The following is a 71,287-nucleotide window of genomic DNA, read 5'->3' as shown; positions in this document are numbered from 1 at the left end:
TTTTTTCTTTAGCTGGAAATTTGAAAGCAAATTAATGGATTAATATTATGAAAAAAATTATTATTCTATTATAATTATGTTCGCAATAATGCCCTTGTAATAACGTTCTATTATAATATTATTAGGATGTTATTTTTATATAAATTTTGCTATTGATTTACGTTTTTTTTCTGCTTTTAGTGGACAAATTTTTAAGTTGCGTGAAAATATATTATAGAAAGATAGATAAGATTCCGTCTGCCGGAAAAACGGGAGTTCGTACGCCATATCAGGAACGCTTTCCTGGCGCGGTCACTTACGTTTCGCGTCGTAAAAATTTAAATCTCGATTTTACGACGATGCGTCTCCCGATCTTCGGGGAACGCAATGAAAGGCGCAATGGTCGATCCATCTATGGGTCGTTCGTCGGAAAATAACCAATCTCGCACGGAGTATCGCGATGGCCGTTGCCTTGCGAAAATTGCGAAGATTATGTACATATATCAGCTACAAAAATACGAGAAAAAAGTATTATTATAAAAAAGTACGACAATTTCTAAATAATAATGTTTAAATTAGATGATGTAAATTAAATTATGCATAACGATAAACATATAGTTAATCTTGTTGTGTGTGTATCTTGTTTTTAAAAAAAGTACTTTTATTTTAATTATACGTATACGAGATAAAATTCGCCTTTCAGTTAAAGATTCTCAATCAAAAATGAAAATAACGTGTGCCTATAAAAAGCAATTTTTTTCAAGTTTTTCCACCAACTTCAACTTCACTGACCTCATCGGATGCCTCCTAAAAATCTCTACCGGAATAGCATCTCATTGTTGAAGCGAGTCGACTATCGGTCGAAAACTTCAGAATTCGAAGAGAGAAGTGAAATCCGGATTATCGTCAGAACAAATATCCACATTAAACGGGATTAATTAAAAGTTCTTGCCACCCGCGCCTGCACTCTCGCCCTTAGTAGCAGAATAAATTTTTCATACGCGAGAAGGGATGGAGTGGGAGGAAAAGGAGGAGAAGGGGAAAAGGGAAGGGGAGGGAGGGAGATTCGGAAGAAACGCATTCGGAGAAGATCCCGCGGTGGGCCGCGCTCGCGAATTTCCTCGTGAATTTCATTGTGAAACGATCGTTCGAACCAACCGTGTTTTCCCCGAAGGCGACGACGGTGGCAACGGCGGCGTCGACGGCCATCGACGGATGCGAGGAAAATTGGATGTACGAATCGGGAGGAGGGGGGGGGGGCTGCGAAGCCGCCGGATAAATTGAGATTGACGGAAATGTCGAATATTTTCGATCTCGAAAGCGCGAGCGCGACCGCCGGCAAAAGTGCTCTTATTTAATTTACAACCGGTGTCGGCACCGACTATTCTCGCGCCCGAGATAGAGGGAGATGGAGACACAGCGCGAGAAATATCGTATCGCCTATGATGAGCGATACGTGAAAAAAAAAGGTTTCGCACTTTTCGGCGAAACGACGACTGGTCAATTTTTAATCGTCCCTTCATTCAATTCGTCGCGAAAAAAAAAAAAAAAAAAACCATGAAGCGTTGGAACTGATAAATTGAAATTAATATGGCTGCAATTAATAGAACCAGATGAAAATCATTTGTAATTTTTTTTTTTTTTATAAATAATCGAAAATACGTACGGCAAAATAAATGGGGCGGTAATGCGAGGCCGTCGTTATCGAATTGTACTGCAGTTAATCGTAGCATAAATAGAGCAGTTCCAATAATCGAGTATCCGACTAAGTGCTCAAGTATGGTCAAGGGTGTTTTGAAGTGGGATCATGAATGGAGGAGACAGATCAGTTTCAATACGAGTGTTCAAAGCTCACAGGTGTCTATAACAGGTGTTTGTATTTATTGCAGTATACTTGATTCGCGATTGCTGAACGTGTGAAATTCTTTTCAAGTGAAAAATGATACGATTTAAGTATTTGTAATATTAAAAAATAAATATTAATAGAAATCTCTAGCAAATTTTTTTTTCGTTTAAATTCTTTCCTTTTAAGATTTCAAACTTCTTCTCTTGTAATGTTTCAAAAAATGTTATTTTAAAAATTTTGTTTTCTCCAAATCTCCAGAGAGAGAAAGAGGAAAGACAAAAAAAAACTATACGTTTCGTCATCTTTCCTGTTCAATTATTAATTAGTTTCGCTACTTGGAAGGATCTTCAATTTTCTCATTCTCTTGCAATAGCATAATAATGGTCCTGTCCATATAATACTCGAACCGAGTCCTGTATCTTCATGCAGAAACAAAGGGAATCTTTTATTTATCTTTCGGTACCGTAATTTCCTTCTATACAATAACTCTCTTTGTAAACTTAGTATCGATTTAGCTATTTATGGCACGAGTAAGAGAAGTTCTAACCGCAGATATCGCACATGAGAGAGAACGTGCATAAACTTCTTACCTCGCGAGAAAAGATAATTAAACATTCAACCGCGTTTAATCGAGGCGCTCCTCCATAGCAAGGAAATATTTATAAAGTTCACTCTCATGCTTTAGATATTCATCTTCCGAACCTCCACGGGATTCGAAACGGGGGGGATTCGAACGGCAACCAGGCGATTTATCCGAATATCGATAACGAACCGTTATTTTAGCTTCGCAACTGGATACATTCAATTCCGGATCCGGAATTAGTCAGGTGAATTAGTCAGGTGATTAGTCGGAGCATCGCGTGCGTTAATGACCACGTTATATTTCGGGGGGGGGAGCGCCCGTACCTGCCGCGTATCGCTTCCCTTGAAAGCTTTATTAAAGTCACTCCTCTCCGGGGGGTATTCGGACGACCGGCCAGTCGAGAGCTTTGAGAAGGCCTTAACGTAATGATCGATTGTGCACGACTCGCTTGAGAGGGAAGAAGCCGAATGTCCTCCTTGCCTCCGCTCCCACGCATCTTCGTCTCCGTTTCCCCTTTGTAAGCACCTTCCTCTCCGTCAACCGCCACCTCCCCCCCCCCCCCCCGCCCGGCCCGTACCGGAAGCGCCTTCCATCCCCCGGCACACCCGCCTATATTGCCTCTTGCCTCGTCGCATCCTCATTACGTTCGCCGCCGCTATCGTCTCCATCTCGTCGAATCGCCCTCATCCCATTTCCCAAAATGTTATTACGTCGCTCACGCACGAGCGCTGCGCTCCGCAGTTTACGTTCGATGCCGTGCGCGTTTCCTCTTTACTTTTCCCTTTTTTTATCTCGGATCCCCCCTCCACCCCCTCCCCTCCCCACCCGCACCGTTTAATCTCTCCCGCTTCTTTTCCGTACGTTTTTTTTATTTTCTTGCAGAATAAAATTTGCTCGCAGTCGCAAGCTTATTATAAAGTATCAATGATACTATATGCATATGATATATCATCGTCTCCAGTGATATATTCTTTTTTTGTAAACTACGTTTTATTATTAAGTCCTTATTTTTGAGTTTAATTTTACTATTTTTTTTTTTGCAGTCTGGAAAGTTAGAAAAAATGATTCTGAATTTTTTTCGCCCCCATAATTGATGATACTCTCTGATAGGTGAGTAATCAGAAATTTGTCGAGATACGAGGAAATTATGTGTTCATAAGCCTCGGCAGCAATTTACGCGGAAATTTATCATTCTCCCGAGTGCTCCCGATAAATATGAGGTTGCCAACGCGAATAATGATGTTGACGGTAACATCGTTTAATCTGATTGTAACGCCAAGTGGTAAATCCTGCGATATTACGTAATGCGCCGTGCAACGCATCGTACCTGCTCAAGACATTGCCTCAATTTGTCTCCGTGCGCTCAAATCGTTTGTTTAACGAAACATTAATCGCAATTAATTTATAATATAATATTAATTTATTTAGAATAGGAGAGATCCGCATTGTGAGAGACGGAGAGAAAGTACGACGGCGGATGCCGGAGGCCAGCAGACGGGCAGTACGTAAAACCGGCAGAAATAATTAATAACCCTGTAGATGACGGATTATACGCCGCGACGTTCATCCCGGTTTGATTAATCGCCATCGGTTTTTTCATGATGCGCGACGTTTAAGATCAAAGAAAAATCTTGGAGAATACCGATCTCTTGAGTCTCATCGTTTTGTTTTTGCACGTCGCGCTGAGAAAAACTCTACACGTGCATTACACAATCGTCTGCTCTTTTCACGCAATTTTGGTTCATTTATATTAAAGCGCACGTGAATCAACAAAATTAACCAAATTAAATAATAATTGAATTCTTAAAATGAACAACGTAATTACATGAAAACTTTAAAAATCACAAATTGTGATGTCGGAAGAATTAATTAATTAAATATACATCACGTAATAAATATATAAGAAATTATCTTTTTAATAAAATATTGTTTACATTCACGAAAATTAAAAAAAAAAAAACTAATTTTTTAACGTAGATCTTTAGGTTTTGACTCTGATGACACCTCTTATAAAACATTACAGAGATAAGCTAAATCAAATTAAGTGAATTGGCAAATATTAGGGTAATCTATTTGTAGCCATTAAGAGGAGCGACTCGAGTGTACTAAATATCAATCATACTTTACCGCTCTGATAATCCCAATAACTTCGAAAAATTCGAAGGCACTGTACGCACCCTTCGCGCGCGAGATGTCTTTATCATGATGAAATATGCGTATAATACCGCTTTGTTCGCCCGCGTTCGCGATCCACAGGCGTAGGGGGGGGTTCCTGCCCTGCTTTCACGACCCTCTATTTAATCCGGCCGAATCTCCCTTTTTCGCGAAGCAAGCCGCGTACCTAAATAGCGGGGCCTGCGAAAACACGGTTTAATGCTGTACACAGCGCCAACACGTTTCGCGTAAGACCCTCCCCCCCCCCCCATAAGGATTTATATCTGGATTACCAAACAGCCGGTCACAGGTAGCCGGATAAATATTTAATTGCATGAATTATTTATCATCGTGGGGGAAGGGGGGGGAGTGGAAGTGCGACCTACCTGCATTGTCTCCCTGTCTAAACTCCGCAATTTGTGAAACGTATACTTAGCTCGAGAGATATATTTATACCTCGACGTAGTAAAGTTTCGAAAGTTTACGTAAGACTGCGGAAGTTTCTCAGACGGATTCGATACATCAGGATCCATCATTTGAAAATGTCTCTCTGATATGGCTCTTCCTGAGATCTGATTGTTATCAACGTAATGGAAAATGTAATTGAGGCGGAAAACACTTTTGTACACCTTTGATAAACGTTACAAATTTCCATTAAATATCACATTAATCAATAGAGATCGACAACATCCATACGTCACCTTATGATAAATTGCGGCCATTTATCATAATGAAATTGGGCAATAAATATTGGGGATGAATTCTTGGCAAGGTCGTTTAAGTCAACAGGCGACGTGATTAATTAACATAAATCAGAAATGGCCGATAATTATAGGTTCGATGGGAGAGATACGACGTGGCAACAAACGCCAATCGAAGAAAGTCGGAACGCAAAAGTTGGGTACAAAGTTTCGTGCCTCGAGTCTGAGAATCGTCGAGACGGAAAGAAAGAGAAAAAGAGGGGAGGGGGAGGGCAGGGGAAGGGACAAAGAGAGGGGACGCAGCTTTATCGTATACATCACGATAAGCTCTCCGAGCTTGCGTGCGCCCTATATATGGGTCACCATGGAAACGGAAAGGAAGGCCACTCAGGATCCAGGAATTCCTCGCGAGGAATAGCACGAGTGCGCGCGAGAAGGATTCGCCGTGTGAGCGGCTGGTAATATCGCGACAAGAGATTGTGTCGCGGGGGAGGAAAAAAAAAATTGAGATGAGCGTGTGCATGAAGCTGCCGGGAATGGCGAGAGCTATTGTGCCGGGAATGCCTTAAATATTTTACACAAAGCCGCATTCCCAAATCCAGTGAGCTGAGGCACCGCCGTCGTGCGATCAACGTCGTAGATAAAAATGATGCGGAAATGTAGGCGCTTCTTTTATTTAGCCTATCAATAATCGCGGGAATCGTAAACAGGCCGGCGGGGGGGGGGGGAGGGGGGGAAGGGAGTCGCGACGGCTTTCGCGAGTTACAAATCAACCGGGAGATATTTCCGAGAAATATAGAGACGGATCAAGTGTGCGGTTTCATTCTCGAGATATACGGGAGTTTGTGTACGATATCCGATGTGTCTCGTATCGGGTTATGGAGTCGCTTTTTAGCGACTTGATTCTCACGATTGATTTCTTACATTTCTTCAAATTCTCGGGGAAACGTCTGGCATTTTCTCTCAAACTTATCTCACTTCGCGCGAGATCCCCGTCTATAAATATTCCGTGCAATCCAGAGAATTCCCCCGGCCAGTCTTCTCTCGGGGACCGGCGAAAACTCTCGCTACGACCCTCATGGCTGTCGTAGCTGGATGCTTCCTTTTATCACAGTCGGACAGCCGGGAAGTTCAGAGGTGGACGGCGGAGGAGTTCAGCGTGTCGTTTTCATGCGCGACAATTTCGCTAATGGGTAAAATATTATTTATATAAATCGGGGGATATAATCGGGGGTTCCTGATTAGCGTGACAATTCCGACTTTACCGACAGAACTTGTTTTACCCAGAGCACGTTTGGCATTTGATGAATATTTAGTATACATTTATTCGTACACAACGAGAAATGGCGGAGAAAAGATGATGAGGGTAGGAAATATCTGTTTGCGTTTTGCAACGCCGGCACGTTTAGCGACGACGGCAAATTTCAATCTTCTGCAAAATTCTATTTTGTTTCGAGGGCTCAAACGAGTAGGCCTCGTCCATTATTCGCACACTAGACGGATATTTCGTACGGAATGAAACGACAATGTCTCACTCTTCACTCTCGGTGGACCATTGTTTCAGGGACATTACGACGTTCAAATACGGTAGAAGTGGATACACACAGTCGGATTGTTTCCTTTCTCTGGAGACGGCGCGGCGATGACGGTAATGGCAATATTTTTGCACGGGAAGAAACGATTTTGCTGAAGCATCTGACAATTTTTGGCAAGATTTGAAAATAATTTTGTTGAGTCGTCAAATTGACACTTAAGCGCAATTAATAATACTGCAAAAATTTTTTGTATTCTAGTAGTCGAGTTTGAACGTCTTACATTTTGATGATTCAACAAAATGTTTCTCAATATTCGTGAAAAATAAGTGCGAAAAAATATTGAAAAAAGAATAATGATTGTACGAGGTATAATGTAACAAGATTAGCGAGTCTTCTCCTATAAATTATTCCGTGAATAAATTTGGAAAAAGATCCAGAAATAAATCGCCAGGCGATTAAAACGGAGGCTTTTATGGTTTCCCTTATAACTCCATTTTCATATCGAGTGAAAAGCCCGAGCAGGTTCGCCCTCCAAGGGAGGAGAAGCCGAGCACGTAAGAGGATCGTGCCTGCTTATGGCAAAAAGATTTATCGCCGGTACTGTAAACGCAGGGGTCGGATTGTAATTTCCACTGCGCGTCATAAATAACCAATCAGACTCGTAATCGCACGCACGACGCTGCACGACGTCAAAAGCAAGGTTGCGGCCCCTCTCCTGCTGAAACGGAAAGGAGGGTGCTTTCGGCACCCCCGGCGGTGGCGCGCTTTCCGCGAGACGCGTTTCCCCCGAAGGGGGTCGTGAAGGAGATCCAGCATCCCGGCGTCCTTCTTTGTTCCTACGCGTGTCTCCCCCTCGACTACTCTGTCCCGTCTCATTGTGCAGCTAAATGAGGATTGAGAGAGCGGAGTGAGATCCGCGATACCGGGCACCCCCGTTGATGCCACGGTGTTGAAGGATCCAGTTCGCAAGTTTCTCCCGGGTTTGCTTCGAGGGGGAACTTCTTAATGAGCCTTTGCCACTTTCAATCCCGTTGCCTGCCGAGCGTAGAATGACTGAGCGAGATTTCTCATCGAGTCGTCTTACAAAATATCCTGATCATTATGAAGCTACTAGTGAATTATTACGCTCGGGTGTCAGTCGATACACGGCAAACGACGATATGGCAATAAGTTTTCTGGCGTCGTACCAAATTTAAAGCGACCCGCGGGGTAATGAAAATTTTCCTTACGAGCGCCCTGCCTGTTATGTCCATAAAGTTTTTATTCGTTCTCGCGCTTTCAGTTATGCCCGTTCCACGCATGCTCAAACACGCTTTCATTCCGCAAAAATACTCCCGTTTTCCGTAAGAAAAACCGACGTTGTAATGTAGGCTAATAGCCCAGAGATATCTCGCGTGACAGTGGAAATGAAAATTCGTTCTCGCGCGTTGAAATAAAAGCTTCTCTTTTGAATAACTATGCTCTCTTTCTCTTAGTTTTCATAGCGCACCATCAGTATTAAATTTCTTTTTCATTATCATCATTTTCTATTAATTTTCACGACACTCTAATGATATTTATCTACATTAAATATATACTTTATTAATATTTTCAGATCTGACTTTGTTCTGTTTGATTTTAACACAAAGTATGATATCATGTAAAATTGGAAGTAAAATTAGAAAAGCAAATATAAAATTTACTAAATAATATTTAGAATAAAAATATATATCTTTTTCAAAAATAAATATGTTGAAAAAAGAAACACGTTTAAAAAACTAGGTTAAAATCAAATTTCAATAATTCTTCAAAAATATTTATAGAAAAATATATTATTTAAAAATATTTATAAAAAATATAATATGTTTTGCTCTTGGAGCAAAAATTTAAAATTATATACATTCGATAAATTAAACAATAAAAAAAATATATAAAATTAATTATTAAATTTAAAATAATTACGTAATAACAATGTAAAATTAATTGAGATACAGACTCTTTGAATCATCATTAGCACTTTATATAAGTAAAATGATCTAGCAGTTTATCTCAGAAAAAGTGGAAAAAATGGATGTAAGACGGAGAACCAGGTATCTCGAGCAGGGTAATTTTCATCCGTCAGACAGGAACGTTAGGGTGATATTTAAAACAGGAAGCAGGTGATTTGGTCCCACCCGACCACGCGACGTAGTTTCAAAAGTGCGCACGAGTGATGAGTGTAGAGAGGGACAGAGAGAGAAAGAGACTCTTGTATTACAATACACGGCTCCACGTCAGTCGCCGTCATCCACCACGGCCACATTGCTACCCTCCACTGTTTCGCGACTCTTGAAGCTCTTGCACGGCCTCTTGTTATACAGTTACCCCCGTTCGTCCCTCTTTAAGGCTTCGTTTAGGATGGGGTTACCACTCGTTAGGGCTGCTTCTCCAGCAGGCATTTTTTTTTTCTATACGCACGTAACGCGGAATGCACACCAAACGGAAAAGTAAAAGCTCCCCTCGAGCTCGAAGAAGAAATTATTCAAGTCTCTTTTGCACATGCGTCCTACATCCGTCCGCTTTTCAGCGTACCTTCAACGGAATACAATGACGTGAACGTCAGATTTACTTCGGTGTTGCATTACGATCGTCTCCTTACGTTACGACCATCGTCACTTTTAATGGCGGTTCGCCATTCGTGATCGATGTAAAAATGTTCGATTCGTCATCGGTCATCGTTTTTTTTTTTTTCGTTTTCAAATTTCCCCGTTTCCAAACCGCGCCTGCATGATGGACACGACTTTGGCTTCGCGTAACAGCTTAATCTCCGCCTAGACGGGTCCCGTGGCGGCCATCAAGAAATGCCCGGAGGAAATCTCTCGCCGTGATCGACATCCAACAGGCACTCGGGCCGTACGTGCATCCCCGGTAACGCGAATCCGATGCTTTTAAACGACGTTCACCGTGCCGATCTGACTGACGCGAGCGATGTTAGTGTCTTTTGCGCTCGCGAGCGTCCGCGCCGAGGGGGTTTTGGCGTCGCTCCAAACACGCGGGGTAGCCCCCCCCTCTCGCGCCCCGCCTCGCACCCCGGTTTCTTTCCTACGCTCTCGGTCAGATCGTTTTCTCTGGAAATAAGAAGATGTCCGTCTCCGCTCGTCATTGTCACGACGGCGAAACGACTGGCTTTAGGATGCCAGCGGCGACTGGTTACTGGACGTAGGTTACCGGTTTGCGAGTCCTTTTATGAGAATGTCTGAATGCGGACGCAAACGACCGACCGGATGTCTTCCGGTGGTGTCGATGGTCGTCCCTTTTGCTGTCTCGTCGAACGACAGCTCGCGATGAGCTCGCGATTGACGGTCGTGTACACAAACTCGGAGAATTTCCATCGTGATTTACTGTCGCACCAATAAACGAGAGCCTTTGATCGTAAACTCAGACTCTTCGTTCTTGACTACAATATCTCTCTCTCTTTCGAATAATTAATTTTATCATCTTATATTGAACAATGGTAGGTGACTTGATTTTACGCAAGGAATTTAATGGAATAATAATCACTGACAAACTAATTCGATCATCTCCAAATCAGATTTAACACCGAACCTAATTAGGTCGTCTATTTAAATTTAGGCATAATTTAAAAAAAAAAAAAAAACGAAAATATTTTTTTATTTTAAAGTATTAAGTTAATTATATACAATTACAAATTATTTACAATTACTAATTATATACAATTACAAATATTATTATTTGTAGTTTTATCTACTTTTATTTTCTAATAACACCGACCGACGCGGCAAGATCAATATTTATTCTCGAGTTTTTTTAAACAGTGATTATAGACAATCAAGTCATGCGTGCGGTTGCACGTATAATTAATATGGGAAAATGCGAGGGAGAGCTGAATCTACGTTAGATGATTACATCAACTGTGACGTTCCTTGTGTGTACACTGTTATTTGACAGTATCCCAACAACCGGCTTCCTTCCTTATTGGCTTCCCGCTTGGAGCGCAAGGGCTCGGCGAATCAGTAATTAATGCACTTGCCAACGGGTAATTAGCAGCGACACCATCGTCGAGTACTTTCTGAAATATGTATCGTACACTGTATGCTATTAAGGCTTTGATCGACGCAGCAGGTGAACGAACCTGGGAGAGTCCTACCTGCGCGAGATCCCCGACCTGTCCCAACGCGAGCGTATCCCCGAAACGCGGAAGACGTCGCCTGTAATCGAATTAGATAAATATCTGAACGTGCATCCTGCCGGCGGAAGCTTATTATGACGGAAGTTCGGATGGCAACCGCCCCGTGACTCGACGAACGGTGGTTGATCCTTTGGGATACGGCGCCCGTGACACGGTATTATCGATGGTGAAGGTGTTGTTATTGTTGGAAACTGATGGCAAATCGATATCCACCGCCGAGCTAAACTTCGTCCTTTGCACAGAATTTCTATGTTCGTATTGCTCCGAATAAGGAAGAGGAAGAGGAATCACCTGTGATCATCTGTGATTTTTATCCCTAAAGAAATCATTAATTTTTGCACGCGCGCCCGCGCGCGCGCGCGCGCGCGTGTGTGTGTGTGTGTGTGTGTGTGTGTGTGTGTGTGTGTGTGTAATTAGCTGAATACATAATATTTCAGAAAATTAGATGAGAAAACGAGAATGCGAGAGAGATCTACTCATTTTCTTTCTTTAAAAAAATTTTTAGTTGCATTTTTTTTCCAAATAGGACATGTGTCCCGCTTGATTCGTAATTCTCTCTCGACATTCTCCGCGTTAATGGGCGAATAAATTTACGATCTCGCAGCTCCATTCGATCCAAGAGTGCATGCAAGTTTGCTTAAACGTAATATCATAGAACCGAATTGTTCCCGTATTGAGTTGAACGGCGCTTGCGGCGTGTGCGGTATCGAGCCGTCTCGTGTGTACACGCAGACACGAAGAAAGTTTGCCCGGAACTCAATTCTGGTTCGAATCACTTCGTTATTGGTTTTTATAAAGCTGCGCACGGTGTATTTTTCAAAAAGAGCAAAACGCGAGCGCGGTAATACAGAGCTCCAAGCCGAAACAGGTCCATAAATTCCTTTTCATCGGTTTATTAATCCTGTACTATTACACATTTGGATAGGACCTCGAGATAAACTTTCTTCTGTCGAGGCATAACTACCGGTCTCCAATTTATCACGATATTAAATAAACGGCATGAAATATCAAGTGTCATTGATTCCTTTATCACATAGACCTTCGTCTCTTTCTATATTAAAAAATCTATAAATAAAATATTGTAGGCTATCGAATTCAGCAGCAGAGCGAAAAGCCACGTGGATAACAAGCTGTAAAATTCATCGCGTCGTCAAAAGGCGAAAAATCGAAAAATCCAATGGTAGAGAAAATAACAAGATCGTCGGCGAGACGTGTTGATGGATAATTAATGGTATCTACTTAGTCACGTAAAATAGTTTAGCGTTCCACCGTGTTTGCCGCTGTCATTATTTGACAGACGTCTCGCCGCAAGCGCACCGCGAATTGACTCATGCGTGGCGATAATTTACATTTAAAACGGATCAATTTACTAGTATAAAACGGATCTGCCCGATTCAAACAAGGTACATTCATCTTTTTGGCAAAGTGTCAAAACGTCAAATAATTATCAAAACGTTTAAATATTTTTTTCTCATTTGCGTGTTAATTTCATCATCATAAATTATTTTTCAAAATCCAATAATGATAATTATAAACAAAAACGTTTCTTCTAGTCAATTTCCATCCGTAATCGCATTTGTAAATAAATTTCTAACCTTGTGATACATTTAGTTAATTAAATTTCAATTTTCTTCAAGTTCCTTGCGATATTAAATACATATTTTAGTATATATCTTGATGTTTCCTAAAATTCAAAATCATCTAATAATCACTACTTTCGCAAGCATCCGAGACAAATTGAATCAGTTTCCGCTTTCGGCGAACGTTGTTTCTTCCTAAATTGACCTACTTAGTCGGAATAATCTCACAGAGAGTACTGATTGATGCCTCTGACCCTTTCGAGAAACTTTCGATGCATTTTTAGATACAACAAATACTGAGTCCGCGTGCATCGATACGATACAGTTTCTAAGTAGATAATTTATTCCTTCATTTATTACTTATTAGCTTCCTCGAGAGCGAACGCTTAGGACTTCGTGTCCGAACTCGACTTTCTCTTATAATCGCCTGAAATTTACATGCCCGTCCTTCGCGCATGTAAATCGGCTTTCGCGTGCGATTAGCCAAAGTCAGAACTTTGAAAATCCCGATTCGCCGGCGACGAGAGGGAAAATAAGGTCCTCGTGCAAAATTCAGACGAGGCGCGGGCGCGTGGTTTTTGAATTTTTCAAACTCGGGTCGTGGCGTGTCAAGTGTATCGTCGTCAACGACGTGGGGAGGGTGACGCGGGGGGGGGGCGGGGAGGGGGTGCGCGACGTTAGTATATCGGGACGAGATTACCCCGAGGTAAGAACACTTTTCTCCTCCCCCGTCCATGTCAAACCCCGCGAGAACGTGGCCATTAGCCACGGCGCTCCGCTTTATACATATCGAGTACCTGTCGCTGGCACTGGAGAATTCGATTTTCATGTTTCGGGTGAGAGCAATCGGGAGAGCGGGGTTGGAAAGTGGCCCGAAAGTGGTGACTTTTTTTTTCCTTTCCTCCTAAATTTTTTTTTTTCCGCCCAGAATAATTCGACAACGTTCCAGCTGCAACGCGATATGATTTACCCTCCTCTTTACCCCCTGCCCCTCTGCTCCGAACGCTTGAACGCCACTGATGGAACGTGCGATTTGCAACAATACGGCTTTAATCCGACAAAACCGCTATCGCCCATCTGCGTGTCGTCGATCTGGGGATGAGATACAATCTCGATTGGAAACAGAACATTATTATAGGGATTCATTTATGGAACAATGTACAATTTGTGTCCGTCTAATAGAGAGAAATAGTAATTATCTAGTTTAGATCTCAAATATCACGACCCCGGTAAAAAAAAACATGCAAGCATTCACGATCCTCGCTTTAAATTATCGAGTGAAAAAAGATTACTTAAATTACTTAAATGCGTTTATTTGTGTTTTTTTCATTCTAATATATGTCAAAATTATAAATATTTATAAATCTTATCAATATATTGCGTTACTATCTGATTGTAAGTCAAATATAAAAATGGCAATTTTAGGGATTTTCCGCGATTCCCACTTTGAGATACAATGGTCTAGTCGATTTGAACATATAAGATAGACACAATCTCGACTCCTAAACGACATACAATTTCCGAAAAAAGTGTTCGCTCGAAATATGCGCCCGGGACCATACGTGCATTGTTGTGTGTGCATCCATAAACCAAAAACACACCTTTGTGTATCCTACACAATTCTCACCGTTTGAAAAGTGTGGAAACGTTCTTGTGCACATGACAGAACGCGCTGCACAAAATTCTGTGCTGTTCACGCGAACGGCATATATATATATATATATATATATATATATATATATATATATATATATATATATATATCATTTAAAATATCTTGATGTTATTCAGAAGTATGAAATTCGCCACGCGTAACTCGGCAGAAATTTCGCCGAGACGCTTTACAACTATCATAAAACTGGTAGAGCTACGATAGAAACAGAGAAAAAAGAGAGAGAAAAGAGAGAGAGAGAGAGAGAGAGAGAGAGAGAGAGAGAGAGATATCGAAAGAGTTAGAAAAATAAAAAAGGGAAAAAATAAGTCGCTTTGTCCCGCCATCGAATGTACAAACTGCAAAATACAACAACGCGCAACTTTCGTTTCCCAATAAATATTTAATGCCGCCATAAAGTTCACGAATGGCATTGTCAACCGCACGATAAATAATACACACTCGCGATGCTCCAGGAGTTATAAATCGCCCGTGGATCTTTATGAAAACGTAGTAATTCCCACGTGCGGTCGTTGACCCAGGAAATCCCCGAATTAGATCTGCGATTAAATTAACAGCGATCGACTGGACTGAGAATAACGTTTTCACTCCGTCGAAACGTTTTGCACTCCGACAGACCGGAAAGTATCGTTAATTCGTTTTTGTCGAGCATCAATCATTCGATCAAGAAATAGCGAAATTTTTTTTCGCTATGAAATTCGATCGGCAAATTGAACAGAAGGAAACACGTGTAACGCGCTAATCGCGTGCGACGGGTGCGATCGGTCCGGAAAATTAATGCGCGAACGGATAATAATTCCGAGGTGGCTTAACCGGGTTTCTTCTTTTTTTTTTACGGGCGCGTGCGTCGGAGGAGAGGGAGATGGAGGATTGAGAAACATCGCAGGTGCAAAGAGGCGCGGAGGCGGATTCGCGCGGTGGTCGCGCGATGGCCGCGGGATGTGCCGGTGCATCGAGAGGGATCAATGAACAAGTTCAATAACCTTAAATCCACTTGACGAAGCGGACTACCCCGTCGGGTACGAGTCGCTGCGTCGCTTCGACAACCAAAATAGATATTCATTTTCCAAGAACGCTATTTTTCCCCAGTCCCAGACACAAATCCAATACCCGCTGATTTAAGTGCCCCCTCCCGCCCTCCCTCGCGCTTAAGGTCAAAGACCCCCTCCCCCCCGGCGTATCGCCGGCCTGTAATCCCGCCCGTCCTCCGATACGTGCTAATTACCCGGTCTCGTTTATTATTTCTTCCGTTCCACTCGTTCGATTCGTTAACGCCGCCGCTGTCGCCGCGACGACCGTCGAGAGTCGCGATACCATCGCGCCGCGATTACGTCCGGATTTAATCGTGGCGTCAACGACACGGCGAAGTTATAACTATGGGTCCGTGGTTGTACCTCGCGTATCTTCCGGAACTGGCTCGGATATCCTCCTCGACGTCGGTTATAAAAACGTTTAACAGGCGACACGAGGGTCGACGTCGAGTGCGCTTGCGATAACGTGCACCGCGTTTTTATTAACAACCCCCGTCGAACAAACCGACGTCCCTATCGGACGAACGGCGGTCTGATCTTCAACGTGCGGCGAATGTCTTCGAGACACGGCAAAACTTTATGCGACAGCTGATACCGCTCTCCCGAGCTCGTGCATACTTTACTATTCTTCTAACAATGTTTGGGCATTGTGAGGCTCACGTGAACCAGTACGGAAGTGACGCTCGTACGAAACTGTGTGTTTAACGAGATGTGTCCTAAAACAGGGGAGCAACACAGAGAAAAACGCATAATAACGCGCGTTTTTTGCGACGGATTAACATTGTATTTACTCGTTCCTCCGACAATCGCAATAATTGTATTTATGCTATGGCGGCTTCGCCGTCGTCTCTTTGTTTATTGAACCAATCGCTCGTACGATTATATCGCTAACGAGCGCGATTGGATATGCCGCTGAAGGCAATTGCGGATTTTACAGCATTTCTTTTTCGTGTAAAATTTGTAAAATATATTCTAAAATACGCATACGTTGAAGCTTCTTGTTTTTTTATCTTCTTTCGTCAATTATAAATTATTATCTTTAGTTTATTTTAAATTAATGTTATTAAAAATTATATGATTTTACTCTCTTGCAATATAATTTTTAATATTGCATCAAAGATTAAAAAAACATACGAAACGAATAATTTTGGCATGGAAATCATAATAAATATAACAATCATAATATATATATATAATGAATATTTAACTTATAATTATGTAAATTTATGAAATATTTTTTAAGTATATAAAAGACCGGAGACTTACCTTGTGCGAATTGAAAATATCAAATGCTCCGATTTATAGCACCAAATCGATCACAGATTGCACACGAAAATTCGTAAGAATCGACTTACATTCGTATAAATGTATATCTGATTTGCTGGATTTCCACACGCGCGCGAGGCTGCGTACGTGATTCCGCAAACGCAAAGGAAACGCGCAAAAACAGTCGGCAAAAGTTTGTGATTCTGATCCCTTTTTCTTTGTCACGGTACTGCTCTCGTAGGAGCGAAACCAAGCGAGCCAATCAAAATTTCGGCACGATCACGGCGAGCATCGCTCGCGAACTGAATATTCTCACGGGGGTGGAAGCGTCAAGTGGAAGTGAACCACGGTGCTGGAGAGGGTAAATGGGGCAAGAGGGGTTGGGAGAATGCGCGCGTAGAAGAGAAACGACGGGGAGTGAGTAGGGGGGGGGGGGGGTTAGCGATGTTGCAAAGGGGGATGGACGATGCTATTGGCGCACGCACAGACGCCGGGTTAGAATAGTTAAACTTGGCGGACCATCGATAAATTTGACTTTATTTTATTTAAACTTTTCAAATAACTAAAGTTATTTTTGCAACTAGTTATGCTACGCCGTATAAAATTTCTTGGAACTGATACATTTCCACCTAAAAATGTATGTACTTTGAAAGTTCGTGAGTTAATAAATAATTTTTATAACGTTTTTCTCAGAATTATTAAAGACGACGAAACTTTATTTTATGTTGACTACAAATCAAATTTTACGTTTTAAATATTTAAAAAATGTATCATTAATCACAAAAATATCTAAAATTAAATATTGAAGAATCACAAAAATTAATATCTAAATTGATGTCTAATGAAGCTTTTTTAACTCTTGATTGATAATAATGGGCGCAATTACCGATATTTTTTTTCTTATCTAGTAGATTTGTTTGCTTTAGTCTTCCTAGTATTTTCAACAATTTTAATCTTAACAAATCATTTTGTGGAAAATATTAGTTCGTGGAAAAGTTATATAATAAGTAGTAAACTTACCCGTAGATGCAACCTGAACCGTCTAATAATGTAAGCATAATTCACAAGCGAAAGTGGGCCACGATGAGGAACTTTAACTAAACGCCACGTCCTATGCCGCAAGCTGACGCCAAAAAAAACTGGCAGTTTCAGGCCTCGTTTACTAATTCTCGCTCCCAGCTGTAGAGGGTAGTTCGCTCCTCGACCATTCAGCCGTCATCATCCACTAACGCGGCGAATTTCGGAGGTTCTAAAAGTGATCATAAGCGCGACCTATATTATTATCGTAACTCGATTTTAGATACTGGAAGCTGCTTCCTCCAACAGACATTCTCCACGAGCACCTTCTTTCGCTTCGGAATTTTCTCAACAATTCGCCGTTAGCGAAAACAGCTGCTGAAAAATCGCGACGCGTCAAAAATTATTTCCCCGCTGGATCGATCGTAAATCTTGGAAGAGAAGATCGAACACGCGTGTTTGATTTCGCATAATAATAAAGCCGTACATTAAGACCGACGAGATGGATTGAATCTTCGTGACGCGACAAGGGAGAGATCGATCGTAGGCAAAATGGCCCGTGCGATTATATTCAGATCGTAATACCTATCGTAATCCTTGGCGACGAAATGAAGGATCCTGGCCAGTCGAACATAAAGTTATGCTTTTAACCGGGAATATTTCATAAGACGATGCGTACCCGGAATTATTCAATATCCATGGAATCCTTTGAAGTCTCCCGCCAAAGCGTCGGTTGCCTTCCTTAAAAGTCTCTCTCTCTCTCTCGTTTCCTCTCGCTCATCCTCAACATCTGTAGATCTATCGTGTCCCGTTCTTCCTCGTGATGCCCCTTCTTCTATTTCGCGGGGTATATACCTCGATGACCTCACCGAAAAAAAGGGATATTAAACCAGGTGCGCGGGACCGCGAATATTTCACGGAAACATCTCGATTATGGAATAAATTAAGAACGAGTACATCGCCGGTAATAGCTTCTATTTGCATTTAGAGACGAGATTGCCGTCGTGTACGTCCGCGAAAGAGTAAGGAAAATATCCTCGAGGATTTTGACTCGTTGATCGAGAAGACGAGACGCGAAACAATATGGCGTGATTCAGCAAGGAATCGATAAAATGTAACTTTGAACAGAATTTCAATATACACGAATTTCTCTAAATCTACATATTTTATTACAATACATTTATTAATAAAGTTACATTTTTTTTTATTAAAAAAAAAAATATAATATATGAAATAGAAGACCATCGAGTCTACCTTTTACCAGGAAGATTTCCGAACTTCGATTTTCAAAAAACTACTTTTTCTTTATCTTTTAGACACACGAAAAATTATTTGGAAATTATAATTTTGTCACACAAAATGCTGCGAAAATCGCGACTAATTTTTTACTAATATTTTACATATATTATTTTTACTATTTTTTTAAATATGTGTGTTTAAACGCGTATGTATCATGGAACTATGTTCTTCCGGTTCTCCGATTCTCGGCAAATTAATATTTTTGAATCTTTAAGCGTGTAAAAAAATCATTTTGAACACGCCTTTTTTTAAAAGAAGGACACGCAGGAGAGTGAATGTAGCGCGAAATTGGTTAAAGCAGATCGAGATACACGCGTCATGCATTTCCAAAGGCGAATTTGTAATGCCGCGTTTGGTTCACGCATTAGCGCGCGTAATAGAAACCAATAAGGGATTCAATCTCGAGAGAACAGTTTGGTGAGGCGCAAGCCGTGTGTTGGTGCAAGTAGATAAAGCGGCCGTTGTGTACGTTTCCGTCTTATGCAACCTATCCCTAAAGATGAACCGACTGCGTCCACCTCCACAGACGCGCGAGCATCGAATAACGTATGGATACGAGAGAAGCAAGCAAGGAATCCACGTAGGCGAGTGATGATTCCTGCGTCGATAGAAGCGAAGCCATTTCCATTTGGCTAGACAATCGCGAGAGCCATTGACACACACATAATATTAACTCATTACAAACTCATTAAGTTAGTTAAGTTCAGAATTACGCTTCCAGATCGATTTGGATAGGGCGGGACGAGGACGAGGGGGAGTACGAGGACAACACCTGCTGTCACCGCGCGACTTTCTGCAACCCCGTGTTACGGGAGATCCTCGTGACCGACGTGATCTCCGCGTGTTTCGGCCTACAGCTGACATGGGCGGACCTCTTCTGGCTCGCGACCGTGAGCGGCCTAATCCTGCTGGTCTGGGCCGTTTTGTATTTCCTACTGGGCGACATGATCCTACCCGGCGGCAGCGTGTTTGGCCTCTTCGTCCTCGTCATTTTTTCCTACGCCCTCGGCTGGACCCTCGCCTGCATCCCCCACTTACACCTCCCGCCCATCTTCGGCATGCTCCTCGCCGGCATAATACTGCGCAACACCGACGTTTACAACATACACGACATGCTCGGCCCGGGCATAACTTCCAAGATCAGGACCTTCTGCCTGACCTTCATTATGGTACGTGCGGGCCTGAAGCTGACGACGACCGCGCTGAAGGCGCATCCAGTGTTCGTGACCCTCCTGGCCCTCGTCCCGTGCACCGTCGAAATGCTGGCGGTCACCGTCTCGTCTAAATATCTCCTCGAGTACCCGTGGAATTGGTCCTTCATGACGGGGTGAGTCCCCGCCGCGTTTTTACTTTCATGCCGCACGAAAATTCACAGAAAATCGGGAGGGGGGGGGGGGATGATTACAGAAATTCTTTTATATTTTTTTTAGCTTAATAATTATCGCTGATTAAATAAAATTTTTATCAAATATATTTTGATAAGGAATAATCGTATAAAAAAAAAAAAATTGTTATCATTGTTGAATATTAAGAATTGATGATTCAAAAAAGATTTGAAGATTTATAATGTAGAACTAAAAAGTTGTCGTGAGATTGTCATGTGAGAATGTAAAGACAATTTATAAAAAACGATAAATTCCCTTCAAGGACAATCGTGGCCTGTATGTCTCCTGTAGTAATAGTCAACTGCATGCTTGCCTTAGCTGAACAAGGATACGGAGAGGACAAAGAATTTGCCAGCTTGTTATGTACCGCGGCATCCATCGACGATGTCCACATCGTGTCTTTGTTTTCCATCTGCTTCTCTTTCGTTTTTAGCAACGGTATACAGAAAATCGTAAGAAAATCGTAATGACATACTGACATTTACGAAGCTTCTTCTTACCTTAATCTTCCGAATAACGGAAATTTTCAAAGAGGAAATTTTTCGACTTCTTAAATAGAATAGAAGATAAAATTTTATTAAAAAATTGGGGAAGGGAATTGCTTTCGTATCAGAGATTTAGATTGTATCTCTCCCAAGAAAAATGATCTCGGGAATCTTCGGGAGAACAGAAAATTTCGCTGCGATCGAAAACGATACATCTTCGAGAAATCATATTTCGTTATCTCTCTTCAGTATGAATCGCGATATTTATACGGTAAAAATTTCATAGCTTGCCATGACCCTTGACGCCTTAACGGTTTGCGATGTCGGGCACCGGCAAGCTGGTGGCGAGCTGTATAAAAAAATCTAAACGTAAAAAACAAAGAGGTTTCCATAAAGCGAGTCATACATCTTCCTAGATGACAGGAGAACAGAATGGTGGTCCTATATCCCCGGGGGGATTCGAGATTTCCTTCTGGGACTTATAGTGGGAATTATCTTGGGCTTCGCCCTGGCCTTTTTCCCTCATCGCAATCACGTAGGTACTTTATTCATTTTCCCCGCATCCGAGAGATTACGCAATTCGGGTCACGTATCGCGTGAGGGCACGTTCGTGTAATCTGAACTAACAAGAGCAGAACTTATTAACGCCTTTTTTTTTTGCGATATTTTATTAAAATATCGCTCACGTCGTCGTGCGCGCGAAAGTTGAAGTTTTACGGAAGCGAAGAAACAGTCTTTCATTCGATCGCATTTAGCGCATATTTATATAAAATATGAACTTGGTGCACGACGCTGCCGCATCTCTCGATACTTTTGCTGAAGCACTTAAAAATTTGACCGGATAAAAATTTGAAAATAATTTTGTCGAGTCATGAAAAATTATTACACGGGACCCCCAAGCATCGTGATAACGATGCGGCAAAAATTTTATTATTATTCGTACAAATGAAACGTCACATATTCATTTAATTATCTCTAATTCATTAATTATCTCTAAATCTATCTGTCTAAATTCTTTTTGCTGTTGGATCTCAGAAATATGCAACGTTGTATCGCATTGCTGGCTTAACTCTTGCATCTTTAACGTGTACCACAGCAGCATCCAGACTGGCGGTCACAGGTGGAGGATATCTCGCTATTATCATATTATCATTCATTGCTATTCATGGATGGCGACTCTTAACGATATCGTATGACGTAAGTAGTTATAGTAGATAAATAAATGTTCACATTTTGCCAGAATTCATCTTACAAAATTTTCTCGTCTTCATTAACTCGTGCCACTCATTATCTCTGATAGAACTAGATAGAAATTTCTATATGAAGGAGAATTAAGGCATCAAAATTATGAGTCAATTAAAAGATCAAAAAAATGTAATATATTTATTTATGAGGATGTTGAAGTTGCTAGTGAAAAAGATGTACATATTTACATTAGTCATCTTCAATGAATAAGTATTACATTTTTTTCATCTTTTAATTGGCTCGTAATTTTGATCGTCGCCTTAATTCTTCTTGCATTTGCATATATCGAGCTTAAAAAATTTATTAATCTATATGAAGAAATTGAACTTGATTATTTTCTTTACAGACGACATTTTTTCACAAGACATTTTATTTCGTCTGGCATTTCGTGCAGCCGATTTTAGGAGGCGTGGTCGGTGCCGATATTGACTTTCGAAACTGGGCTATATCCAGATTTGGACTTTATCTCGCTTGTATACTTATGGGAATATCCGTAAGTTATTTCGAGTAAGATGTGTGTGTGTGTGTGTGTGTGTGTGTGTGTGTGGTGTGAAAAATAAATAAGTTTCAAAAGCGCAAGTAGGAAACTCTACTTTATGTATTTTATATTCGACTTTACTTCGAAATAAAATTTAAAGATTAATCTTCTCGCGATGACGTTGCTTCTTTTCGTATCATCTATCTCATAAATACGAAATATATCGCTGGCGATGCTATAAAAATTTTATACACCTTTTCAAATTTAGGTGCGCACCACCACCGCCTATTTAACAACATTTCGAATGCCTTTTACATGGAAGGAACGATTCTTCGTCGCCATCGCTTGGGTACCGAAAGGAACTTTACAGGTAAAACGCGTACCTTCCTCGCTCCGAGCGTGAATTCTTTATTGGAGATGGAAAAAAAAATTGATTATTCGACGATTGATGATATTTCGAAAACTATAGGCGGCGTTAGCGCCGATGGCATTTGAGCGTGCTAGAGAAGAAGGCGACCCTATGAAAATAGAGTTAGCCCTCGATGTGGTGAGGATATCCGTAATCGCCATAGTGTTTCTGGCGCCACTCGGAGCGTTCGGCATGATGACTAGCGGTCCCTATCTCCTGAACAAGATCGATATCGAGGAACAGCAAAGGGAACGGAAATTGAGCTACATGCGCATGGTCGCTCTACAACCTGTTAGAACGCGTAAAGAAACGATAAAACCGGCCCGCGATACCGTTAACGACTCTCTCGCCAATAGAAGCAACTTTGTAAATGTAGTTTTGTAAATGTAGATTACCGGATACATGCCACTTATAGACCTAATAGCACCTTCGAAAGATATCGCTCTCGCTTCCTTGTAAAATTTCTTGTAAATATATTGTGAAAAATATAGAGGAAGAAAAGAAATTAAGATTTTAAGATCATCTGTTCTTTTATCCATTTGTAAAAAAGAAAAAAAAATTCGAATTCTCGAAGTCAAATTTTATTCTTGCGTTTTTTTTTTTTATGTCAAATAAATTTGTTATCGAATATTATTTAGTATCATGCGGCCGTCGTCGCGGAAATTGTGTTTTTTGACGTGTCAAAAGGCAGCCGTGGGAACAATTATTTTTTAATATTAGCGAGATATGTTATTGTGTTGCAGGAAATTACAAATTTTTTTTTTTATTTTTGGAAAAAAAGTTGAAATATAAAAAAAACGCAGCGCTGTTATTAATTTTCTCAAGAAATTAAATTTTTAAAAAGCTAAAGAATAAAAAATGTTCCTTGACATATCCTTGACAACAAAGAGTCTTTACATTTCAAATCCCAATTATTTTCATTTACTGTTAGTATCGCATCGAGATTAAGACATTCACCTAGATTCTCGAGTATCATGTTACATACAATATTTCGCCGGGAATATACAGAACGGTTATTATCGCGATACGGAAATGACTGTGGCGTCTCGCATTACGGCAGCGCAGTTTCGGCGAGGGGTGTCGTCGACGTAAACAAATGTATTCGGGGGTGAACGAAAACGGGAGAGACGAGACGAGACATTATGCAAGACCGTGCGTTTCCGTATTTAAAACGCGCGTAGCGCAAGCGAGCACGGGTTGTTTGGCGTCTCCGAGACGATCATTATTGGCAAAGTGAAACTGGGGCAGCGTCGCCCGCTCAAGCGACGTGATAGGGAGCATTGTGCTTATTGTTCGTAAATAGAATCGTACGCGGCGACGAGGCACGTGGCGCCGAGATAAGGAGACGAAAGGCGATGATACCTTCCCATACGCAACGCGTGCTCTAACCGCCTTGATTCTCACGGCGGCTGATTATAGCATGCTATTATAGCATGACTACGCCGATTCAGACTCTAATAATAATTTGTACATTTCGCGTGCGAATGATATTTTATGAAAAATAAAAATGTAGAAGACAACGAAATTGAAGAAAAATCTATCTTCGGAACTTATATTCTTTTATCATCACATTATATTTTATTTTTTTATATATTTTTGTGTTTTACATTTTTTATATTTTTATATATTATATTTTTATTTTTATATTACATTACACACACACATACACACACACACACACACACACACACACACACACACACACACACACACATATATTATAATAATATTTTAAATGTATATATTTCTTTAGGAATATTTCAAATTTTCATAGCGTTTCTACCGTTTTAAATTTTATTAAATAAATGAATGAAAATATATGGTTTGCATAACTAAATCTGCGGGACAACGCATTTTTCTTCTTTTTTTGCGACACGTCTATACTGGTTATACTTTTAATAATCTGCTCTATATAAAATGTAAATCATTAAGGACCATTGCACATAAAAAAATTATAATCCGATTTTAAAACCGTAAACAACCAAACAATCGTAATTAAATACCTCCAAATAATTGTAATAATGTTAGAGACTATTTAATAATCGATTGATTGATCATTCGCGACTTTATAACAGAATCATTCGCGAATTGTAATTTTCACGCAATGCACCTTGCAATGACCTTAATCAAGCAGTGTAGAATAGTGTAGTGCAGTGTAGATGAGTGCGCCATCTCTAGGCTTTTTTTTGGAAAAGCAAGAGGTGCACAATTGGACAATCTACATCAATTTATATCTTTCTGTTTTTAAGGTTTATGGTTGCACATGTAGAAGTAACGTGGAAATTATTTATATTCCTTCGAAATATCCTGAAACACTTGCAAGAATGGTTCACAAAAAAAGGTAACGTTTAAAAAAATTGATTTATTAAATCGATAAAGATGAAATTGTAAAGATTGAAATAGTTAATAATAATAATAATAATAATTATTATTATTATTATATATATATATATATATATATATATATATACGAACAAAATTTAATATAACTGTAATGTAAAATAAAACATTGTTAATTTCATTTGAAAGAACAGTACAGATGAATAAATTATAAATCTATATTTTGAAAATTGTATGCTTTTTAAGATTTTAGTTTTTAATCGCCACTAACGTTTTTTTCTATGTTATTTTATGAATTAATTTTTTTATATTATGTGATAGAACAAAAAGGCTTCCCAATGAGGACATCGACGAAGATATGGAAGATGATATTGAGGATATAGATATAAATGCTGTAACAGACTCGGAAGAAGAATATACGGAAACTGAGAGAAAATTGCTAGAAAAGGTACGACAACAACGTGTTACTGAAGACTTTGATAGTGATGATGAAGTCTACAAACTGCAAGATGAAAGTGAAGATGATCAGCAAGATTCAATGGAATCTGACATTGAAGGAGCACAAGAGGATTATGATATGCCAAATGATAGAGCTTGGGGCAATAAGGCAAAAACTTTTTATTCATCAGATTTCAAATATACAGATTATGCATCGGCGCCTCAGAAGGACTTGGTCAATGCAGACATGGAAGAGGAAGAAGGAAAAAGGCTACATTTAAGATCGATGGGACAACATTTAACTCTTGATGGTTCAAATTTTAGTAAAAATAAAATATCTGAAGTCATAGAGGACAGCAAAATTGTTCAGGAAGATAATGAACTAGTATCTGATAAGGAATCTTTTATGATCATGATCGATACTTTTAAAGGTATAGCAATTATTGCCTTTTACATCTAATTTATTATTGGTTATAACAATTAGTGTCAATTTTTATAGTGATAATAAATGTATAATGTATTTTTCTATTTTTGACATACTCTTCAAAGTTCAAAAATCTATATATACGAACATACACTTTTTGGCTAAATGAAAATTATATTTTTTGTATGTTATTATATAATTATAAACAAATACTGTTAGAAATGTTTATCACATTAAATAAGTATTTTTTTTTATTACAGAATATATGACAGAGGCAAAGAATATTTTGGTACCTTTCCTCGAATTAGTAAAAAACGGAACATGTCCCGATTGTAGTGCAGTAACTTTCGTCAGAACCAAATATGAGATTATATTAAATTATTGTATAAATATTTCATTTTGTTTAATGCTGAGAGCCAAGGAATTACCAGTGAAGTCGCATCCGGTGATAAAGCGTTTGGAGCAGTACCATCAACTGCTTCATCAATTACAGTCGGAGCAGGGAAATTTGTTAGAGGAAATAACAGAGATATTGAAAGCAATGAAAGAAGGCAAACCTCTGTATAGCATATCAGATTCTCAAAAACAAATTAATGAAAAATCTCCAAGATCTACTAGTTTGATTAAAAAATTGGCGCATAAAAAAGAAATTATGGAACATTCACTATCCGATAGTTTGGATGAGGAAATGACTACAGATGAAGAGCTGGATATTGAAGAGAAGCATGATAACAAGATAATGATTGACGAGAAAGACAATAATACAAATGAAGAGATAGCCAAGAGACCAATAACATACCAAATATTAAAGAATAAAGGTCTCACGCCTTATCGCAAGAAGGAACTGCGCAATCCGCGAGTAAAACACAGAAATAAATATCGTAAAGCCAAGATTCGCAGGAAGGGTGCAGTAAGTATAAAGAATAAAGATCAAACTTTTATTGTTTTATATGAAGATATTTGGAATGTTTTACAAAAAAATTATTTTTTGTAGGTACGAGAAATAAGGAAGGAATTGACTCGCTATGCAGGAGAAATCTCAGGTATCAAAGCAGGTGTAAAGAAAGGCATTAAATTGAAGTGATAAATGAAAAAAAGGAATTTATCTTTATTGATCATATATGTGATCTGATGAATATCGTATATTCAATTGTGTATTCTAATTAAATATTAATTTCTTATTAATATATATTTAAAATTCATTATTCCTTATATATCATATACTTCTAAATCGTCTAAAAATTATTGACAAATCACTATTTCTGCGAATATAGATCAATCAATGTAACTTGCTTTTTATCTTTTTGTAATTCTAAGAATTAAAGTCTATGAACTGAGATTGTTAAATTGATTTATTATTGATAGAAATAATTAATAAGATTAGAATCCTTCTCTACCTTGAATATATTCCCTTTGAAAAAAATATTGGAATGCAATTGGATTTCCTTGCTTTCTGACAAAATCATCATTGATATTAAAATAATAAGTTATATAATGATAATAGCATAAATACAATAGATAAATGCTTTATTTTATCAGAAAATTGTATGTATAGTAAGAAACAATGGCATCTTAGCAGTAACAAATTCTTTGAAGAACTTAGGTCTTTTTAAAAGAACTTTAGATTGCATGTGAATCAATGTATACATGTTTTCGCTGTTCATGAAATTCTAGAACGATTTATAGCATTAACAAAACTGAAGAAAACGCAACTTAAATTCAACGAGTTAAACTTCTACTTTGGCTAATATATCCGATTCGCGGAACAAGTGGTATTCTTTGTTGTCCTCAAGCTCAACTTTTGTGCCACCATATTCGGGGAGTAATACAACATCTCCAATTTTAATACTTAAAGGCACATGTTCTCCTTTCTGATAAAAAAAAAATAATAATTATTAATAAATATTTTTGAATAGTTTTAAAAGAAAAATTGTAGAAATTGTTTTATGTACATACATCGTTCCTCGCTCCAGGACCTGTGGCTATAACAGTGCCTTGGAGAACTTTTGCTTGCGCTTTTTCTGGTAATACAATACCACCTTTCGTTTTCGTAATAGCTTCAGCCCTTTGTACGAGAACTCTATCAAAAAGAGGAATCAGCCTCTTCACAGCATTGGCAGCCTGAAAATATATAGACAGTTATTGACAATAATTAATCTGTACATTTCGACTTCAAATTTTAAGCTCAGTTGTGTCAAGAAGTTATAAACACATTTCAATCAATATAGATTAATTTTAATCTTGAATTAATTTATTCTTTTTTTAATTTTTTAGAATTAAAAAAATGATAAAAAATAAACTGAAATTAAGCAGAAATTAAAGTTAATTTGTATTGGTAAAAATGGAGATGATGATTAATCTATTAATCAAGTCTTTATTCATTAATTAATGACTAAATTCACAAAGTTCCATTAAATATATCTAACTTATACAATTAATCACTTCCACAAATACATATTTGACAGAGAAATTCAAAAGGATGACGATAAAAGTTGCTACAAACAAAACTTCTTTTGTGACAAAAGATTTAGCAAAAAATACCTGCATATTTAATTATTAAATTATTATACGAATAGCGAGAATAAAATCTCAATCGAGATACCGATTCCTTTCAATCTCTACAAATTCATAAACAAATGTGATTCGCGTCGAGGCGACTGGCGACAATGACGAGAAACGACAAAAATATTTCAGATTCGTTTTCGAAAGTCGTTATAGCATCGTTCTAAGCGTAGATAGAACATCGTCGCGTAGATACGAGGATCATTCGAGGGTTATCGAAAAATAAAGAAACGTGCTGACATGCAAATTTTTCCCGCGAGAGAGAAAAAGACAAAGAGAGGAATTCTCGCTGTCGTCTCTTTCTCACGTTGATCTACGGAGAACCATATCTCACCATAGTTGTAGATCTTCTTTCGCAATCACCGAATCGATCAAAATGCGAAACCGGCGGCGAACGCACGTTGTCGACGACTCGTGCACGTTGTGTAACCTAAACTGCGCTCGGATCGGACCGGACCGGCAAGCAACGAGACGGGGCAGTGCACGCGCGCGCGCGAACATCACGTTCTCGAAGCTTCCTTTCCGTGATGCTGCCCCTTCCTCCGACCTACCTCCGCTCTTCTTCCACAACGCGTATCATGTACATTGATCAGAGAAGGATCGCGAATGGTTACGTAAGAAACGCGACGCTTGCAAGGCGCACCATCGATCATAGAACAGATTTCTTTTTTCTACAATTTTAAGGAATTTTCATTTGATTTTGAGCAAGAAATCCCTTCGTTAATTTCTGATGGTTTTTCGCGAGACGATTCGAAAGGGACAGAAGGGAAAGAAGAAATTTTGATGTATTTTGCCAGACAATACAAAGTCCACAATTTTAAAAATGCTTAAAGATCTTTCCATATAATAAAATCGTGTTGTATATATTAATATATTCATTGCTATTAATGTAGATTAATTTCAATCTTTATCTCTAGTTCTAAAAATGGAAAAAAGATGAAAAGTGAGTTCAAAACTGAGAATAAAATTAATCTATGTTGCTAAAAATGAACATAGAAAATTTTAAGATCTAATTTTAGACTTTGAGTTTTCTGCAAGTTGATTTTCTGTACTTAAAGTCTATTTTATATCAATTTGAGAAATTTATAAAAAGAGCTGTAATTATGCAATCTATGCTTTCTATAGAAAAACGAGCAATGTCTGATTCTCCATAGAAATATTGATAGGCTGTAAGATAACTATTAATAGCATGAGATAAAAAAAGATAAGATTAAGTCATAGACATAATTTCTTATTAGGTGAATTAATATTTAAGGTGAGACATGTTCGAAGTTTGATGAAACCGAAAAATAAAATTTTAATACAGCAGTAAAGTAGTAAATCCATTTTAATGCAATAATAAAGTAGTAAATCTATAAATATAGCATCCATAATAAAATCAAACAATAAGAATTCTTTCCTCTGTCGAATTTGAATTTTTTTTTTGATGATGCAACATACAAAAACCATTATCTCTACGTTTGATGAGAGCAAAGGCATAATGCAAGATGCTTTCTTTCTAATATTTCCGATGTATATGTGAGGTTATTGATGCCTTATCACGCAAAGTTACACATATCAAACATATATACACATCTTTATCTTTATCTCAGGACATTAATCATTCCGCGTATACCCGTGGCATTGAAAACCAAATTGTCTCGCATTATGAATAAATCTAATTAAAATTGCAACTTTATTTTATCGTTTTTATAAATTTCCATGTAGAAGGATCATTGTATCTTATAACAGCGCGATAACTAACGAAGAAACATAAAAAAAATGACCGTTGTCGACCGGCCGATTGCATCACGCAGAATCGCCGTACTTTCTAGAACCTACGCCACGCGGATTCAGCTTCGTTGAATCTCTCGGCATATCGCAATATTAAAATCGAGAATTTTCGATTGAACTTTGAAAGAAAATAGCTCCTGCTAATATCCAGTACGATCAATTCTCACATATGATATCGGGTCAATTATCAATGTTTCATTATTCAGGATTAATCCATTACATTAAGGTTAAGTTCAATCGAATTGTTGATGGGCGAGGGGAGAAGTGGAAAGAATAGAAGATCACTCATTCAACGATAGACAGAGATATCCTTCCACCGTTTAGCTCTCGCCATGCGTAAGAAGTCACGTGACTAGCCAGACATACATGTACTTAGATATATTGATGTAGGAACTTTTGGAACCCGGATGTACATTTTCAATACCTTTTTATTTATATTAATGATGTATATCAATGAATAAAATTAAAATTTAGTTTAATATAAAATTGAATATTAGGTTAAAAATATATATGTATACACGTCTAATCTAAGGAAATCACATCAAAATAATAATTACTCATAAAATTAATATTATAAGTTTATTGTTTAAATTTTAACAGCCATGCGAATTCCCATAAATTTGTCGGTCTTTATATTATTAATTAATTTACTTATTAATCAATAACTTAAATCAGTTTATTAATTAATAAACCGGTGAATTAATAAACCGGAAACAACGATAGGAGGTTTGCGCCATGTATTTCGATGAAGTACGCACGCCATTGAGAATCGTTACCGCGCACGCGTGAAAAGATCCCCGTCTCCCGTCGCTACACCCATGTGATAGCGCACATTCTCGTCTCTTCGGAGCACTCGTCTTCTAATCGTGAGACAACGCTCGGTTCACGCCGTACCGATCTTCTATCTACTCAGCTTCCGATACTGATCATCGATCCGTTCCGTTGCGGAATCATCAAGGAGAATCGAAGGTGAGCCGACCACAAGCCACGAAATTGCACCACGTGCTTTTCTGGGAAGTTCGAGAAGGTTCGCTGGGGCGAGTTTTTAGCCGGCCGGGACATTCCTCGCACGCGAGCAATGGCGAAATATCTTCTCTCTTTCCTCTTTTATAAATAATTTGTGGAAGAGAGAGAAAGAGGAAAAAAGACAAATGCATGCGATTAGTCGAGCGATGATTTTCAGTTCCCGCGGGATCTCGTAAACGTTAACCTCCAATTGTCACACCACGCGAGACTTTACATAATCGCACTTCATTGCGAATAATCGGCTATTGTTTATTTCTGCCAATGTGGATTAACTTTAATCTTAATTTAATTTACTTTTTTAGTTCTTGAAATTAAAAAGAGATAAAAAGTTGATTAATTCGAACTGAAGTTAATTTATATTCATAGAAATTTCTATAAATAAAAAGTCATTATTATTATTTAAAAGAATTTTTTATGATTGAAAGGGTTTGCATCAGATGATTTAAAGTTGAAAGATTATTGTATATTTTTTTTACAGATGTATCGACTACCTATCATGTTAAGAGGAGCTGCCTTGCGCCAGTTGCAGGCGCGCAGTTATGCCAAAGATGTACGTTTTGGCGCGGAGGTTCGTGCCTTAATGTTGCAAGGCGTAGACATTTTGGCAGATGCCGTTGCTGTAACGATGGGTCCTAAAGGACGTAATGTTATATTAGAACAAAGCTGGGGAAGTCCAAAGATCACAAAGGATGGTGTGACAGTGGCAAAGGGTGTTGAGTTAAAGGACAAGTTTCAAAATATTGGAGCTAAATTAGTACAGAATGTAGCTAACAATACTAATGAAGAAGCTGGTGATGGCACTACAACTGCAACTATATTAGCCAGAGCAATAGCCAAAGAAGGATTTGAAAAGATTAGCAAAGGTGCCAATCCTATAGAAATTAGAAGAGGTATGTTTTTGATATATCACATTAATGTATATGAACGGTGTTTGTCTTATATTTCAGTCTTAGGAAACCTTGAACTTTGACCTAAGATATAAAAAACTATTTACATTACCGACAATATTTTTTATGAAATATGATTCACTGATTTATTGAGAATATTTTTATAACGAGTGCTCCGAAATAACATTTAGGAGTCTGTGGTCTTTTGTAGGTGTAATGTTAGCAGTAGAGAAAGTTAAAGATGAATTGAAGACTCTAAGTAAACCTGTTACGACACCCGAAGAAATTGCTCAAGTAGCGACGATATCAGCTAATGGCGACAAAGCGATTGGCAACTTGATCTCGGACGCTATGAAGAAAGTTGGAAAAGAAGGTGTGATTACCGTGAAGGATGGCAAAACACTTGACGACGAGTTGGAGGTCATAGAAGGAATGAAATTCGACAGGGGCTATATTTCTCCATACTTCATCAACTCTAGTAAAGGAACCAAGGTCGAATTCCAAGACGCGCTCATTCTTTTTAGCGAGAAGAAAATCTCTTCCGTTCAGAGCATTATACCCGCTTTGGAACTGGCAAATTCGCAACGCAAACCTCTTGTCATAATTGCTGAGGATGTAGACGGCGAAGCCTTGTCAACCCTTGTTGTCAATCGTTTGAAAATTGGGTTGCAAGTGGCCGCAGTTAAAGCTCCCGGTTTTGGTGATAATAGAAAAGCAACTCTTCAGGATATGGCGATATCTACCGGTGGTATTGTGTTCGGCGACGATGCCAATCTCATCAAATTAGAAGATGTTCAGGTAAAAATATCTATGCATTAGAGTCTTGATTAATAAATTATCTTTACATTACGTAAAAAAAAGTTTGATCTTGATTATGTTTAAAACTTATAATCTTTAATAGGACACGATTACAATGGAAAATTTTTTTATTTAATATATGATATAGTAAAAGCCGAAAGTTAAATCTAAATATATAATATTAATTAAATATAATCTTCTTTTGCAGGCAAGTGACTTGGGTCAAGTAGGAGAAGTCATCATTACGAAAGACGATACTCTCATCTTAAAGGGTAAAGGAAAGAAAGCTGATATCGACAGAAGAGCCGATCAGATCAGAAATCAAATCGAAAACACCACATCCGATTATGAGAAAGAGAAGCTGCAGGAACGTTTAGCTAGATTAGCATCCGGTGTTGCTGTCCTGCGAGTTGGTGGAAGCAGCGAAGTAGAAGTTAACGAAAAGAAAGACCGTGTGCACGATGCGCTCAACGCCACTCGTGCTGCCGTTGAAGAAGGAATCGTTCCCGGAGGTGAATATAATTAATCTCTAACTTGTCCCGACGTAGCACACAAACGTAATGTTAAACGTAATGTTATTGGTTTCTTACAGGTGGCACCGCACTGTTGAGGTGCATACCAGTATTGCGACAGCTGAAAGCTGTGAACGGCGATCAGGAGACTGGAATCAAGATCGTAGCGAATGCTTTGCGTATACCATGTCTGCAAATCGCGCAGAATGCCGGCGTCGACGCTAGCGTTGTAGTAGCTAAAGTAAGCGAAGGCAAGCTCGGCTATGATGCCTTGAATGATGAGTACGTCGATATGATCGAGAAGGGCATCATCGATCCCACGAAGGTAGTGCGTACAGCACTTGTAGACGCCGCAGGTGTGGCCTCGCTCCTGACGACGGCGGAAGCAGTCGTCACCGAATTGCCCAAAGAGGAACAGCCACCGATGGGCGGTATGGGTGGCATGGGCGGCATGGGTGGCATGGGTGGCATGGGTGGCATGATGTAAAGATAGAAATTTAAGACAAAGACTGAAGAAGAGACAGTCCGTGCTGCAATCTTGCTCGAAACGCGATTACACCGTGCAACGTTGTTCAAATAGTTCTGAACATTGGTTCCGTTCGAACGGAATGAAGGAAATATCCGTACGGTCTCGTACAATTTGTACTTTGAAACATTACAGGCGATAAGATATGAAACCATTGTTACGAAGCGCTGTTTCACACATTTATTTTATTCTACGAATCTGTAATATTGTTATGAATACAATTCGCGTTAGTTTTATTTCATTTAATAAACATAAAATATAGTGCATTTCCAAAGGTTTCAAATGGCATTTAATGTAAAAATAATTATGTGAAACGAACTTGTTAACGAGTGTATACAGAAGATGGAATTATGATAAACAATTCAATAACTTTTAAATAAAATTTCAATAATTCTATCCATCGTTATATATCTCATATTCCATATTTACGATTGTTTCACAAATCCAGATGCAAAAATGAACAGCTTTTGTGTTCAACGCTTATATTTTATACAAAAAAAAATTTTCTAGTTATAGTAACTCACAAAAGACGCAAATGTAAAAATGAATGTATGCTTTAATTATGGAAGGTTAATTATTTAGACTTTCATAATTTTGTAATGTTAAATTTATTTTCTGTCTGAATAAATGTATGTTTAAATTACAATTGATCTCTCCATGCCGTACTTATAATATTACAAACTATATTATGCCAATGAATAAATAATTAAAAAGGTTGATAAGTACAGAGAGAAAAGTTTTATTTAGAATAGGATATAAATATATATATATATATATATATATATATATATATATTATTACATTACTTTTAATTATATTCCTTTTCTTAAACAATGGAACGTAAGTTAATGACGATATAAATATATCAAGATACAATTTGTCACCATCTCTTAATTTTATACGAAATTTCGTGATCATCTCAAATATCTATTGACATTTATATTTTCAGAATATTATGCTTATGGAATTTTAAACTATTATTATTTTCTGAAATCATAAACATTCAAGAAGATATTTAGGTTGATCATATGCGTGATTACTTGAGACGACAGGTATAATGAAAAAATATTCTTATCATATTCATGCTTTTCCATATTATCCCATATTAGTATATGAAATATTTTTGTTTAAATTTTGAAGTAAGTCAATGCGTAAATTATTTTAGTGTCAAGGAGAACGTTGTAACGTTATATAAACAAAAAAATAAACATTCCATTAATTTTTCTTCGGTAAGCAGATTGGAGTTTTTAATGATGCCAAATAGATCAGTATATTTTATATGTATGTATATTTAGCACATACAATATAAAAACAATTTCAATCATGTCTAATTGCCTTGTTTTGATCCAATGAATTATATAAAATATAGCCAGACAAATAGAGAAAGAGAGGAGTACAAGACAAAAGAAAAGCAGTTTCCTAGTGTAGTCACATCGTCACATGGTTGGAAAAGAAATATTTCATATTCAAAATACAAAGAGAGAAGTCCCCTTTAAAAAACATTATATTAAAGCCTAGGTACATCCTTAATAAAAAGCATAATATCTTAAGCTCCGATTTTTTCAATTTCATCCGCATCCTCCGCGTCGAGGTAATGGATTTTCTTGCCAAAATGTCTCTCTATATCTTTGCACAATTGCATCGCATGCGGCGAGTCGATCAAATTGATGGCAATTCCTGACTTGCCAAATCGCCCCGTTCTTCCGATTCTATGCAGGTATGTCTCACAATCAGCTTGTCGCTTTTGGTCCATCGGCAGATCGAAATTGACTACTATCGTCACCTGTTCCACATCAATGCCTACCACAAATATTATATATTACCATATATTATATGAATCATATATACATACTATATATTGAAATTTATTTGTATCTACCTCTAGCTAAAACATTCGTAGTGATAAGAACTTTTTCAAGCCCTGCTCTAAATCTGTCCAATACAGAAATCCTCTGTTCCACTGTCAAGTCACCAGACAATATTGCTACCGCGTGCCCATCTTTCGACATTTTTTCTGCCAACCAACTAGCTGTCTTCTTTGTCTGAAAAATAAAATGACATTACATATCATTATACATGAGTAGCTGCTTGTAGAATATAATAAACAATTAATATACATTCGATCTTACATGACAAAAGATAATCGCCTGTCCGATAGTAATCACGCCGTAGATATTAGTGATAGCTGTATATTTTTCGTCTATATTTTCGCATTTGATATAATATTGTTTAATATTATCTAAACTCTCTTCTTCTCTTAATAACCGTATTATTAGTGGATTACTGACTATAATCTCTGCAAAGTTCATCACTTCAGGCTCATACGTCGCAGAGAAGAACATCATTTGACATGTACGTGGCAGTAATCTATAATATGAAATAAATATACCTTAAATATTTCATGAAAGATTTAACCAATTAAATATTAAACATTTTTGAAAAATTACTTGTGGATACGAATACATTGATCTTGATGACCCTGTGTAGCAATCATAACGTCTGCTTCGTCCAACACAAATACAGATATCTTGCTTAAATCAAAGAATTTGAATTTTTGCCCCCAATCTAACACTTTACCTGGAGTTCCTATAATAATATGTTCCGTGATCTTTGATCCACGGCTTACTAAAACAATTAAAGTAACATTAATTTTAGAGAATCTATTCTAATGGAATTTTTAAAAGTACGTAAGAAAATACATTACTTTCTTCTCCTCTTACAGCGTACTTTATTTTTATCTCGGGACAGAAGCGCGACATCTTTGCTGCTACTTCACCGGTTTGAATTGCTAGTTCATAAGTTGGTGATAAACAAAGTACTTGTGGATATTCCTTTGTTACATCTACTCGACTCAACATGGCGAGAACGAATGCAGCTGTTTTACCCGTACCAGATTGAGACTGTGCAATCATATTCTGTGGTCTAAAAAAATTTTTGCATGCAAATAAAATGAATTTGCATAAAAAAGTCAAGGAAACCAGAAGCAATTGATGCCAATTGATGCTTACGGATCGGCAAGTAGAGTAGGTAAAGCAGTTTCTTGAATTCTTGATGGTGCGTTAAATCCCATAGCATAAACTCCTTTTAATAAGGCAGGTTTGCTATAAGATAAAATAAGAAAAAATATTTATAATTTGTAATTAATAGGTATATGTATAAATGTAACACTGAATTAGTAGCAAATATAACAAATTCAGAAAATTTATTTTACAATATTAAAAATTAATAATACTATAATATTACTTACAGATGAAGTGCGTCAAAAGTTTTGACGCTAAATAATGGAGAATTTGGGTCCTTTCTTTGAACCTCTATATCTTTCGTCGTTTCCACTAATCCTTTCCTTATAATTTTTTGTAAGAGTGATTTCTCCGCTGGTGAGATTTGCTCCTCAGATGTATCATCATCACTCTTAGGATCTCCATCTTTAATGGACGGAGCAGGTATGGATGTTTGCTTTGGTTTATCCAAGTTCAAATCTGTCACCTGTATACATATATATAAAACATATAATAAGTGACTGCATTAATTTGACATCAGTGGTTCACAGATCATCTAATTTCTTTGAAGATAGAAATGCAAATGAAAACAAGAAACAAATCAGCCATACGAGAGCAGAATTATCATTCATATGGAAAATAATAAAAAAACAAAACGTCATGGATCTAAATGCGAACTGACAGTGATATCTTGGGAGTAATTAAGATCATGAAATGAGTATTGTAAACATCAAAAGGTTCGCGCTCACACGTGTCCGAGAAACAGTCCCGTCTTACCTTTGATACCAATTTGTCTTGTTCATCGGTGTATTGTCCCCAATCGACTTTAGTTGAAGCCATATCCGTTGACTTCCCGGTCGGTGCTCGTGACGGGGGAACAGTGTCTCAGATCGGTTTTCGGACTAAACTTGGAAATTTCAAATATATATCTGCCGTCCGTTGTACCGTTCTACAAACTTACTCATACGTGTTATAAACAGGTGTACGTTGCTATCGATTGGGAATATTCGAGAAAATTCACGAATATTTCACGTTATTCCGAGGTGAAAACCGAGGTTGACCGAGGTTATCGGTAACGCGAAAAACCGCACGCGACGCGAAGAATGAACTGACGAGATTGAAAAATGGAAGCTAGCGTGCTTAAATTTGTCCGCGTTATCAGCACTTTCTGCACTCACGTTTCTCATTCTATCTTTCTTCGATGCCCGCTTCCTCCCATATACGTCCATATATGTCCGTTTCATTTTAGATGCAAAAATACTAGGAGGACAAGCAACGCGAACATAAGGATTGTTCTTTTCGACTGAATTTCTCGTGTGGTTCATCTTTCTTCCTTTTCTTTTCACGTTGGAGAGAAAAAGAGAAAAGATGAACGGTAGAAATTCACCTGAAACGAACAGACTTATAATTATGAAATAGATTAAACCCGGAGCGGGCGTATACGACAAATTTTTAAACGTATTGATTGGCTCAAAGTTTTTTTTTTTATTTTAGCATATTAGAATTGAGTAGCCACTTCCATTTTCTGGCACTGCCGATAAAATCCCATTTTGATATGCGTCCGTATTAATCCCACAATTCGCAGCTACTTGATTCCAATATGTTAAAATGATGCTGGGGGTTGCTAATGTACGAGGGTTTCGATCCACGAAAAAAGTTGAGACGACAGATCTCAGGCTTCTCTTTGACCTAATTGATTATTCTCTCTTTAAATGCTTCTTAGATTTAAAAGCCAGTTGCAATTTTTTATTTAAATTTAAAAACTCAGAATTTGTATTATTAATTCATTATTTCACCAATACTTATATTAATCATCGTCTGCATAAATCATATTGTCTAAGAAACGAAATACTGGTAGTAAAAGATGAAGGCAAGAAAAAACTTGTATTATTTGAAAAATATATTAACATTTTTTTTATTATTGTATATGGAACAAGAAACTATTCGCGATAAAATGAATCGTGCAAAGCCACGCACAAATTTAATTGTGCAATTTTTATTATTAAAATTTTATTTTAATAATAAGATATTAACATTTTCTATTAAAACATACACATACGTTAAAGAAAATGTGTTGTAAATTTAATAAAATAGATGCAACATAAGAAACCAATATCCTAAAAGTAAATTTATATAATTTTTTATACTAGATATATTATTATTGGCTATGTGTTATTCCGATGTATTAAAATATTTTATTTAATAAGCATATTTTTTTTTACTTAAATATAATAAAAATGTTCATTCTACATCAATTTAATATTCTTCCATGATCTCAATAGAATGGAATTTTATTTCCGCTCAAAGAACATATTTTATTACCATTATAATAATCTACATACAATTATTGCCCTCTTGTTATATTGGCATATTGTTGCGAATTTATTTTATATGTAAATTATTACATATTATACGAAATATACAACTTCTCGTCATATGTACAGATGAATCCATAAATAATCAATCACATATTCAATATATGTCTGAATGTTTCGAAAATTATCATTTATATCATTTGTTGCATTGGAAACTGAATCTTCTATAATTTACAAATTTCTGCAGGTATATATTTTAGGGAATGTATATATATGTATATATCATGATTATATGTACATATATAATCATGATATATATATATATATATATATATATGTATATATGTATATATATATATTTTTTTTTATATCTCTGTTAAGTAGGTTTGCTAAACCAAACGAAAGAGATATTCAGAAATCATGATTTATATCGAATTAACATTAAAGATATACTGAGGATGTCTCGAGATTCTTTTCTCTCCTCTTTAAGATTTCTTCGCGATTGCTGTGACCGCTTTATTCCCGGGTGTGCTTTGCGGCACAAGACGAACAGTTATCAGCGATAGATCGAGCATTTTACGCTGGTATTTCTTGTGAAACACCATAGCGGCGGATTGCGTCTTAAACACAATGGTCGCATTACCCTCGCCCATACGTATGCTCTATAACACGAAGAATAGAAAAAACACTGGTTATTAAATTATCGAGTATAAACCATTTATTTAAAATAAGCATAAAGCAAAAGAAAACACGCAGTAATTTTTAGCCTGATTCTTGAATATTTGTCTACGCTATTTATATTTTCAAAATAAAAACAATCACAATGAGTTTTGTAGGATTCGTGCATGTTTTCATTACACTGGCTTCAAATCTATATTATAATAGACGTTTACATGCTTTGTTACATTTCCAAAGCTCCTAAGTTACATTCTACATGTAAGCAAGGAAGAAATAATACTGGAAAGTATATAAACCATATATATAAATAAAATTTGATTTCGAATATATTGAATATCATGTAATGTAACAATGTAATGTATAATGATTTATCATAATATCCATAAAATCATAAAAAAATTTTGTTCCAAATAATTATATTCCAATATTTATCTATTATAAATATTATAACAATCTTTCTCAAATAAAATAAAGAAAATTATTACCCAACTCGATATAAGACAAATACTTCACGTAATAAAAAAATATGTATTATAAAAAATAACTGACATTCTTATTTCTTATTTCTCTAATTATAATATATATCTTTGGAATGATGTAATTATAACACGCATCTTTGGAGTTAATAATAGCAAAATTAAAAACTAAGGAACAATACCTTAAATGTAATATATGATAAATACATAAAGTAACAATTTTTAATACTTTAGTCATTTTTAAGTAAATTATGTAATGGAATAATGCATTTGATACTTTGCATCTTTGATATTTAAATTTCTCTGTTTTGAATAAGACCAAATAAAACAGTTTTATATAAAAAATGTATATGTATATAGAATGCATGTAGAATGTATACAAAAATAAACTCTATGACATAAATCTGAACGCAATTATTTTTCATAATCTTAATGATAAAGAAAATATATGAATGTGCGTATAATAAAAGTGAGAGGGATTAATAGAAGTGCCAGGTGAAACGTTTTCATGTAAATATAGTCACCTCAATGGTTCCGATGGCTTGACACATACGTCTGATTTGGGCTTCAGACGTGCTCGCGGCCAAATTTTCTAATTTAACCGTATTTGTCTTTATCTCAGGTGATTTTTTCACTTGAACCGCAGACTTCTGCAGGACGATTCGCTGGGGATTTTGCTGTGTATTCGTGACTTTCTGACTTTGAGCAGTTGCACTATCATTAATTACAGTTTTCTGCAGACCACCCGGTATTTTATGCGCTATCACTCTCTGAGTTACAGATTTCGGTCCGGCAATCGCAGGTTTTTGTAATGTATTACCCTGATTTTGCAAAATCTTTTGAGTCTGTACAACTTGTGTGTTAGACACTTTCTGCTGCAATCCTGGATTCTTCTGCAGATTGGAGACAGTTTTTTGTATCGTAGTAGCAACTTTCTGTAGAGGCTTTTGTATCACGACTCTTCGTACACCAGATTGTTGTACCACTTGTCTTGTCTGAACAGTATCACTGGCTTGATTAGTCATGTGTCCAGAATTAGGTTTTGGACCAGTCGTGTCTGATAAATCATTGGTTTGTATTGTTCTGATAATTCGCACGTTAGATGATCTATCTGACACCTACAACAAAAACATGTCATTTTAGAGAAAAATAAAATTATGGAAAATAATTACATTTAATTACATTAAAAAAAAATGTTAATGATATCTTAAAACTAGTTTTAATTTCAGGAATTCTATGTCTCCTAATATAAAAACAAACAATAAGTTTAGAAATTTGACAAACTTTGAACTTTAAAATTTATTAATACATATCTCAGATGAAGGAAATAAAAGAAACATAATTTAATGAAAAAGTATTTTATTGAAACATAAGGAAAATGTACAATTTCTAATTCTTCGTATAAAGAATGACGTGATATTTAAAATGTATATAGTTCATTGCAATGGTAAAAATGGAATTCTTTTCTACTAATCTTCAATGAATATAATTTTGTTCAATCTAAATAATCGATCTATTCACTTTTTACATGTATGTAAGTACATCTATAATTTATATAACACTTTGTAAAATGCATTAAAAATACTATTATTGACTCACATATATCTCTGTTATTTAATTTAACTTATATAGAAATAAAAATTTGTAAAAAATTTTTTTATACATCTTTTTACGTGTATTATAGGTACACGCGCATATACACATACATATGCACAAGAAAAAGAAGAGATACATATTGTACAATTGACATCTCATCTTATTGTTCATTATTAAGAAATCAATAAAGAAATCAAATATACAAAGATTGAAAAATATAATATATATATACATATATGATACATTTAATGATGTACCTCTGTACTCTGTGTATTAATAGGACGATTGCGTCCTTTCGCAACACCAGGGCGAGTTTTAATTGTGCTGTCATTTACAAATCCCATCAACGTTGATACAGGTTTTGTTTCTTGCTGTATATTTTCGTTTGCTAAAAAATTTCAGTCACATTGTTATAAATCAATAGCGAATGAGGAAACACGCTACAACATTTATATATAACAACATTTATATATTACACGACAGATATAGAAATAATGATTTAATTTACCTGTTACAGCATTCGAATCGGTCTTTGCATCCTCATTTTGTTTCTCTATCGCGGCCATTTTACGTCTATTCTCCTTCTCGCGCAACAATTTTTCCCGAAGACGTTTTTGTTCTTCCATTTTCTTGCGATATTCCTGCATTTCCGGATCATTATCTTCATCCTGAGATTATAGTTTTACGATACACACGTTTAGAATCATTTGCTCTTCAAAAGATACTATTCGTAGGAAAATGAAAATCTTACCTTATCAGCTGTGATTTCACCTACTGTATCCACTCTTCGCACCTCTTGAAGATTTCTGTTGGGCGGTTTATTACGTTTTGGACTCAATTCCCGAGGTCCTTTATCCGAGGATTCAGAAGTCCTCTTTTGAGATGGCCTGTTTGCTCCACGAGACGTAACATTTATCGGTCTAGATTTTTGATCATAAGAATCGCCGCGATACATACTCGGTGGCGATCTATTTCTCTGCACATGATCATTCCTTGTTCGTAAAGGCAAATCTCTATCCCGATAATTTTGGTGAGATCCTCTATGATCCTGACATCATGATAAAACAATAATAAGCATTGAAAATAAACAAGATAATACAATTATTACTTAAAAATTACAATATGTACCTCTGTATAATTGTTTCTTTGATCCCATTGGCTCTCCGATTTATATTTGTTATCATTATAGCTACTTTCTCGGGAATAACTGCTATCCGAGGGATAATGCTTGGTCGGGCTCATATTTTGAGACCTTTGTGGTCTATTTTCTTGCCACACATCAGAAAAATATGCATATGGATCCTGTGATAAAATTAAATAACTTGCAATTTACTTATTCATTATTTTTTCGCTTCACTATGTTACACTATGTTACTTACATCACTTTTATTTTGCTGATAACTCTGTTGATACTGCGACGAACCTTGCTGATTATAAGATCCTTGACTTTGATAGGATGAAGGTGGTTGTGAAAATTGTCCGCTGTGAGAAACTTGCGGTTGACCTTGATTAGAATCCCAGACAAGTCGAGCTGGATACATTTGTAAAAGACGAACATTATTGAAGATGTTAATCGATTAAACAATCAAATTTAATATAGAATTAATTATATTCGTTAAAGGAGCTCACCATCATTCGCGGGTTGGACAGTGCCTCTGAAATGAGGATTGATTAAAATTTTGTGGCCTGGAGGCAAAGACACACCGTGTGACACGTTAGACGCCGACTGTTGTGGTACCGGCTGAATCGTATTATTAAATTGGTTATTGGGTACTTGATCAGGATGGTAACCAGCCCTCGCATCAAATACACTCCGATTCTCGAATTGCGGCTCTTGAAACGGTGGCAGTCTGTTCTGTTCGAAGGGTGGCTGACTAGGCATTTGTACGTTTGGCGGCAAATTCTGCATGGGCGGACCCTGGGAGGGTTGCTGTCGTGGGAATCCCTGTATAGGTGGCATCAGTAGATTTCCCCCTGGTGGCAGCAAATTTGGCGGATTCCCAGGCAGTAGCACGTTCGGATTACCGAGAAGTGACCCACCGCCCGGATTTCCTTGCAACAAGGGCCCTTGATTACCCTGCATTGGCCGGTTCTCCTGCATGATGCCACCTGGATTTTGGAATGGCGGTTGCATCGGCGAGTGATATGGCGGCTGATTGGGTGGGCAATTATAGTTAGGTCCCTGCATGGATCCCGCCGGTAAGGAACCTCTGGGCCCGTACTCGAGTAACCTCGAACCGATCGGCCGCGGTCCCAAAGGGCCCTGGAACTGTCCGGGATTGAACTGCGGCCTATTCTCCGCGAATTGGGCCGGCGGCCCTTGCATCGGACCATTCGGGCCGAAGGGCTGTTGAAAAGGTTGTTGTGGATTAGCTTGTTGGTACATTATCTGCTGATTTTGTACGTTACTTGGTACAGCGAGAAGACACGGTGGTCTGGTCTCTATTAGCGGCGGTCTGCATACAAGTGGCTGATTATCAAAGTTATTCGGCCGTACCGTACCAAACCTACAAAGATGAAAAGCACTGTCTTAAAACGGGGGAGGGAAAAAAAAAAACATATATATAAACTATTTTTCTCTAATATTCCATTGTGAAAGAGTTACTAATTTATTGTTAAAATTTAAATATTACCTTGGATTAAAGTTTCCGGTATTTTGTACGTTAAATCTTCCTCCTCTGATTCCTCTTGTTCCGCGACCTCGTCCTCTTCCTCGAAATGGCATCCTAGATGGTTCAGACGTGACGACGTTCTCCAAGGTATCCGGGATATCATTGTTCATCTTCGGAGAAATCATCGTACGCTCGTTTTGAAATCTGTTCCGTCTTTCCCTCGCCTCCTCGCAATCGTCGTCCTCCATCCCTTGCCCGTTGCCGACGTAAACGTTCTTCTGCACGTTTTTCTGCAATTTCTCGCGCAGATCACCCTTGGCGATGTTATTAGAAACATTAACGTTATTGGATTCCAAGTTTCGATTTGACTGAGGCAACGCCTCGTGCTCGTTCGCGTACTCAGCATTCTCGTCTTGCTCGTAATACGACGTCGACTGTGCCTCCGGGTGTTCTCCATCCTTATAGAAATCGTTATCATTACGTTTATCAGTATTGCCTCTACTAAACTCTATATTTTCGTCCTCGCCATCTAAGTCGTCGAGCGCGTCCGTGACTCCTAAGTCCAGTACATCATCTGTTTCCTCTTCTCCCTTATAGCTATTCTGCTGCTCGGGGAATCAAATTGCCAGATATTTGTAATACAAATACAAAACTTATCCATATATAATGTAGTTATAATCTACATATCATTAACATATCTAAGATTGTGCGTATGTGGAATATCCTCCGTTCTGTGTGAGAAACATAAACGTGTCGGTACATGTATATACATTCGCACAAGTCCAAATTCTGTCAAATGCGTGTACGATCCTTTCGACACATAGGAAACGTAATGTTCAACCTCCGTCTTCTTAAAGATTTTCCGTCTGTTTGCTATCACACTTATCGATAAAGCATGCTCTTATCTCTGATGACGAATAATAATAAAGCATATCTTACAAACGAATCTAGTTGATGATCGCGACGAGTCCGAGTACACAGGGAGAAACGTGAATGTACGAGATATTTTGTCGAGGAAGAAAAAAAATTCATAATGTATATGATAAATAATGTGTTAATGTATAATAATCGAATGTGAATGAACGATTTCTGATTTCATATGATTTGAATATGGTATATTTGCATAACAAAATCTCGCTTCTGCTTTAGGGAAGAAAATTTACATATCAGTGCAATACAACATAATTCATTTTAGTTCAATACACAATGATTTTACAACAAAATTTACGAATAGTACAAAATTTGCAAATGCATTTACCTTTTCAAAATTTTACTGTGTGTAAGATTCATAATACATTCATAGGACTCCATTATAATATAAATAAATCAGAGGTATAAACAATTTTTCATTACACTCAATCAGTATCAATTTCGAAATATGTATTAGCAAGAATGTATAATTTTGATTAACGTGAGAAAATTCAAGTTGCAATGAAATCAGAATATATCTTATTGCACATTGATATAACTGATGATTTTTTGCAACACCTGATCTTTATCAGATTTTTATCAGATGAGCTAAGGATGCTTAATACTAAAAAACGTGATGTACAATTACGCATGAAAATCAATATATGAATGTGGTAAATTATTACAACCACAATCAACTCTTGTTCGAAATCGAGAAGACAAAATTCATAGGATGACAAAACATCGGAATGGCTTAATGTAAAAATCCACATTATAAAGTGTTCTGTAGAAGTAAGTATATTTAATATAGCTATTTATTTTCTTAACTACAAATATTTTTGTTATTAATTTCTGAAATTTATATAAAAATAATTTATTCTCAAAAGATTTAACATTATAAAATACCAATGCTTTATATAAATAACAAATTGAGAAGAATTTGTCTTTTTATATGCAATTATATATTTTATATTGTTTCTCACATTAAACCACTCAAAGTAATAACTTTTTCAATGAGTAAAGTGAGAAATATAATAACAGAAATGTACAATTAGCAGAATATTAAATTACATATTACCATTACCAGTTGTCATTTGTTTAGAATTATGAACATTGTGGACTTTTTCATTTATCATCGATATCGCTTTATGTTGGTTCTTAACTTATAAAACTTATAATCGCATTTATACAACAGGTAAAATAAATACATGTAGCATTGATATTTTCAAATAAATATGTTTAATATTTGTCTAAATACACACAAATTCTTTGGTATTCATATGTTATGTTATTGCACTATTTAGAAACATTTTATAATAAATATTACTAATTATAAGCAAATGTAAGCAAATATATTTAATAGAAAAATATATTATCTTTGATCTTAAACCAAAATTTCAAAATAAAACATAACAAAACAATTTCCATTTCAAAAATTCTTTTTTAAAAAATAATTTCTTCAGTGGCCACTGTATTCTTTCTACCTGTATAATTTTATAGCTATCCTTTAACACAAATTACATGCTTACACCAAGCATACAATTCTCATATTGCAATGACAATTTTCACCAACATTTACATTTGAATGTAAAAATAAAAATAGTTCGCATTGAATTGTCAATCTTAATTCAGGTATTAATTTTAATTATTCCTGCCCATCTTATATTCATGTATAAAATATGTATTTTCATATGAAAAATATTCATTCATAACTATTGATAAAATTCAATTTCAATATGAAAAAATTATGTAGCATATGTGAATACATCTACATATGTTAAATGAAATATAATAGATGCACGCATTTTGAAATTTCTATGAAGTAGGATATCTGAATCAAATTTTTTTCCCTAATATAGTCAACAATTCCTTAATACAAATAATATTACATCTATATTGCGGTTTCTTTCATGCGTTTTTATGGAAATAAAACACACACACACATATACATACACACACATACACGCACATATATATATATATACATATATATATGTATAATATATATAAAAATTACAAATATCAATATATCATTGTTTAAAATTAAAGAAATTTACATTACATTATTTTATAACATTGATTGATATATTATTCTCTAATTTCGTTTCCTGGAATCTCTTCCAAAGAACATCCAAGTATTTTTAATGAAAGACAGAAATATAATTACTTTTAAACTTTACTTTGCACTGCTTCTTAATTATCGATGAATAATGATTAATTATAAAAACTATTTTAGATATAAATTAACACACAAAAACAAGAGATCTAAAAATGAGATAATTTCTAAATTATCATTGTACAAAAGAAAAGCATAATTGAGATTGCCAAATATATCAAATGAGTGTAAGATTTCATCCGGTTGAAAAATAATGGGCAAACAATATGCTTACCCTTTCTAATTCATAGTCATCTGCTAGGAGAGCTTCCTCCTCGTCATTACCAAGATCGTATTCCTCATCTCCGAGATCTTCGTCCAGTAAAGTATCATCACTACGAAAAAAACGAAATTTTCTTTTTTTATTTTCACGAAAAAGCATGATTCCGAGCTTTGACGGGAGGAGAAGCCTCTGGCACCTAAGTGACAACATATACGTCATTGTTCGAGGCGTTCGCGATCCTAACCTGTTCATTTCGAACGGGAACGCCATCAGGGCAATTCGAGGCGATCACTTCCTACGACAGTCTTAACGGAAAACTACGCGAGAGAAAAGGGGCGAGAAATAGCCACGTGATTTTCGGAAATACGAAATAAAAGTACTTACTGCTCTGACATTATTAATTACAACTTTTCGTGAGACAGAACAAAGCCGAGGAGCACCGAAGAGTTCGAATCGAGATGTAGCAAGGCAGCTGATAGATCAACGCAAAGCGTAAATCTAAGGGCCTCTGCGCATAGAACGCGTCAACGAATATAAAATTCCTGTACACAGGTGCGTCACGCTAGGGAATAACGCGTCGACCAATGAACAAGTTGACGCGCCTTATATATAGGTGCCGTCATTGGTCAACGCGTTAAGCAGTATCAGACTAGAGATTGAGATTAAATTGAAATTTAACCAATTAGAAAAAAGAAAACCAATTTTAAGTTTAGTGAACTTTGTTCGAATTGGTCAAATTTTAATCTCAATCTCTAGTCTGAGAACGGTTTTATGGCTTTCTCAAGAGGTCAATCATGTAACTTTACGTGAAATTTTTCACTTTTCATTTTTCACTTTTTATTTTTCATTTTTTACACCTTGACATTTCACGTGAAACTTTTCACGTACAGCGATTATGTAGCTTGGATACGTGGAAAGTGAAATCATGAAACATAGGTTTTATAACTAATGAAAATTATTTTATTGGTACAGTATTATATACATCTTTTAATAACCAATTATATATGTACTACGTACACTTAATTACGCAGCCCTAATCTTCTCTAATTCCGAAGCATATTTATTAATTCCCTAGATTTCCACCTTTCCGCCACCAAGGTACATGGCAAAAAAGTTCACGTGAAAAATTTTACATTTTTACGTTTAAAAGAGTTACATGATCCCGCAAAATCATACATGATCGTAAGTTCACGTGAAACTTTTCATTTTTCATGTTTCCGGCCTAGAGGAAAAGTTACATGATCGACCCCCAGATAGGATCCCACGTTAGGGATTTGCATGAATCATGCGTTGACCAATGAACATTCTGATTTTAACGGAAAAAAAAAATATATATATATATAGAAAGAAGCCAGCGTCTCTTTCAGCCTATATTTATTTACACTTTATCTTTTCACTTTGGATTCAATTTAATGCACATTATATATGCGCAGATAAATTTTTTAAAAAATAAATAAAGAAAGAATATTGAAAAATAAATAAAAATTACAATGTTAATAAAATTTTAACGTAATATTATTTATTTTAACGTAAATTTTGACGTTAATTTTTATTTTATTATATATTTATTATATATTTTTTTTAATGACTTTTTAAAAAAATTATTTTTTTTAATTTTTCCAACGAAAAGAATAGATTCTTAAGTTTACGATTTAAAAAAACACAGATTTCTTTTGATATGTTTTTAAATTTTATTTAATATTCAAGTCTTTCGTTTATATTTTCCATAATTAAAATTTTTAAAACAAATTATAATTTCTTCTCAAATTACAATTATTTTATATATTAATATAATATTAAAACGTTGTTATAATTTTAGTAGAAATTACTTTCTAATTATCTCACATTAAATAAAAATATATTAAAATAGATATTGTGTATTGTTATTTATTATTTATGTACAAGAATTTATCTAAAAGAATAAGATTTTAGTCTAATGATTGAATGAAATAAGTATAATTGAAATCTTTTTTAAAATTAATTCCGAATTACAATACTTTTCGTCTCAGTTCAGACAACACAATGTCCAAAATTAAAACATGTCTCTTTCACAAAGATATCTTTAAAACGTATTATGTATCTTATGTCTCGATTTTGGATTTTGTGTTGTCTAGGAACTATCAGTGACAATTTAGTTGGCTTGCACAATCCGTTTTTACGACTTTGCACTCACGCGATAATCACAACGGAAGTGTCGTTCGAAAATTTTGCAAAAGATACTCGGATGATCATCACTTCCTACTCGCAGTAGATCGGGATCTATTCTTTCGCGGTGGATTCTAAGTCTCTTCTTCCTCATGGAGAAATTTAAATTCTCGGAAGCATTTTGATTAATTTGTGACTCTTTTTCTCAACGAGAAATGAGTTGATATGAGTTGATGCTGATTCGATGTAATTTTTAGACTTTATTGATATTGATTCGACGTTCAACCAATAGTTCATTTTTCGCTGGATAATTTTTCCCAACATGCCGATCTCTTCCACTTTTATCCGAAAGCAGGCAGCCGGCTTCAGAATCGAATTCTGGGAGAAAATTTTCCTTCAAGGATCCTATGATTTCGCGATCTTCACATATCAGCAGCAGGCATCTTCTTTGAAATGTTGAATCACACTCCAACCGCCAGATGAGACGTCGTAAGTATAAAAATGGTTAGTAATAATCGTCACTATTGATAACGCGCGCTTCATTACGTAAAAGAAAAAAATAATCGCGAAAAGAAACAATCGGAAGCGGGATCACGCAATCTTTTTCTGAGAAATCGGACGCAGAATCTATGTTTATCCTATCCTATTCGGTTTCTTATAGTTCTTGATTAAAAGATGTCGTGTATCAATAATTACATCATAATTATATCATACTGATAAATTAGTATTAATGATAAATTAGTATCAAAATGTGTATGATTGTGTACCTATGGTATTATATACAAATGTTGTTATATAATTTAGCTATTAATTTAGTTATTAATTTTTATATCGCTATATGACATGATCTTTGTTTTGTGCTTTCGCTAACTCTAAATGATCTCGAAACATTGGCATGTATCAACAAATGTTTCCTTTCATGTGCCAGGCTCATCTCTCGTGATACAAAACGCATGCTTTCGTTCGTCAAATGCTATCAGGTAATCTCCATTCAGCTGAAAGCAAAATATATCAAATATATTAAAATATAATATATATAAATTATAATATTATAATATAATAAAAAAATTTATTCTCGTCCATACACTTTGCCAGTCAACTATTGCAGCAACATTGTTGCAATATTGTAAAATTTGTGCTGTATAGGCGTACAATAATTATAGTGTTAATAAAAAATTACATTCAATTTGACAATTTAATTCGCGTGAAATTATTTAACAATTATTTATTTTGATTAAAAAAAAAGTATGAGATTCAAATTCGATTTAGTGTCAATAAACCTCAATTGGTAAATATTTAATCACACGTGTACATGATAACTGCCATAAATAATAAGCAGATATGCAATCATTGTAATGCCAAATACTCATGATATGTATGGTATGTACACGTGTGTGTATATACAAAAATAAATATGTACATATTCTAGATAATATATATTATAAATATGTACTTATAATATATTTAGAATACATGTACGTATATTTAGAACACACACACACACACACACACACACACACACACACACACACACACACACACACACACACACATATATATGTTTCTCTTTTTCTTGATGCATTTTAAGATGTAATTGGCAGTGCTGATTATTTTTTTCGACGTAAATCGAAATAATTGCGAAATGTTGCGCGTGCGGCGATAAGAAGCGCGATGGCACGGGGCGCCGTCGTCGAGGATCGACGTTCCAACGGCCGTCCGATGGCTTTTATCAACGCTGATACAGCGATAGCCTTGCGTCACTTTGAGAGTGTAGATTTATGTTTAACATTAATGACTCTTTCGAATTTACGACCTACGCAATTGCGTACTTATCGAAGTGCGATTTACGCATGCGAAAGCCGCCGCGTACCGCGAAAGACGCAATCTTCGCCGCCATGTCCTTGAACATTCTTCCGCCGATTTTTGCCGATGCAATTGTGCGACGAAGATTCGCAGTCTGCGCAAGAGACTCTTGCTCAAGAGACTCTCTCTTGTGCAATCGTATAATTATGAATGAAACACTTACCTAATTAGAGGATACGCAGGATCCCCGCTGTGTTTCACTTTGATAGATGCCAATTCAGTGGGTATTTGATCCACTGCGAAACGCCTTCGGCGACCACTGTAATGTTGTCAATTTATTTATTTATTATTTATTATAAACAAATTCAGGAAATTTATATATATATATACATGTGTATGTATACCTTATGTATATCTTATGTGTGTATATATATATATATATATATATATATATATATATATAGAACTTATTAAATAAAATTATAAAATATAAAAATAATAATAAATATATACAGATCTAATCACGAATTATTTTATTTTAATTATACTATTGTAGACATTTTATTATATTTTAATATATTTTATTTTGCTTCCAGTTGAACAAATTGTCTGATAAATTGTGTGTTATATATCAAAAGTATATTCCATTATTCTTTGTCTTTTTCTTTCTCATTTTTCTTTTATTCTTTTGTATTGTTATACTAATTATATTTGATCTTTTCACGAAATTTTCCTTACATTTTCACTGGATCTATTTGTCTGTTCCCTCGTATTACCAACGACCGTTTGCCTTGCGTTTGATGAGTGATGTTCGACAAAGTCATCAATGTTTCTAACTCCGCTCGCCTTTGATCCGATGATACTCGTCTTTGGCGTCTGTGAATATGCGATTAATTCGATTGCGATTGAAAAAAAAAAGATAATTTTAATTTAATTTAACTCACGATTTAATTGGCAAATTTCCTTGCACAAGTGACGAGACTGCTTTTTGTTCATAGTCCAAGGAATTTTCCGGCTTCAGGACACGTGACTCTAACATGTTCAAGATCGACCTATTGCAAAATAAAAAGAACAAAAATGAGATATCGTATGAGATAGCATGTTTGAAAAACCGAAAAATTTCGATTTTTATTTAGATTTTATTTGGAAAAAAAATACAAATTATTTGACGTATTTCCTTAACCATTAACGAGATAGTCGGTATATTTATATGCTCAAAAGGGCTGACATTACATCGCCCATCATCAACATGATGTAATAATGTTGGATGCATTCATAATATTATTCTGACGTAACATGCATGCAAAGAACGTAAGAAATTTTACGTAAGAGGAAATCGAACGGAAGGTTCCGTTCATTAAAGCGGAAACCCGCCAAATTGTCGAGTTCCCGATCTTCCGCGGAATCAATTAATTAAATCGATTCCAATTGCGACTGCGCGAAAAAAAAAATAGAAAATAATAATTACCCGCTGTTGTTCGTTGCAGGACGTCCGTGAATAAAGCTCGGCAGCACGAATGCCACGAGGATGCACGTCGCCAATGACGGGAGTCCCATTTCGAGCGGCTTCGCGCTTTCGGTCACCGAGATAAAATTTACAAGGAGAGAGAGAGAGAGAGAGAGAGAGGGAGACGTTTCTCGACAAGCTTAAATTGACACGATCTCCAAAGGTTCCCTGGTTGGTTGTATGTAAACTATTAAGTCAGAGTTGCGATCGTGACCGCATATATACGTAGGGATCCTTGTCCCCTCCACATGCAGACATTAACGCTTTTGCACCCGCCTTTCGATCACTTCTGTCTGTCAGCGTCTGACAAATTGCATCAAGCCGAGAATTAGGCAAATAGGAGAATTTTTTCGATTTTATCTTTCCAATTCTGTCTAGAATTTTGCGCTGCAGCCAAATTCGCCATTGCCCATTGTCGACGTGTTCTCTTCGAGTCTAATATATGAATAACGACGATTTGCAATAACGATCGCAGTCGCGTTTCTGCGCCTCTTACGCCTTACCACGTTTCGTTATCTCCTATTTATTATATATAATAATATTATTTATATATATATTTTCACATATGCAACATAAAATGCCCCGCATTCTTCGACTGGAATGCATTTTCCTTGTTCGGTTGGAAAATCTGCGTAGTAATTATGGATTTTCCAGTTTAGTCTGGTACGCCCCCCTGCGTCCCCTACCCCTCGCGTATTCAATTTTTTATTTATAAAATGAGAAGTCAAAGTACATAAAGCGCTCGTTCTTCGTAGTTTGATTCGAATTGTATACATCAAAATCACGTTTTGTAAATTCTCTTCGAGAAATATAAATCAAATGCGAATTTCGGCAATTTCGTAGAGGCAGGAAAATGAACTTCGACCTCATTTTGATATAAAACTTTGATTGGGTATAGATAATGTAAATAATTTATGTACCATATCCAATGATTATGTTGATTTACGACCACTCGTCCGAATTATGTTGTAAGAAAATTGGTGACATATGGGTGACATATGGTATATAATATGGTGACATTAAATTAACAAAAACCGCGATAATAAATTTTTTAATTAGCTATCATGTATCATATCTGTAAAAATTGTATCATATCTGTAAAAATATAATTTTATGATTGAACATATCGTCGCGATTCTCTTAATTTATATCGTAATATTACGAAATTTTATTAATATCGACACGTTAATGAAACGTGTTTTTTTTTTTCGAATCATAATGCTATATCAATTAAACGCCATTAGACGAGTCGCGCAGCATCTGTCTGCATCATTACGAAATCATTTCACTGGCGCTGAACGTTATGCTCTTTATTTTTACTTTTCACTTCCGGCATCAATTGTTTATTATATTTCGATCATTAAACTTTATCGCGCGATGTATACGGAAGTGAAAATGACGCGCGATCAACTTTAGAATATTACGCGCCTAATGATGACACACATCGATGCATATACGTAATAATTTTCCGTCGACTCGACACATTTTCTTTCTCTCTAATAGGAATCAAGGCGACGTGTCTGCGTATATGTATTCCAAACTGAAAGTCCTTTTTGATTAGCATATTTCCCCCCCCCCCCGTCATTCCCCGCGCGCGGGAATACATTACGCGCCGAGTACAACATGATGAAATTCCTTCCGCACGAGGCTGCTGCAGCCTCGTAACAACATCAACAAAAACCACGTTCTTGCTTAATACTGGTCTTGGTTAATACTGTAAAAAAAAAGAGGGGGGGGCGTGCAAAAAGATACGTATGAATTTCATAACTCATTACGATACACTTCATTGATCCGGAGCGACGACGGCGACGGCGAAACACATCAGGCGAGCGTTTATATTGACTGTTAATGAATTCTCGTAAAAGAGAGAGAGAGAGAGAGAGAGAGAAAAAAGAAAGATCGCCCGGTCATACACACGTTTAACGAAACGTAATGCCGCTAGATATGATACATTGACCGCATGATTCTCACCATTGCGAAAGAGAGTGTGTGTCACCCACGCACGCGAGCTCGTCGAGTAACTTCATATCTTTAAGATAAATATCGAAAATCAAGATCGCAGTTTCAGTTGTGTTTTTCTCAGAATTGTGAATTACGATTAGATTTGTGGCTTTGAACCTGATTGACTGTAATATATTATATAACTGTAATATATTACAAGCAATAAGGTGTTCACTATTAACATGTTTTTTTTAATTTCACTCGAGCCCGATCTACTTTGACTGACTATTCGAAGTCGGAATAATCTCTCGATTTTCAAAATCTTCGCCAAATGAATCTCATTCCTTCTGTGACGATAAAGATTAATCTTTTATTTGATAATGCAGATGTTAATTGAGCCACGTCGAGTCACGAGACGTGTTTTGCCCCTTCTCGCGACAGTAAGTAGTACAAAGTATGACTGACCCGACTGTCCGATTGGTCGGATCACAAAGAAGATTTATTCTGCTAGATAATTCGTGCCAGTTTTTGTAATCCCTCAATTCAATTAAATATTTGCAAACTAGATAATATCTATCATTAATATTCCGAAACGCCATGTTCAATTATTTTCTCGCATAAAAAACTACCCCTTTATGAAATAATTTTTCTACCCTTTATAGATACATTGTAATCTCGAGCGTATAGTACACATTTATATTATAATATTTAATAAATATAATATTTAATAAAGTTTAATCTTTATTGTTTTAGAAAAAATTGTGGATAAAAACTTGAAATGCATACAACAATAATAATTAACAATGAATAGTGGATATAAATGGCAAAGTTTGATATATCGTTTATAGGTTTACCGACAGAAAGGGTATGATTCCACTGTGTCTTTGCAGAGGGAGTTATAATCTAATTTTTCGTGAATCCGGTTGTTTAATTTCAGCATCGCTTCGATATCTTCACCGCTTTGAGAATTGAAGAAGAACAATCGGTGACGTTCGAACGGCACTTTGCTCGTAAGACGTCGCCTATAAAAGCGGCACCGGGGATGTACAATGAAAGACGAGGGTACATTGCATGAATAGTCGATTAATTTCTTTTATTGCATTCATAATCGCGTATACATGTCTGTTGAAAGTAATCCGACGACGTGATTAGTAGATGAGGAAGAAACATAAGTATACCGGTGCTTGAATACAGTGAGAGTCGCTTAAAAGTAATCGACTTGCGATTCACGTCCTTACACAGTCCGCACAGTCGCGCACTTACACATCCAGTAAATAAATAAATAAATAAATAAATAAATAAGTGAATAAATAAATAAATACATACGTGTACAAACGAAATAGTAGGCATTACAAATGGCGATAAGTAGTAAGGAACGCGGACTCAAAAAAGCATAAAGCGAGTCCGATTAATAATACTAACGTGCCTAAAAATAAATATATACAAAAATCAAACTTACGAATAAATTAAATTCGTCTAGAATTCGAATTAACAATCTTCCGAGAAATAGTCTCGTGTAATTCTCGCGCTATCGATGTATCATCGGTATCAATGTATCGCAATCGATGCGATAATCCATCGGTAGACCGTTAATACGTTCTCCGTTACATAATCCGACGTAAATCCTCATATCATATGTTGTAATATAAAAAAAAAAGAAAATTAAATAAGAATTATAAACGTACATGGCCGAGCCCGGAATGCAATACATGTCGCCGACATCGCGACGTAAAAGCTTTAAGATCCAAGATTAACGTTAATCTTGGTCCTTCCACACTCAAAAAAACATGCGAAGTAGACGTAATTTTGACGAATCGTCTGCAAAAATGATTCCCTTAATTCGAAAAAAATACGCCGAAATAAATTCGCAAGATTTTCTCGTGATTGATGATTTCGTTCTGAACACGATCGTAAACTCACTATTCTGCCAACGGACCACGCCTATCCTCGACTTATTTTAGAAAGACAGCTTGATCGGGTTCATGTTTACGTTGTAAGATCCCGCGTTGGATCTAGATCCATTAGTGACGAAGTAAAAATTATACGACACGCTTGAGATTCACGTGAAAGTGAAGGTGAGGTTCAATATTTTTTGAAGAAAAGCGATTCAATTTCTTCTCGCTTCTCAAGACTCAAGACGAATGAGATTATTAAGGATTATTAAATATGCGTTCTCCAATATTCACTACTGCGGTACTGAAAATATACACTTCGCGTCATTATAGATAATATATATAGCTCATTATATACATAATCTACAATATATATGTATATGATATATATATTGTAGAAAATATATTGTTCATGACATTTTCAGTACTGGCATATCGGAATATCGGAACGCGTAGATCTCGCGCGTAGAAAAGACGTGACGCGATCGAGAAAAGGATCGAGCAAAGGATGATTTTGCACTTTCTCACGAAATTACAATCTAAGCGTTTCGCATAATGTGTAAGCATAATAGCCGACCGAGTTGACGGAATCGAGGAAAGCGAGTCAGAGTGAGCTTGCGCTTTCCTTCCTGAAACAACCTGTTTTCCTGGAAGAAAATCTAAGCGTCCCGCGTAATAAAGGTCCCGATAAAACCAATGCGAGCCGGAATCCGGATCGATGCAGTCGAGTCTGCAAAATAAGATCGAAGATCCGCCGCCGAGGAGCGGCCGGCGTAAGTCGAGAATACACCTTGCAAATTACACACCGTCACGAATACTAAGACGCATTAACATGTAAAATACTGTTCTCGTTAAGCCTCGAATACTTAAATGAAGAACGCAGTCTGGACGCGATCGTGCCGTTTCTTTCCCTCCAAGAATATCCGACACTTTGCACGATAATTTACCGTACGCTTTCGTTATCTCCCGCTGCTGCCGTATCCAGATCCTTTGCGCGTGACGTTCGTTTCCCCGCCACTCGTCGAGAGTTAATTACTTACTTCTTAAGGCGTAAGTTTATAAAGAAATTGGAAGCTCGGACGGAGGCTAGTCCGTAGTAGTGCATTGTCGACGGATCACGGATGAGAGATCAATTAAATATTACGCGTGTATAATGTACGTGTAATATGTACGCGTGTATGTGCGTGCGTGCGTGCGTGCGTGCGTGCGTGCGCGCGCGCGTGTGTGTTTTTTTTTTAAATTGTTCTACTTTCTCCTTTCTATTTTTCTCTCTTTCTTGCACGCTCCTTCCTCCCCCGTTATTTCTCTTCCGCTTCTCTTTCCTGACGTTCGCTTCGTTCTCGAGCGACACAAGCTTCCGAATTAAATCAACTGGTAGTCCCTTTGTTCCTCCCGCGAATCTTCCTTCTGTAATTAGAATAGGGAAAATGGAATTAGTTCCGATCTTGAGACGACAGATTCGCAATTACGTGGGCGATCCTCGCGAACGTGTTATCGTCGTTAAATCTCGCTGCGAGATTACATGTTCTCTTATATACATGCTAAATGTTACAAGCGCAAAAATGGGGCCGTGCCCCTTTACAAATTTACATATCGCTCCACGTGGCTGGATAAAGAGGAATAAATCGACGAAAAGAAACGAGAAGTGTACAGTGTGCTAATATCACGTTTCGCGTCTTTGCTAAGAGACTTTGCTAATTACGCTCTGCGGTTCATTAGATTTCACGGCACTGCTGCTGGTTCGGTCAATCTTTCCTTGTCGCAAAATTATCGCTCGCGCAAACGCGCATAATAAATGGCCGGTCACGAGGAAGGATACTGTGCACCAGACAGTGTTTAAAAAACCTTCACGCGTTCTTGAAAAAAATGAAGAATACGAAAGGAAAAAAAAAAGTGACCGATAACCGCGGCTCTGTGTACTTATTATCACGTGCGAGTTAACAACCTAGACGACATTTGCAGACGACATTGAACAAGAACATGATAAGCAGATTATGCATAAATTATATCGGGCTTGATCGGGGTTATCTCGCGCTTACCCACGGCAAGGGACGAATCTGATCGGGTTGGTCCGCAGTTGATTCCGCGTCTTGAGCAATGAGCAGCAGGAGATGTTGCAATTTTCGAAAATTGTCCTCCGAGATGGATCTTCGTTTACGGCCTCTGTGAACACGACAGTAAAAACACGACGTCGAGAGACTGACATTCATTTAACACTTCAATTTTAGAGAAAGAACAATTTTGTCGAAATGTCTAAAAATTCGTCTAGATCTAAAAAAAATTTTGTCGCGCCATCCAAATAGGAGGTGCGATAATGCAGCAGAAATTTTTAACGTTTAATTCCAACAACGTCCCGAATATTTCGACAGTCAAAACCAAATTATTTTCAGATCTGTATTTGGTCAAATAATAAATAATCTCTTAGTAATGATAATAATAATAACAATAATAATCTCGTAAACATGACAATTTGAATCGTTATCGGCGATGATGATTTTGATGCATTTGAATGACACTTGTATATACAAATTGCTGGAATTTCTGTCAACAGTCGAGTTTTGATTTTACGTAAAGGCGAATACGCGTCACGTAACCCAGATAAATTCGCGCGGTCATGCTGAACGCTCGTGCCGTAAGGAGAAGAGAGCATACAGATAACGCAATAGTCATGCAATAGTCATGCAATCGCTGAGGATCTGCCAACTAATAATATTCCGAGGCGAGGCTTTATCGCCGGCGTGGCGTGTTACAAGCGAGTTACGCGTAAATTACACGGACTCCGGAGAAGTGTGGCAATATCTGCCGTCTGCATAATTTGTTTATCGAAGCTCAATTAATTGCTTTCCCGATAAGCAATTAATGCCTCGCCGTCGTGATACGCGAAAAAGAGCTCTCGCGTAATAATGGCTAACTGGCGCGAGAGACGCAAATGATGACCGCGGTATTTTCTCTATACTCTCGATGTATTTTTAAATTTCATATCAATTTTTTTCATTGTAATCTCGCTCGATGTCCGCCGTGACGAGATCGCCCCGTGATCCGGGACCGATTGCTCGGTGCGAATCGCGCTCGTCCCTCGTCCTCGTTCGAACTTAACTTCCCTTTCTTTTCTCTCTACGCAATTTTGCTGTCAAATTTAAAAATCTCGATAAATCTAGAAAATAATTTTGTTGAGCCATCGAAATTATCAGGATGCTCGAGCGTGAAGGTAATCGAGTGCAAAAGCTTTTCATCTCCCAGCAACCAGCAGATTTGAAGTCACCATAGTAAATAGTAGGTCTCGGAGGCCCAATGGAATTGTCTCCGGAATTGTATTTCAAATTTTCCAGCGAAACTGCCCCCGTATGTTTGGGAGTCCGATCACGCGCGCAAAAAGTTTGCCAACTTTGTGTCTCGTTTTCCGGCAAATTTCCCCCCCCCCCCCCCCCGGTGTGTCGCGCCCCGCGCAACCTTGAACTACTCTCTGTTTAGTTTTCATACATTATTAAATTTTCGTCTCACTCTTGAATAGCTTCCAGCTGTCCGTGTCTACGGCAACAAATCGAAAGTGTGTGCGAAAAAGTCAAGTTTCGAGCGGCGGCTTGTCAATCATCGGGGAGAGACACGCGACCGGGGGCTATTTCGACGTATATTCATCGTTCCTTGTTAATTAACGCGCGTCTGACATTGGACATTGTTGACATCGCAAATATCGTCAATTAATTTATACCCCGGTAACGGCGGGAGCGAACGCGTATCGCGACGCTCACAGGGCCGCTTTTCAGAGAACGACGAATGGGGACAACGTCTGAATAGAAATTTATTCACGAAGCATTCAACGAAGAAGTAACCCAGTTAGAGGTTTTATTTAACCGCCGTTGCCGCGTCTTCCATCTTCCGTCACGATCGCGATTCGTCTTCCGTTCCGTTTTTTCGATCTTTTTCCTCCTTTCGTCGGTTGTCTCTGATATAATTATGTTATTCAGACTCAGGTGACGTCGCATTACAATTTGCATTCGCGTATTCGCAAAAGCACTCCGTTGCCTTTTTAATTTTTTTTTTTTTTTTTTTTGGAAAATAATTCGAGCGCATAAGCAAACATCGATATTACGAAACAAGGGCAAGATTATTAAGCTGCATCAGCCAAAAAGAACTTTATCGTATTGCTTCTCCGCTTCAGCTGGATAAAAGTGTTTCTCCAAGAATATCAAACGCGCTCAAAGCGTTATTCGTTTTTCTATGCATTAATTTTTCAATATGCCAGCTTACGAGGCGAGCTTCTTCTTATATCGTTAGCTTTCTCTCGTTTCTTGTTTCATCCCCCTTTTTATGCGGTTCTCCAACTGCCGTACCGTATACAAGTATTATTTAAAGGTTTGAAGAAGAAGCAACAAGTACAGCTGCGGTCGATGAAATCTCTAATAGAAATGGCATTGCATCGACGTGGGAGATATTAAATTTACCGTGCATTAATAGCAAAGATATTCAAGTCAACAGCGGGAGGGAAAAGTTAAATATAAACGTCGCGACATACGTATGATTTATCAAGAAACTTCAATATCAAAAACACACTTCGCGTGTGGTAAACGACACGCACGCGCTCGGGAGAAAGATGACGGAATTCCCAGAACTGAGAGAGGTATTACACTTATCGTGATATGACTAATGTCTTCGTGATTGTTACTTAATCGAACTTGCAACTTGTTACAGCGCATTGATAAGAACGTCCGTCAGCGGACGGACAATTTTAATTCCGAGACTGTCTTTGTATTTTTAGCTGTCTCAGTGTCGGTCCACAATAGTGGTGATTTAAGCTTTAAGAAATTGACCAATTATAATCGAATATGAAAAGAATATACTCGATTATGATTAGTCAATTTCTTACCGGCTTAAAGATTAAATACTTATTGTGGACCGACACTTAAGACAAAGTAAAGATAAAGTCTGTAATCGATCGTACTTAAGAACAGATGTAAAAAAATTAATTAATGATGTAATTGTTATCACGTATCTCTCTCGTGACTCGTCATCATTCAATTCTGTTCTTTTCTATAGTGACATAAAAGTGAACAAAGTCAATGAAAGGATTTTAATTTTAAAACTCGATTGGATATTTTATAAAAAAATGTATAGGAGAAAGTTTCATTTTACACCTAGGAATATAGAATATTCAGAGAATTGACAAAATATATGATATTTTTATTCTGATATGATTACATCCTTTCTCGCGACTACGATGTAATCTCATCTATGTTACAAGATCTATGTTGCAATGATAGAAGTTGGAAGCAAATTTCAGCGAACGACTTCAATTTGAAAATTACTAGTACAATCTACATTTGCTTTTTAAAATATATTTGACAGAAAGTTCCATGTATAAATAATTATATCTAGAAATATATATCTAGAAATATATTTAGGAAATTAATAAAATGAATATAACTTTTATCTTGATGTGACTAACTTTCTCGCGATTACGATTTAATCTCGTCTACGGTACGAGGAAATCTACATTGCGACGATAAAAGTTGGTAAATTTCAGCGAATGGACGACTTTAATTCGAGAATTTCCCGTCTAGCCTACAGTTGCCCTTTTTAAAATACATTTAATACGAAATCCCATGTGTAAGTAATTAGAAATATGAATTTTTAGAAACATGTAAATTAATAAGATGAATTTTTACGACTATCCCCCTGAATGATTATTATTTAATTTTTTCTGCTTTACGAGCGCCACGATAAAAACTGACAAATTTCAGCGAACAATTGCAATCTTAATCAGCAGGCAGCACTTCTTGTTATCTTAAAATAAATTTTAAAATAGAAAGAATAATCGATAAACACAATTATTCTTTCTCAATCAGTGAAATACGTTGGAAAATGAACTTACAAGACAGCTGGGTTCACTTTTCCGAATCCTACGGGAACCACGATGCCCTTCACGTTTTCCAGCGCCAAAAGTGTCTCAAGCTCGGCGAGTCGTTGATCGGAAAGTCGCTTCTGCCGACTGCAACATATCGACGACAAATCGGATTTTACAAAATATTTTCGGAATTATTTACAGAAAACGTCAACTGTGAATGGAGAAAAAGTGCGCGCCGTAAAATTCCTTCTTTAAAATTATCTCACGGAAATCCCAATTCTTGCAGCCGTCGACAATCGATTATAATCGTGATCGGTTTTAATCTCGATGCAGGCGGAAAAAAAAAGAGTACGTACTCTTCGCTTCAATAATCGCGCTAATCTTACAAGCGTATGCGACACAGATAGAGCGTACGACAAAGCTTTGGCTATGTTCAACAAACACGTTATCGTCGCATGCGAAGGTTTCAGAAGAGAACTCGGTCACTTCATCCGGTTGGAGATCGAGGATCCGACGTTATTATTATATTTATTTTATATTGTATTATTTTATATTATTATATTATTTATCCGTATCGCATTCGATACATCCGCAAAAATTATTCGCTAGATTCGTCGCTTGCAATTATTACTCCGTGACAATTTAAAAAAAATTGTATTATCTTATAAAATCAGATAGAAGTGAGGATCGAATTTTAAATAAATCCAATTTTACAATAAAACACGATATCGTTCGACGAGAATAATTGATGATGTAAGGATTCAATTAATAAGTTCATTTCAAACTCTGTCAATCAAATTTTGCAATAATTGCCTCGCAAAGCGTTATTCCAAATGGCACGACTTTTTGGCTAAAGTAAAAGGAGATTATTCGAAAGCCGCGTAAGATCCCTCTTCAGACAATTTTACAATCCAATTTGATTTTCCTTCGTACCTCAGAAACCAGTCCTGGCTCGGCCTGGCATACGTCGTCTCCGACAGCAGGGCCACGATCAGGATGCACAGAGTCGCCGTGCTCACCGATAGATTCATCTTCGCGCGCACTACAGTCAGTTTGCGGGATAAGCGAGAGCAAAAAAAAGAAAGGTTAATTGCCGACAAATTAATTGGCACGAATTGGCATCTACGATCAGCTGACACCGATTATCACACACTCGTTGTCTCTTCTCTCTTTCGCTCTTTTTTTTTTTTTTTTTTTTTCCCCCGGTGCGTTTAATGCGAATCTCCGCCCAAGTCTCTCTCACTGATATCAAGCCCAAGTCGATCGCGCGTCGTAACCGATTTTCCTTCTTCTCACGTCGGTTTTGCCTCCTGGTGAACTGTAGCTACTCTCGGCCGCATCGAGCATATATACCCGCGTTGCCGCCCTCCCTATCCCCACGCTAGGCGCTACTGCGAGATCGTCCCCACTTCATTTGCACGGATCCACCCTCGCTTTTTACGCAATATAGGACTCAAGGTCCTCTTTTTTTTTTTTTTCTAAATCCGCGAATCCACTTTCTTCCCCCTTTCCCTCACGGCGAAAAATATGTGTAAATATTGTCCGGGCTTATGATACATGTGACATGGCGTAATACCTCATGAAAGTTACACTTTATCTCGTGCCTGGTAGAAGAGTCGTCCCTCCTTCCCTCGATCGTAAAATCGACGATAAAGTAGCGCAGACTTTTTTTTTCAAATATCAGAGTTCAGTCAATTAAAATTAAAGGAGGAGCGTCGCGGGGAATTAACATTATCGATAAAATAATGATAATAAGCGATTTCGCCAAATCGTCGAAAAAAATTTTTCAGATTTTCATCATGTCGTCGATGTGAGTTTCTTTCCTGTGTCTCTTTTGCGTAAAATCTGCCAGACTCTGCCTCGCTTGACTCGAAGCAATATCCCGAGTACTTTAAAACTAATTACGATGTCGCGTACTTAAAAACTTTAATTACTTTCTTTGTGTAATACACAAATTAGTTATACTACTCAATTCCACGTTATACCTGAATGTGCACCCACGTCGCTATAGGAGAACAAAGGTCCTGCGCTTCCCAGGATCCGTTAGTTACACACGAGATAAGACAGTCGTCATACTGTTTTCCTATGACAACTTAACATTTTTCCTGACATAAGAGGATGAGTAACGGAAGATTAATTAGCGATGAGGCTATCTCGTAAAAACTGATTCTGCAAAAAATTGGCAATTGAATTTTTCACAACAATGGAAAGAGAAGCGAATGTCTAATGCCGATTTAAATATCAGCATTAGTCATTTTATTCGACTTTTTACTTAATTAATAGTTATTTTCATTTGTTACGCTTTCTCTCCGTTTTTAGATTTCGAATTCTACAAAAAGTGACGGATAAACACGAATGCGAAGTTAGCAGTTAGAGTGCTTTATCATCATCGTTCGCATTGTTTTCGAAGCTATCTGTGTTCTATCTTCCACTTTACCTTCCTCGTATTGTTGTAATTAATTTTCTTTATTATACGATGGCTTTCGCATGGAAGAATTATACGAAACGAAGGAAAGATGTTAAAATTCGATTTTCATTGATTTATTTTAGCATTAATTTATTCAATTTTAAAAATACTCAAACGCATAACGCATTGCGTCATATTATTATCACTTTTCGCATTACTGTTCAAAGTTCAACCCTAATTTAAAAAGTTGACATTTTACGAAAAAACGCGAGACGATCGATCTTCAGTCCGACAACGAAATACCTACGCGATAGTTGCAGATATTATTCTTACGTGATAAATTTCGCTTGCCTCCTAAAATTCTAATTAAGAAGACGAGCAATTTGTACGTTCATTATCCCGAGGTCCGTTCATTATTCGCCGTAACTAAACAAGGATGCTGCGAGAAGGCAAGTCAAATATTTTGTGCATCTGAGTAGCCTCAGGTATGCACGTATTCCCGCTGACGTAAAGGTAAACTACAGAGACGGAGGGAAATACCTATTCGATACTAGGAAACGTGACAGACAGCTCGTGACAGTTCATTCGTAATCTCCCGAGATCTATTTGCAGACGCGCGGCTATCAACTTTGGCTACTCCCGATGACTGACATTCTATTTTCAATCTCCACCGCGTTAATATTACGTATTTTCCATATCGCTCGGAGTCTCGCCAGCTGTCTCGATGACACTACGTATTTCGATCATAAATTACGCAATGCGTTTACACATGTGTTACACATGGAAGCGCAATACCGTGACGTCATCATGGCGCACGTCGTGTGGCTCGAGCGAGAGAAAAAAGAAGAAAGTGTCGAAAAGTACGATTAGAAAATAAAGCAGCCCGTATAATAACGCGCCCGCGGTTATGTAACCTCGGGAAGGAATAAGAAAGTGCTGTATAAAAACAGTTGTAGAATACACGGTTGCAATACTTGTTAATTAAAAACGATTCGATTCGGAACGCGCGACTCTGTCGCGAGTCTGTAAGATTTATACGATCGAACGGACGGTAAGCGCGTCGTCGTGTTATCCCGCGTCAAAAAAGATCACATACTTCGTATATGCGGATTTTACTCGGAATCCCTGATTATTTTCGAGACGCAGTACAGCCCGAAGATAGCCGCTTAGACGATTATAGAACGCCCTTTATTATTCCTCTTTCCGAAATTGTCGGTCGGTCGGTCGGTCGGTCGCCATGCGTTACTCTATCAATTTATCGCGTTTAAATCGTAAACCAGCGAATGACGCACAAATTGATACTCATTAAGCGCGTTGACGACCGCTTATCGCATATCGTGATATATTTCGCGTTAAGGCTAAGAACCGCCGAATATTCCCCATCTTCAATCGTTCAAGTTCAACGATTTACGTCCAGGATTTGCCCATAAATTTATCCTCATCCCGTCAATTAAGTGCTTAAAATCGTGACCCCAACGTTTCGTAAGGATCGCTTGGAATTTCCCAACCGTAAGATTTAGCGAGTGTATCAAAAGTTCTCACGGAAAGAACAGTTTTGTTGAGTGGAAACTAAAAATTTGGCCAGATACAGAGTTGAAAATAATTTTGTTGAGTCATCAAAATTATTATACGAGGATGATTAAATTTGATGATAATATTGCAAAATTTTTTCTATTCCAGCAACCAATTTAAACATAAATATTTTGATGGCTCGATAAAGTTATTTTTAGATTTGTATCTGGCCAAATTTTTAGACACTTCAGCAAAATATTTTTTTCGTGTAGGTATTAGGTCCATTGATTTTTAATAGCATTATCGATATATTTCTTATTATAAAGATTCTAGTATTCTAAAGATTCTAATTTCACTTATAACATTTTAACCATGTTTTAAAATGTATCTTTTTATCTTTCATAAATAAAACTGAATTTTTGCGTCTCTCAACTGAAAGAACGATTTTGCTAAAGCATCTAAAAATTTGGTCAGATTTAAAAATATCTTTGTATATTTTTATTAAAACTAACTATAGTAATCTCGCGTGGAGATTCTAAGAAATATCTTTTAAACGAAGTAATATCAATTAATCGAAGATTTATTTTTCTATTTAAAAGTTTGAATTAAAAGAATCCAATTAACAAGAAACAGAAGTAATTTTTATTTCTTAACAGAAGAAGAGATAGAAAGAAAAGGAATTTTCTAGCAAGGGATTTTCTATTTAGACAACTCGGAATTATTTATCACCGCTTGAAATCAGTCAACAACATTGCAAAGGGCCAGCGTGTAAAATACCGTTTTATCTTATCCGCTCTCGTCGCTTTTTACGCGTAAGCAGTAAGCAGTTTATTTTGTCGATGAAACGGAAAGGAATCACGCAGCCACCACCTGGGGTGCACACTTGTACTTTGCCCAAATTCTCATAAACATCTGCAAGATACTGCGGACGAGATAATACTAGCTCTATGACCTAGTTTATCTTTGCGTGTTGCAAGTGCAAGTACTGACAAATATTTTGGACGAAAGACTCTCAACGTCAAAAATCTATTTATATATATATATTTTTTTTTCTGTAACAATTATTATCCAATTAATTTTTACTTCGAGATTAGATGTCTCATCCGCACGACGAGACCGCGGTAGATAGATTTCTTTTTTTTTTTTAAATATATGTAGCCATTACTTATCTGCCTTTTTTTTATTTATTTGTTATCCACTCTCGAGACAAATGTGCGGAAAAAAAACGTTATTTATATAAAATGCGATACTAACCGCTAAACTTTTTATCCTCTACCGCCGCGGTTTCATGCAATACTTTTGTGATACTTTTTGATAATGCGGACGTATCGTCTGTTTGTGCACGTACATCGCACGCGCATTTACTCACGTATCGTCACATCGCTCGATCAAGCTTGTACGATGTAAATACCCTCGGGGGTATTTCGGTAGCAAAAACTTGTACGATGTTTGAAATTGTTTGGGAAACTTTTCAGATCCTTCGAATAGCTGTGGCAAACGCGAAAATGCGGCGTACCTTATGCGGCGGAATTCGTAGAAACATTTAATAAAAGACGTGAAACATCGTTCCGGCACTCGGGGAGGCGGCCCGTTCGAGGGGTGAACGAGTAGGCGTAACGTGGGAAAGAATTCGAAAGTGTTTTGATATCTTCATATCGACACGTGCGTAATTGTCTCTCACCGACGCGCTGTTTCTTCTCGAGCTTTTCATGCTAATTATTAAATAAATTAACATAATAAATCAATATAATAGATTAACATAAATTAAATAAATTAATAATCCGAATTGCAAAAAAAAAAAAATATAATTAGAGCTATATATCATTAGAGTTGTATGTTGTAGGATGTTTTTAAGTATTTTAGGAACTGATCTCTGAAATCATTTTTATAGATAAAAACTAATAGGATTAGAAAAAATAGATTTAGGAATTGATCCCTGAAATCATTTTGTAGATAAAAACTTAATTGAAAAGTCTCGTTTTAAAAATACACAATATTAAAGATTTTATAAAACTATTTATTTTTTAAAATAGCTTTATCAAAATTTATTAAAATAGGATAGTTTTTAAAACGAATCTTTTGAAACTATACGTAAATATGTAAACTTTTCTTCGTAAAATAATTTCAAATAATAACTCTTAAAATATTGAATAATTTTTAAGAAACACTCTGTATATAATTCACATTATGAATAACGTAATGTTAATATTATATAATTTTGACATACGTTCTAAAAAAATATTCCAAAGAACATCTTTTTTGATACAAAAAAATCTTGGAAGCAAAATACTTTAAGATCCGTAAAAGATACGGAAATGTTTCATTTCAAGGTGTCTTTATTAGCAACGTACAGAATATTTCAAAATTAAACGATCGAACTTCGCCAATATATCTCATAAGCAGAAAAAGAAATAAGAAAAGATGTTATATAAAATGTTATATAAAAAGCTTTATTGTCACGCTAAAGAAAAGAATTTGTTTTATTTCCCATTTTATAAAATATTGTCTTCCATTTGTAATGTAAGCTTGACAGCTTCAGGAGATTAAATTTACATTTTACGTATTATATCTGCGTGCTCTTAGTTTCAAGAGCACAGTTCGGTATTTCAAAATATAATTATATATTTGCCAGATACAAATTCGTTCATTCGTAAAAATGAATCTTCGATTAATTTCAAATAATAAATATAGAATAAAAATATAGAATAAATATATTATAGAATAAATATATTATAATGCATTTTAAATTGTTTGAATCTACGTTTACGTAACATTTTTTTCTGATTTATGCTCTTAACACGTACTGACAAAATTGGATCGTTTTAATTTTAGAACACTCACTGTATTGTAGCATTGAACCTGTCGCAACAAGTTGCAGCCTGCGCGAGTGATGTTGCAGACAGACAATGTAATCGCGTAAAGGCAGCGATAAGATGAGTAGAGCTTGGTAGAAGGTAGAAAGGGAGAATTGGTTCGTCGCCACAATGATCAGATGTACGCAACGTTAAATGTCGAATGCGTAAGATTCTCTGAAACAGTGAATGTAATTTCCTCCCTCAAAACAAACATTACCATATGTGACGAGGGATTCTGGGATGTGTAACATATTCTTCGAAATGATTAATCTCTCAATCGGTTTCGAGTACTTTTCAAGAAATATTAGACCCGAATGTTGATGAAAAATTTATAATATTTATAATATTTTTATAATATTTATAATATTTTTATAATATTTATAATATTTATAATATTTCATTCTCGAGAACCGAGACGTAATTCGGAAAACGGAAACCGGCACATCGACGATTCTAACGTCAATGGAAACAAAGGAATTTCTTCTCTTATACATTGTCAATGAATATAATTCAGTTAACATTCAACTCAATTCGCTTAGTCAGCAATACGTGCAAAATGGATTGTCTGATTCGATATCAGATAAAAAAGAATCGACGGGAGATCGGTGAGGAAATTTCTATCATTTTAATGATAAGCTCTCGTCGAAAAAATGCGACATAACTGGCCAAATGCGGAAATTAGTCACACATTCTGGATTCGACTCGATTTGATCCAAATCTCGTTCATAAAAGGAAATCTTTCGACGTCACAAAGATATAAATACTGCACTATGGAAAAAAACTGTTGATTCAAAAGAATATTAGATTCAATTCTATGCGACGGTCATGCAAATTCACAGAAATACTTCAAGGTGTCTAAACACAAAAAACATGCCTGATTTTCCAGAAATTTATTGAAATTCCAGGTAAAATAAAAATATTTTTAAATATATTTTACAAATAAATAAATAAATATATATTTATTGTGCAAAATCCTTAATATTTTTTATTTATAAACAAAACAAGTATTTTATATTACATAACATTTTCAAACTTTATTTTTGAAAGCTAAAAACAAAAAATTATATAATGCATAAACAGCACAAAATTCAACTTTTATAAAGCTATTAGAATAAATATCATCTTTAAACGTTAAACAAAATTGCATCTGCAACGAAATCGTTGTCTTCAAAGAGAGAATGGCTCCTGTTATCGTTAATAATTCAATTGATAAATTCCCAATTGTAATATAAAGACAAAATATTTAAAAAAAAAAAACATCAAAAAAATTTCCAGATTTTTCAAAGCCTAAACAAATTTCC

General features: G+C 36.6%; 8 protein-coding genes across 9 annotated transcripts; 3 read left to right on the top strand and 5 right to left on the bottom strand.

Annotated features, from left to right (window-relative positions):
• Positions 1-16,961: 16,961 nt before the first annotated feature.
• On the top strand, positions 16,962-24,384 carry LOC105432164 (sodium/hydrogen exchanger 9B1). The gene is given in 9 exon segments (XM_089074378.1): positions 16,962-19,394; positions 19,553-20,158; positions 20,479-20,654; positions 21,118-21,236; positions 21,737-21,898; positions 22,293-22,439; positions 22,693-22,794; positions 22,894-23,172; positions 23,174-24,384. Coding segments are annotated over 9 exon segments (1,704 nt in total). The 5' UTR covers positions 16,962-19,311; the 3' UTR covers positions 23,204-24,384.
• A 633-nt stretch (positions 24,385-25,017) lies between these two features.
• On the top strand, positions 25,018-27,374 carry Sas10 (UTP3 small subunit processome component Sas10). The gene is made up of 4 exons (XM_011646700.2): positions 25,018-25,174; positions 25,495-26,042; positions 26,296-26,945; positions 27,030-27,374. The coding sequence occupies exons 1-4, from the start codon at positions 25,158-25,160 to the stop codon at positions 27,117-27,119; spliced, it is 1,305 nt and encodes a 434-aa protein (XP_011645002.2). The 5' UTR covers positions 25,018-25,157; the 3' UTR covers positions 27,120-27,374.
• A 171-nt stretch (positions 27,375-27,545) lies between these two features.
• On the bottom strand, positions 27,546-28,715 carry LOC105432081 (10 kDa heat shock protein, mitochondrial). Its single transcript, XM_089074377.1, has 3 exons — positions 28,577-28,715; positions 27,992-28,156; positions 27,546-27,906 (listed from the first exon to the last, which is right to left on the bottom strand). Exons 1-3 carry the CDS (start codon positions 28,580-28,582, stop codon positions 27,763-27,765), a joined length of 315 nt encoding a protein of 104 aa, XP_088930503.1. The 5' UTR covers positions 28,583-28,715; the 3' UTR covers positions 27,546-27,762.
• Positions 28,716-31,171: 2,456 nt separating this feature from the next.
• Positions 31,172-34,765, top strand: LOC105432082 (heat shock protein 60A). Its single transcript, XM_011646702.3, has 5 exons — positions 31,172-31,339; positions 31,875-32,286; positions 32,495-33,081; positions 33,290-33,593; positions 33,674-34,765. The coding sequence occupies exons 2-5, from the start codon at positions 31,875-31,877 to the stop codon at positions 34,078-34,080; spliced, it is 1,710 nt and encodes a 569-aa protein (XP_011645004.2). The 5' UTR covers positions 31,172-31,339; the 3' UTR covers positions 34,081-34,765.
• Positions 34,766-35,605: 840 nt separating this feature from the next.
• Dbp80 (putative ATP-dependent RNA helicase Dbp80) lies at positions 35,606-38,270 on the bottom strand. The gene is made up of 8 exons (XM_011646703.2): positions 37,896-38,270; positions 37,367-37,605; positions 37,128-37,220; positions 36,824-37,041; positions 36,567-36,744; positions 36,249-36,486; positions 35,999-36,161; positions 35,606-35,919 (listed from the first exon to the last, which is right to left on the bottom strand). The coding sequence occupies exons 1-8, from the start codon at positions 37,956-37,958 to the stop codon at positions 35,666-35,668; spliced, it is 1,446 nt and encodes a 481-aa protein (XP_011645005.2). The 5' UTR covers positions 37,959-38,270; the 3' UTR covers positions 35,606-35,665.
• A 747-nt stretch (positions 38,271-39,017) lies between these two features.
• On the bottom strand, positions 39,018-48,599 carry LOC105432084 (uncharacterized). Of its 2 annotated transcripts, none has more exons than XM_011646705.3 (11): positions 48,467-48,599; positions 48,095-48,194; positions 44,817-45,400; positions 43,813-44,690; positions 43,563-43,714; positions 43,312-43,485; positions 42,935-43,231; positions 42,692-42,851; positions 42,441-42,571; positions 41,112-41,705; positions 39,018-40,095 (listed from the first exon to the last, which is right to left on the bottom strand). In XM_011646705.3, exons 1-11 carry the CDS (start codon positions 48,475-48,477, stop codon positions 39,919-39,921), a joined length of 3,258 nt encoding a protein of 1,085 aa, XP_011645007.2. In that variant the 5' UTR covers positions 48,478-48,599; the 3' UTR covers positions 39,018-39,918. The 2 variants fall into 2 exon arrangements, with proteins under 2 accessions (XP_011645007.2, XP_088930501.1); XM_089074375.1 differs by lacking the exon at positions 48,467-48,599 and adding an exon at positions 48,327-48,367.
• Positions 48,600-49,953: 1,354 nt separating this feature from the next.
• LOC105432085 (uncharacterized) lies at positions 49,954-54,219 on the bottom strand. The gene is made up of 5 exons (XM_089074499.1): positions 53,499-54,219; positions 52,975-53,082; positions 52,769-52,906; positions 52,254-52,349; positions 49,954-51,222 (listed from the first exon to the last, which is right to left on the bottom strand). Exons 1-5 carry the CDS (start codon positions 53,585-53,587, stop codon positions 51,219-51,221), a joined length of 435 nt encoding a protein of 144 aa, XP_088930625.1. The 5' UTR covers positions 53,588-54,219; the 3' UTR covers positions 49,954-51,218.
• A 2,331-nt stretch (positions 54,220-56,550) lies between these two features.
• LOC105432086 (uncharacterized) lies at positions 56,551-64,570 on the bottom strand. The gene is made up of 4 exons (XM_011646707.3): positions 64,146-64,570; positions 63,240-63,356; positions 59,410-59,533; positions 56,551-58,777 (listed from the first exon to the last, which is right to left on the bottom strand). Exons 1-4 carry the CDS (start codon positions 64,241-64,243, stop codon positions 58,733-58,735), a joined length of 384 nt encoding a protein of 127 aa, XP_011645009.2. The 5' UTR covers positions 64,244-64,570; the 3' UTR covers positions 56,551-58,732.
• Positions 64,571-71,287: the final 6,717 nt, after the last annotated feature.

Source organism: Pogonomyrmex barbatus, unplaced genomic scaffold (assembly GCF_055798465.1).
Source record: "Pogonomyrmex barbatus isolate J1 unplaced genomic scaffold, ASM5579846v1 scaffold17, whole genome shotgun sequence".
Lineage (NCBI taxonomy): Eukaryota > Metazoa > Arthropoda > Insecta > Hymenoptera > Formicidae > Pogonomyrmex > Pogonomyrmex barbatus.
The sequence above is the reverse complement of the archived record's forward strand: the minus strand, read 5'-3'. Positions and strand labels throughout refer to the sequence as shown.

What these genes read in the sequence shown, in the direction of transcription:
- LOC105432086 (XM_011646707.3), bottom strand. Translation starts at nt 64,243, where the DNA reads ATGAATCTATCGGTGAGCACGGCGACTCTGTGCATCCTGATCGTGGCC. An exon ending in AAAGTGAACCCAGCTGTCTT is followed by an intron (nt 59,534 to 63,239) that starts GTAAGTTCATTT and finishes TCGTGTTCACAG; the next exon opens with AGGCCGTAAACGAAGATCCA. An exon ending in AGATTCGTCCCTTGCCGTGG is followed by an intron (nt 58,778 to 59,409) that starts GTAAGCGCGAGA and finishes TTCTAATTACAG; the next exon opens with AAGGAAGATTCGCGGGAGGA.
- LOC105432081 (XM_089074377.1), bottom strand. An exon ending in GTCCTGGAGCGAGGAACGAT is followed by an intron (nt 27,907 to 27,991) that starts GTATGTACATAA and finishes TTTTTTTATCAG; the next exon opens with AAAGGAGAACATGTGCCTTT.
- LOC105432084 (XM_089074375.1), bottom strand. Translation starts at nt 48,352, where the DNA reads ATGGCGTTCCCGTTCGAAATGAACAG. An exon ending in AAAGAAACAATTATACAGAG is followed by an intron (nt 43,232 to 43,311) that starts GTACATATTGTA and finishes TCATGATGTCAG; the next exon opens with GATCATAGAGGATCTCACCA. An exon ending in CGATTCGAATGCTGTAACAG is followed by an intron (nt 42,572 to 42,691) that starts GTAAATTAAATC and finishes GAAATTTTTTAG; the next exon opens with CAAACGAAAATATACAGCAA.
- Sas10 (XM_011646700.2), top strand. An exon ending in CATGATCGATACTTTTAAAG is followed by an intron (nt 26,043 to 26,295) that starts GTATAGCAATTA and finishes TTTTTATTACAG; the next exon opens with AATATATGACAGAGGCAAAG. An exon ending in AGATTCGCAGGAAGGGTGCA is followed by an intron (nt 26,946 to 27,029) that starts GTAAGTATAAAG and finishes TATTTTTTGTAG; the next exon opens with GTACGAGAAATAAGGAAGGA.
- LOC105432082 (XM_011646702.3), top strand. Translation starts at nt 31,875, where the DNA reads ATGTATCGACTACCTATCATGTTAAGAGGAGCTGCCTTGCGCCAGTTG. An exon ending in TCAAATTAGAAGATGTTCAG is followed by an intron (nt 33,082 to 33,289) that starts GTAAAAATATCT and finishes CTTCTTTTGCAG; the next exon opens with GCAAGTGACTTGGGTCAAGT. An exon ending in AGAAGGAATCGTTCCCGGAG is followed by an intron (nt 33,594 to 33,673) that starts GTGAATATAATT and finishes GGTTTCTTACAG; the next exon opens with GTGGCACCGCACTGTTGAGG.
- LOC105432085 (XM_089074499.1), bottom strand. Translation starts at nt 53,587, where the DNA reads ATGGGACTCCCGTCATTGGCGACGTGCATCCTCGTGGCATTCGTGCTG. An exon ending in CCTGCAACGAACAACAGCGG is followed by an intron (nt 53,083 to 53,498) that starts GTAATTATTATT and finishes ATTTTGCAATAG; the next exon opens with GTCGATCTTGAACATGTTAG. An exon ending in GGAAATTTGCCAATTAAATC is followed by an intron (nt 52,907 to 52,974) that starts GTGAGTTAAATT and finishes GCATATTCACAG; the next exon opens with ACGCCAAAGACGAGTATCAT.
- Dbp80 (XM_011646703.2), bottom strand. Translation starts at nt 37,958, where the DNA reads ATGGCTTCAACTAAAGTCGATTGGGGACAATACACCGATGAACAAGAC. An exon ending in AAGACAAATTGGTATCAAAG is followed by an intron (nt 37,606 to 37,895) that starts GTAAGACGGGAC and finishes ATATGTATACAG; the next exon opens with GTGACAGATTTGAACTTGGA. An exon ending in CAATGTATTCGTATCCACAA is followed by an intron (nt 36,487 to 36,566) that starts GTAATTTTTCAA and finishes TTCATATTATAG; the next exon opens with ATTACTGCCACGTACATGTC.